The sequence below is a fragment of the Zea mays genome, chromosome 1 (assembly GCF_902167145.1).
Source record: "Zea mays cultivar B73 chromosome 1, Zm-B73-REFERENCE-NAM-5.0, whole genome shotgun sequence".
Lineage (NCBI taxonomy): Eukaryota > Viridiplantae > Streptophyta > Magnoliopsida > Poales > Poaceae > Zea > Zea mays.
In genome coordinates, this window is record NC_050096.1 from 175288781 (window position 1) to 175360328 (window position 71548).

Genomic DNA, 71548 nt, shown 5'->3' on the forward strand with positions numbered 1-71548 from the left:
CAGGGAATGAATAAGCAGCTTCCTATTGGCCGGATGTTCCTTGGATGGCAGTGTGTCATTTTAGGGATGGCAGTTTAACAGTGTTAAGCAAGGGAGGGTGAACTTTTAGGGCTTGTTTGGGAGCAAGTGTAATGGAGGGTTTTTTTGGGGGGTGGGGGTGGAGGGGGGGGGCAAAATCCCTTACTATTCAATTTTGAATAGTAAGGGATTTTGGTCCCCTCCATTACCCTTGGTCCCAAACGAGCCCTTAAGGGTCATAGAAAGAAGCCCTCACTTTACCAGTGAATAAGGAAATTTCTCGACTACACTTTGCATACCATACTGGCACTACAGTCTCTAATTCTATATCAAGACGACACTCGCATGACATCAACTAGACACTTCTCTGCAAAAACTACCAAAGTATATGTAGTTCCTCAAAAAGCATTCTCAAGAATAGCATGTTTATCAGTTTTCAATTTTTCATTAACTTGAGATAGCATGCCTTCCAATCCTAGATACTGGGACTGCTTGGTTCCCTGAGTTCCTAACTTCGCCTGGCCTGGCTTAGCAAGGCTTGCCTTGCCAGCATGGACGAGCAAAATTCGCTCTCCCTGAGTAACAAGCTAAAATCTTGTCTGCACAGGTTACAAGACAAGCTCGCCCAGGATCCAATCACTTGTTGGGTTCTGATTTCCGCTGAGCAAGGTAGTACAGTGGCTAGCAAGACATCCAAGCAGCCCCAACTGAGAACTCGCTGCTGTTATAATGACCCCTACTGGTCTTGGACCAATCTCGCAGATAAGAATAGCCAGCTCCAAGCTGTGCAAATTGCAAATAGGGCCACAATAAGTTCGATGGGGTTGGCAGTCACCTTTGTTAGAATGGCTCCATAGTCAAGTTTTGCCTACAGGAAGGTATGATGGTTGGCTATTATAACAAGTTGTAGACATGGACATGGTTCTGGGATATGAAATCCTAGTTGTATAGGTTAATTAAATTCCAACAGAACAGCCCCTGTCCCTACAGATAGGAACAGGGGTAGTGCTGAGTGTTTCAGAAGAACCATTGACCATCTTCCTAAATCCTCTAATACAATTATGCAGCAGGCAACTCCTGAAAAATCTGCTCTAGCTAGAAAGCTACAAGGTACTTCATAACCTCTGTATTCAGATTCTAATGCTTAGTCTATACGAAAACACTAGCTTCAAGTGCATGATAATGAACCTAATCATAATTACACCCCCTCCCTCCTCGCTCTAACCTCGGCCCTGGTAAGTTTGGGCAGTAACATTGGGTGACAGGTTCTATTGGTGCAGAGTTCCTGACAACAATATCTAGTTGTTCCTAAGAATGCTAGAACATAAAATTGTTGAAAACAGTGTCAAGCAATGAAAATCACAAGTCATGCGAGTAACCTATCTAGTTGTCAGTTAAGGAAGAAACTTATGCAATGCTAAGAATAAGAATATAAGATACCAAACAGAATCAAACTAGATATCTAACTCCCACTTTAAAATCATTCACTATACTTCATTTTCCAGTTCCTTAATTGCATTACCTTTTCTCCCAAATGGGTTTCTACAATCATCGCATTTACAGTTGATGGAGCATCCTGCCCCTCCCTTCAAATAAAAAAAACATATTTCCATATTCAGAAATTCTGTCACAATGAAATTGAAAATTAACAGGACAAGGCCGAATATGGAACCTGGTAGCAGTCGCAGTACTTCTTAAGGCAGCCTGACTTCTTGCATGTGCATTTTCTTCTAATAAGATCCATAGGAGACCTTATGACTTGTTCCTGAAGCCAATAAGCAGCAGGATCACCAAAAACAAAATGAAGACAAGACTCAGTGTCGGAGGCTCCCACATGAGTGAGGTCTGGGGAAGGTTTTTAAAAATGAAAGAAAGTTTATAGAAAGATATAGATAAGGTGATGTAAGAAGATCTTCGTACCACTATATCTTGGCCAGCTTCGAATGTTTGGACAGGTTTCAGAGGTAAAACTGTTGCCATCCGCAGAGTACCTTGCAATTGTGGCTTGTTATGACAAGGTTCACATCCACATGATTCAGTACAATGTAACCCAGAAGCAAAGCACACACAGTAACTGTTACAGAATAACACAGACAAAGGTTATACACAAAAGGGAACTTAAATTAGCAAGAAAAAAAAACACAAAGACAAACGCATGCTCAAGTGTGGAGGTTGCATGCCATTGAGCAGGCAATGGCACACACTAAGCGTCCACAGGGCCACAGGTGTGTGCATGAACCAGCCCAGTTTGCTTAGCGCAGAGTTTTCAACTCAGTAGATTAATCACTGGTTCGTCCATGGTTCTAGAACATATCGGTAGCTTGATCTTGGCAATTTCCTTCTCGTTAATGGATATCGAATTCCGAACTACTGGGAGCTCAATAAAACTGCAGCATTTTGCCACATTTGAAACGTGAGACTGTCAGATCTAAACATGCCTAAAAAACACTGAATTCGTCAGTGACAGGGATCCAAATCAGCACCGAACCAAAATGGTGAAGCATCCTAGTCCATCCCTCCCTCCCTCGTGGGCGAACGAGACAATAGAGAAGGCTGCAACTGCAAGCACGGGGAGTAATAGGGCAACTTACAGCTTGAGGCACCTGGACTTCTTGCAGCTGCAGGTCTTGCACCCGTCCCCGTCCTCCGCCTTCCTCCTGATTCACACACCCAGAAAAGAGAAAACAGAGGGGGCGGAGTGAGTGAGTGAGTGAGTGAGAGAGAGAGAGAGAGAGAGAGAGAGAGAGAGAGAGAGAGAGAGAGGAAAAATGTGTGCGGGAGCGAGCGATACCGCACGCAACGAAACAAAAGAGGAAACCGGGCGCGGGGCGGAAACTTTGCAGAAAAGGGGAAAGAGGGAGGGGGCGCACGGACCTCCTCTTCCTGTCGGAGCTGCCGTTCGCCTCCGCCGGCGCCGGAGCTGGAGCCTGCAGCGAGAAGGCCGCGGAGGCGGTGGGCGCGGCGGCAGCCTCGGCGGCGGGAGGAGGCGGGGGCGGAGGCGGCGGAGCAGGAGCAGGAGGAGGCGGGGAGAGGCGCGCGTCGTCGGGCTCCGATCCGGCTGGCTCCGGCCGCGGCGGATTCGGCGGCCCCACCTCCGCTTCCATCGGATCGGGCGCCGCCGCCGCTGGCGGCGCCCCGATCGGCGGCGTGGGGCTCGCCGTGGCGACGAAGCGAAGGCGAGAGGGGTGGGGAGGTGCCGAGGCGGAAAGGGTAGAGACTAGAGAGGGATGGCACGAGAGAAGGAAAGCCAACTGGTGAAAGCGGGGGCGGGGCTTTGAGATTCGCGCCCGCTGCGAGGGGACGGCTTTGATCGGGCGTTGCCTCCTTGGATCCGGGTTTGGTTCCGTTTCGACCTGGGCTTTCTGCTGGCGCAGAACGTGATTAGCATAAGCAAAAGCCGCGGCCTTTTTCTTTCTTTCTTTTTTTCCTTTGGCAGGGCGTGATTAGTCGTGGAGTGGTAAATAGCAAATGGAATTCCAAATCCAGAAATCCTGTGCTCCGGATAGATCAGTAGCACCTATGTTGCCTGGTGCACTTGCCGTGTCACGCTCTCTCTTTCTCCTGCTTCATGGTACAGGGCCGTAAAGCGGTGGGGCTGATCGGCCGCACCGGATTTTAAAAAATAGAGGGTCTTTTAGCTACCGGACGCTAGCACTTTTTTCTATTAAACCTATCTATTCTAGACACAAATATACAAAGAGTGATACACTATCGATCAGTCTTGTTTAAATTGTTAAACTCATATCTCAATTACTTAACGAATACTTCATCTGTTTTAAAATAGTATTTGTTTTAGCTCTTGATTTTTTTGTTTATATTCAACTAGATGATTATAAATCCACTAAAGAAGCAAAACAAATTCTATTGTGATATAGAGAGAGTATTATTTACTATACACATGATGGTTGCATCGGCAGAGAAGCTTTTTAAAATCGAAATATTTTTGTGAACTATTTATGGTCAACAATAACTCAAGAGATGTTAAATGGCATGACGCTTCTATATATCAAAAAAAAGTTGTTGGATGAGATTGATCTCAATGATATAAGTGATGACTTTGTATCACAAAATGTTAGAAGATATTTTTAATGATATCAGATAACAAGTACGTGTTTTTGCTATATTTTACATTTATTATCTTATAAACATTCAAACAGTGCATAATAATTTTTATACGTCAAATATTCAATAATTATATATATTTGTGTGTGGATGAGTCCTATATATCAAATTTCGCATTGGGCCCTGAAAAGTCAGGAACGGCACTGCATGGTACCATATGCGTGAGGGCTGGATATCGAACAGCTCAATATCTAGCCGCATAGGTGTGGTAATGGATCACGATTTAAATATTTCTTTAAAAAATAATAGGGTCATAATAAATTATAGTTCAAAAATAAATAGAAATAGAATATGATCTGATCCTTAAAATTTATAGTGTAAAATTTAGAGTTCATTGTCAGTCATAGCCACATATGAGGGCTATTTAGCCAGCTCGACTCGACTCATCCGAGTTCGAACTCGCTCGTTAAGTTAACGAGACAGAGTCAACTCAACTCGTTTATGAGCTCGAATTGACTCATTTAGCTTGCGAACCAGAATGGAAAAATAATATGTACATAATAATCAATTTCTAGGTAATTTCAAACTAATTTGACAAAAGGAAATAGTAATTATACTCAGTTTCACGGATCACATAAATGTAACACCAAATTAACACAACTCGTAAATTCAAACACATGTTCATCAGTTTAACCCACAGTTATATTCGCATAGACCAATTTAACACATAGACACAATTTATCTGTCGGGTACCATAATTAGAGGTACCCCCAACACTCCTAAACTCGGCTGATAATCACCATCAGCGCAAACTGCAGAGACTGATGGGTGCAATTCAGGTCAAGGCCTCGTCTACTCAAGGGACGCAATCTTGCCTCGTCCGAGCCCGGCCTCGGGCGAGAATAGTAGTCCCAGGCGAATTCACGCCTCGCCCGAGGGCCTCCTCAGCAACGGGCGCACCCTCGACTCGCCCGAAGCCCAGCTCGGACAGGCTTCATTGTGAAGCAACCTTGACCAAATCACATCACCAACAGACCGTATCGCAGGCGCATTCAATGCAAGGATCGCCTGGCGCCTTATCCTGACACGTGTGCCTCAGTCGGCAAGGCCGAGGTGACCGCAGTCACTTCGCCCTCCCACTGACTGACCTGACCGGAAAACAGCGCCACTCGCCCCTCTCCGACTGCTGTGCCACCCGCCAGGGTGAGGCTGACAGCAGCTGAGTCCAGCCTCAGGCACCACAGGAAGCTCCGCCTCGCCCGACCTAGGGCCTCGGCCTCAAGAGAAGTCTCTGCCTCGCCCGACCTTGGACCTCGGCCTCAGGAGAAGTCTCCGCCTCGCGCCGACCCTAGGGCTCGGCCCCCGCCTCGGCCTCGGAAGGTGGTCTCCGCCTCGCCCGACCCTAGGGCTCGGCCTCAACCTCTACCTCGAAAGGTGGTCTCTGCCTCACCCGACCCTAGGGCCCGGCCTCAACCTCGACCTCGGGCGAAATCGCGTCCTCGCCCGACCCCGGCCTCGGCCTCAGGAGGAGTCTCCGCCTCGCCCGACCTTGGGCTCGAACCGACCACGCCGCAGGGGGTACATCATTACCCTACCCCTAGCTAGCTCAGGCTATGGGGGAACAAGACCAGTGTCCCATCCAGGCTCACCCCGGTAACAAGTAATGATGGCTCCCCGCGTGCGTCCATGACGACGGTGGCTCTCAGCCCCTTACGGAAGCAAGGAGACGTCAGCAAGGTCCCGACAGCCCCGACAGTTGTGCTTCTACAGGGCTCAAACGCTCCTCCGACGGCCACGACACCGCGTACACAGGGCTCTAGCACCTCTCCGACAGCCACGTTGGCATGTACATAGGGCTCTGGCTCCTCTCTGCCAGACACGTTAGCATATTGCTACACCCCCATTGTACACCTGGACCCTCTCCTTGCATCTATAAAAGGAAGGGCCAGGGCCCTCATACGAGGGTGGTTGCGCGGGACTCCCTCTCTCCCTCGCAAACGCTTGTAACCCCCTACTGCAAGCGCACCCACTCTGGCGCAGGATAACACGAGCCGCGGTTTTCCCCCCTTTCGTGTTCCGTCTCGCGCCAACCCATCTGGGCTGGGGCACGCAGCGACAATTTTACTGTCGGTCCAGGGACCCCCCGGAGTCGAAACGCCGACAGTTGGCGCGCCAGGTAGGGGCCTGTTGCGTGTTGATAAACAACTTCCCGTCGAGTTCCAGATGGGTAGTCTCCAGCAACCTCTTCAGCCCAGGACGCTGCTCCGTTTTGGGAGTCTCGAGTTCATGTCCCTCGACGGCAGCTACGAATGGTACTCCTTTCCCCGTAGCGCGACACCGATAACGACGGTCGTCAGCCCGCCCGGCGGCGGCGGACTCGGCGACGTCTTCCCCCCATGGCGGAAGAGCAGCATCCGGGTTTGTCCCATCGCCTTCCTCGCCGCAGAAGGAGGAGGCGGGGCAACCGTGGCCAAGCAGGAGGCGGCACCTCGTCGGCTGTCGAGCGAGTCGACGACGCTGGCACCCCAGCGGGGGACATGTTGGGCGTTGACCTCGCGCCCGAGACGACGACGAGCGTCGTTTCCCCGCAACACGCCAACCCCAAGCGGACAGATGACGCCAGCACGCTCGCAAAGGGCCTGTTGGTCGTTAGCCTCGTGCCTGAGATAACGGTGCAGTCCGTCCCAGACACGACTTCGTCACCATCCATCGATCAAGAGGTACCGTCCGTTTTCCACCCTGTGCCTTTTAGATTCAGCTTTGATCCACCAAGCGATCCCGCTTCGGTGAGCGCTTTCATAAAGGCATATCCTAACCTTCCGGGGTACCATATGTGGTCAACCTGGGACCGACTGACGGTCGTCTCGACCTACGGGCCCCCGAGTTCCGAGGAAGAAGACGAGCCCAACTCTGGTTGGGATTTCTCCGGGCTCGGTAATCCTAGCGCCATGCGAGACTTCATGACCGCAAGCGACTATTGCCTCTCCGATTGCTCCTATAATGGCCACAGCCTTGACGATGAAGGTTGTGGCCCAAGTCGCGAATGTTTCCACGTCGATCTAGGGGGTCACGACGAAGGCAACCACCTTGGTATGCCGGAGGACGATGATCCCCCTGGGCCTGCGCCTCACGTTGACATCCTGCGGGAGCTAGCTGTGGTCCCAGTCCCTGCGGGGGGTCAGGACACACAGCTTTAGCAAATCTGCGAGATGCAGGCCAAGCTCGACGAGGAAGCAGGACAACTTGTGCAGCTCTGACAAAACATCGAGCAGGAGTGGGCAGGCCGAGCACTAGCCGGAGAAGCGCGTCATCAGGCCCAGGACGTCCAGCACCGTATCATCGATGATGCCAGGGCAAGGCTGCCCCCGGCTTCCAGTGGGGTCGGCCAGAACCTGGCTACAGCGGTAATACTACTCCGAGCGATGCCGGAGCCATCCACCACCGAGGGGCGACGTATCCAGGGAGAACTCAAGAATCTCCTGGAGGATGTCGCGGTCCGACGGGCCAAGAGCTCTGCCTCCCAAAGGCAAGGGTACCCCCCCAGAGCATCGCGCTGCGACTTCCCGATTCATGCAGGAAGCCTCGGTCCACACCGGGCGCACGCGGGACGCGACGCCTGCAGCCCCGGGTCGCCTCGGCAACGAGCACCGTCGCCACGACCGTCGAGCCCGCCTCGACGAAAAGGTGCGCCGAGGCTACCACCCTAGGCGTGGGGGATGCTATGACAGTGGGGAGGATCGGAGCCCCTTGCCCGAACCACATGGTCTGCAAGCCTTCAGCCGGGCCATACGACGGGCGCCGTTCCCGACCCGGTTCCGAGCCCCGACTACCATCACCAAGTACTCGGGGGAAACAAGGTCGGAACTGTGGCTTACGGACTACCGGCTGGCCTGCCAGCTAGGTGGAACGGATGATGACAACCTCATCATCCGCAACCTCCCCCTGTTCCTCTCCGACGTCGCCCGAGCCTGGCTGGAGCATCTGCCTCCTGCGCAGATCTCCAACTGGGACGATCTAGTCAAAGCCTTCGCTGGAAACTTCTAGGGCACATACGTGCGCCCTGGGAACTCCCGGAATCTCCGAAGCTGCCGCCAGCAGCCAGGGGAATCCCTGCGGGAGTACATCCGGCGGTTTTCGAAGCAGCGCACCGAGCTGCCCAACATCACCGTCTCGGATGTCATCGGCGCGTTCCTCGCCAGCACCACTTGCCGCGACCTGGTGAGCAAACTAGGTCGCAAGACTCCCACCAGGGCGAGCGAGTTGATGGACATCGCCACCAAGTTCGCCTCTGGTCAGGAAGCGGTCGAGGCCATCTTCCGGAAGGACAAGCAGCCTCAGGGACGCCAGCAGGAAGACTGAAAGGGAAATGTGCCCTTGGGCCATTTCTAAGTATTTTGGTGATTGAGTGCCAACTCAAGTGCTTAAATGTGAATTTATGCAATGAATGAATAAAGTGCAAATCAAGAGCAAAGGTATGTTTCTAAGTCTTAGTACATTGGTTTTGTGTACTAATATACTTGTCTAAGTATTGGAAACAGGAAAAAAAGAAAAGGAAAGAGGTGGTTGTGTACAGCCAAGGGGCTGTTTCGGTCTGGGGCACCGGACTGTCCGGTGGTGCACCGGACAGTGTCCGGTGCGCCAGGCTGCCTCGGCCGAAGTGGCCACTCTCGGGAATTCGCCGATGGCGTACGGCTAAAATTCACCGGACTGTCCGGTGTACACCGGACTGTCCGGTGAGCCAACGGTCGGCTAGGGCCAACGGTCGGCCGCGGATTCTGCGCGCGACACGTGGTCTGGCCAACGGTCGGAAGGAAGCACCGGACTGTCCGGTGTGCACCGGACTGTCCGGTGCGCCAGATCTGCAACGGTCGGCAACGGTCGGCTGCGCTGTTTAAGGAAATAAATCGGGCACCGGACAGTGTCCGGTGTGCACCGGACTGTCCGGTGCGCCCGATGACAGAAGGCAAGGATGGCCTTCCAGTTTTGTTCTCAACGGCTCCTAGCTGCCTTGGGGCTATAAAAGGGACCCCTAGGCGCATGGAGGAACATACCAAGCAACCTTTGAGCATTCTTGATCATCCACACTCAGTCTTTGCGCATCCGTTTGTTATTCTAAGTGATTCGAGCTCCGTTCTTGTGAGAACTGTGAGATAGTCTTTGAGCTCGATTCTTGGCCGTGTGTGTGCGCATTTTGCTGTGGATTTGTGTGTGTTGCTTCCCTCCCTTACTCCGTATTTCTTTGTGAATCTCAAGTGTAAGGGCGAGAGACTCCAAGTTGTGGAGATTCCTTGCAAACGGGAAATTGAAAGGAAAAGCATAACACTGTGGTATTCAAGTTGATCATTGGATCACTTGAGAGGAGTTGAGTGCAACTCTCGTCCGTTGGGACGCCACAACGTGGAGTAGGCAAGTTTTGTACTTGGCCGAACCACGGGATAAATCATTGTGTCTTCTCTGTGTTGAACTCCTTGTGGTTATCATATTATGCAAGATCTTCTCTTTAGCCACTTGGCATTAACTGTGCTAACGCTTAATCAAAGTTTTGTGGCTTAAGTGTTGAAGTATACAGGATCACCTATTCACCCCCCCCCTCTAGGTGCTCTCAATTGGTATCGGAGCCGTTCTCTTCAAGAAAGGGACTAACCGCCCGAAGAGATGGATCCTAAGGGGAAGGGAATCGTGATCAACGATAAGGAGAAGGAGTCCTTCGTCAACGAGCCAAAGGATGACAAGTCAAACGACTCGGGCTCGGGTCATAGACGAAAAGATGGGAAGAAGAAGAAGACAAGGCGCATCAAGGAGATTGTCTACTACGACAGCGACGAATCTTCCTCTTCCCAAAAGGACGATGACAACGACTACAGGAAGACGGTCAATTCGAACTTTTCATTTGATTATTCTCGTATTCCACATAGTTCGAATTCGCATTTGCTTTCCATTCCTCTCGGCAAACCTCCACACTTTGATGGGGAGGACTACGGATTTTGGAGTCACAAAATGCGTAGTCATTTATTCTCTCTCCATCCAAGCATATGGGAGATTGTAGAGAATGGAATGAAATTTGATAGCTCGGATAGTCCTATGTTTATTAACGAACAAATTCATAAAAATGCACAAGCTACTACTGTGTTGCTAGCCTCTTTGTGCAGGGACGAGTACAATAAGGTGAGCGGCTTGGACAATGCCAAGCAGATATGGGACACCCTCAAGATTTCTCACGAGGGGAACGACATCACCATGCTCACTAAAATGGAGTTGGTGGAGGGCGAGCTTGGAAGGTTTGCAATGATAAGGGGCGAGGAGCCAACCCAAACATACAACCGGCTCAAGACCCTTATCAACAAAATAAGGAGCTACGGAAGCACGCGATGGACGGACCATGACGTCGTCCGCCTAATGCTAAGGTCATTTACCGTTCTTGATCCTCATCTCGTGAACAATATTCGTGAGAATCCCAGGTACACAAAGATGACGCCCGAGGAGGTACTCGGAAAATTCGTAAGCGGGCGGATGATGATCAAGGAGGCAAGATACGTGGACGACGCCTTGAATGGACCGATCAATGAGCCTCAACCAATTGCTCTCAAGGCAACAAGGAGCAAGGAGGCGCTACCAAGCAAGGTGGCGCAAGTTGAGGCGGCCGGGCTAAATAATGAGGAGATGGCCCTCATCATTAAGCGCTTCAAGACGGCGCTTAAAGGTCGCAAGGGACAGCCAAACAAGACCAAGACAAAGGAGAAGCGCTCATGCTTCAAATGTGGTAAGATTGGTCATTTCATTGCTAACTGTCCCGATAATGAAAGTGACCAGGAAAAGGAGGACAAGAGGGAAAAGAAGAAGCATTACAAGAAGGCCAAGGGCGAGGCACATATCGGAAAGGAGTGGGATTCGGATTGCTCCTCTTCCGACTCCGACAATGAGGGACTCGCCGCCACCGCCTTCAACAAATCGACCCTCTTCCCCAACGAGCGTCACACATGCCTTATGGCAAGGGAGAAGAAGGTATGTACTCAAAACCCTACCTATGCTTCTTCTAGTGAGGATGAGTCTAGTGATGATGATGAGATAGATTACTCATGCTTATTCAAGGGATTAGATAGATCTAAAATTGATAAGATTAATGAGTTGATTGATGCCTTGAATGACAAGAATAGATTACTAGAAAAACAAGAGGACCTTTTATATGAAGAGCATGACAAATTTGTAGAAGCACAAAAATCCCATGCTTTAGAAGTTAAGAGAAATGAAATGCTTTCTTGTGAATTATCTTCTTGCCATGAGACAATTTCTAGCTTAAAGAGCATAAATGATGATTTAAATGCTAAGCTAGAAAAATCTAGTAAATTAACATCTTGTGTAGAACATGTTGTGATTTGCACTAGGTGTAAAGACTTTAATGTTGATGCTTGTAGTGAACACCTAGAGTGCATTTCTAAATTAAATGATGAAGTAGCTAGTCTTAATGCCCAACTTAAGACTAGCAAGAGTGATTTGGATAAACTAAAATTTGCAAGGGATGCCTACACAATTGGTAGACACCCCTCAATTAAGGATGGGCTTGGCTTCAAGAGGGAAGTCAAGAACTTGACAAGCCATAAGGCTCCCATCTCCGCCAAGGAGAAAGGGAAGGCCCCTATGGTTAGTAGTGTGCAAAAGAACCATGCTTTTATGTACCATGATAGGAGACAAACTAGAAATGCTTATAGGAGTTTTAATGCTTATGATGATTTTGATTCTCACGTCATGTTTGCTTCTAGTTCTTCCTATGTGCATGATAGAAATGTTGATAGGAGAAATGTTGTTCATAATATGCCTAGGAGAAATGTTGTTAATATTCCTAGAAAAGTTATGAATGGACCTTCTACAATTTATCATGCACTAAATGCTTCCTTTGCTATTTGTAGAAAGGATAGGAAAATAGTTGCTAGGAAGTTAGGGGCAAAATGCAAGGGAGACAAAACTTGCATTTGGGTCCCTAAGGAAATTTGCACTAACCTTGTAGGACCCAACAAGAGTTGGGTACCTAAGTCCCAAGCCTAAATTTGCCTTGCAGGTTTATGCATCCGGGGGTTCAAGCTGGATTATCGACAGCGGATGCACAAACCATATGACGGGGGAGAAGAAGATGTTCACCTCCTACGTCAAGAATAAGGATTCCCAAGATTCAATTATATTCGGTGATGGGAATCAAGGCAAGGTAAAAGGGTTAGGTAAAATTGCAATTTCTAATGAGCATTCTATCTCTAATGTATTTTTAGTAGAGAGTCTTGGATATAATTTGCTATCTGTTAGTCAATTATTTCATATGGGATATAACTGTCTATTTACAAATGTAGATGTGTCTGTCTTTAGAAGAAGTGATGGTTCACTAGCTTTTAAGGGTGTATTAGACAGCAAACTTTATTTAGTTGATTTTGCAAAAGAAGAGGCCGGTCTAGATGCATGCTTAATAGCTAAGACTAGCATGGGCTGGCTGTGGCATCGCCGCTTAGCACATGTGGGGATGAAGAACCTTCACAAGCTTCTAAAGGGAGAACACGTGATAGGTTTGACTAACGTGCAATTCGAAAAGGATAGACCTTGTGCAGCTTGTCAAGCAGGTAAACAAGTGGGAGGAGCACATCACAGCAAGAATGTGATGACTACTTCAAGACCCCTGGAGCTGCTGCATATGGACCTCTTCGGACCCGTCGCCTATCTGAGCATAGGAGGGAGTAAGTATGGTCTAGTTATTGTTGATGACTTTTCCCGCTTCACTTGGGTGTTCTTTTTGCAGGATAAGTCTGAAACCCAAGGGACCCTCAAGCGCTTCCTCAGGAGAGCTCAAAATGAGTTTGAGCTCAAGGTGAAGAAGATAAGGAGCGACAACGGGTCCGAGTTCAAGAACCTTCAAGTGGAGGAGTTCCTTGAGGAGGAAGGGATCAAGCATGAGTTCTCTGCTCCCTACACACCACAGCAAAATGGTGTGGTAGAGAGGAAGAACAGGACGCTAATCGACATGGCGAGGACTATGCTTGGAGAGTTCAAGACCCCCGAGCGTTTTTGGTCGGAAGCCGTGAACACGGCTTGCCACGCCATCAACAGGGTCTACCTTCACCGCCTCCTCAAGAAGACGTTGTATGAGCTTCTAACCGGTAACAAACCCAATGTATCTTACTTTCGTGTATTTGGGAGCAAGTGCTACATTCTAGTGAAGAAGGGTAGAAATTCTAAGTTTGCTCCCAAAGCTGTAGAAGGGTTTTTATTAGGTTATGACTCAAATACAAAGGCGTATAGAGTCTTCAACAAATCATCGGGTTTGGTTGAAGTCTCTAGCGACGTTGTATTTGATGAGACTAATGGCTCTCCAAGAGAGCAAGTTGTTGATTGTGATGATGTAGATGAAGAAGATGTTCCAACGGCCGCTATACGAACCATGGCAATTGGAGAAGTGCGGCCACAGGAACACGATGAACGAGATCAAACATCTTCCTCAACTATGGTGCTACCCCCAACTCAAGACGATGAACAGGTTCATCAACAGGAGGCGTGTGATCAAGGGGGAGCACAAGATGATCGTGTGATGGAGGAAGATGCGCAACCAGCACCTCCAACCCAAGTTCGAGCGATGATTCAAAGGGATCATCCCGTCGACCAAATTCTGGGTGACATTAGCAAGGGAGTAACTACTCGATCTCGATTAGTTAATTTTTGTGAGCATTATTCCTTTGTCTCTTCTATTGAGCCTTCAGGGTAGAGGAGGCCTTGCTAGATCCGGACTGGGTGTTGGCCATGCAGGAGGAGCTCAACAACTTCAAGAGAAATGAAGTTTGGACGCTGGTGCCTCGTCCGAAGCAAAATGTTGTGGGAACCAAGTGGGTGTTCCGCAACAAACAGGACGAACACGGGGTGGTGACGAGAAACAAGGCTCGACTTGTGGCAAAAGGTTATGCCCAAGTCGCAGGTTTGGATTTCGAGGAGACTTTTGCTCCTGTGGCTAGGCTAGAGTCTATTCGTATCCTGCTAGCATATGCCGCTCACCATTCTTTCAGGCTGTTCCAAATGGATGTGAAGAGCGCTTTCCTCAACGGGCCGATCAAGGAGGAGGTGTACGTGGAGCAACCCCCTGGCTTCGAGGATGAACGGTACCCCAACCACGTGTGTAAGCTCTCTAAGGCGCTCTATGGACTTAAGCAAGCCCCAAGAGCATGGTATGAATGCCTTAGAGACTTTCTAATTGCTAATGCTTTCAAGGTTGGGAAAGCCGATCCAACTCTTTTTACTAAGACATGTGATGGTGATTTGTTTGTGTGCCAAATTTATGTCGATGACATAATATTTGGTTCTACTAACCAAAAGTCTTGTGAAGAGTTTAGCAGGGTGATGACGCAGAAATTCGAGATGTCGATGATGGGCGAGTTGAACTACTTCCTTGGGTTCCAAGTGAAGCAACTCAAGGACGGCAACTTCATCTCCCAAACGAAGTACACGCAAGATCTGCTAAAGCGGTTTGGGATGAAGGACGCCAAGCCCGCAAAGACTCCGATGGGGACCGACGGACACACCGACCTCAACAAAGGAGGTAAGTCCGTTGATCAAAAAGCATACCGGTCAATGATAGGTTCTTTGCTTTACTTATGTGCTAGTAGACCGGATATTATGCTTAGCGTATGCATGTGTGCTAGATTTCAATCTGATCCTAAGGAGTGTCACTTAGTGGCGGTAAAGCGAATTCTTAGATATTTGGTTGCTACGCCTTGCTTCGGGCTCTGGTATCCAAAGGGGTCTACCTTTGACTTAGTTGGATACTCAGACTCCGACTATGCTGGATGTAAGGTCGATAGGAAGAGTACATCAGGGACGTGCCAATTCTTAGGAAGGTCCCTGGTGTCATGGAACTCTAAGAAACAAACCTCCGTTGCCCTATCCACCGCTGAGGCCGAGTACGTTGCCGCAGGTCAGTGTTGCGCGCAACTACTTTGGATGAGGCAAACCCTCCGGGACTTTGGCTACAATCTGAGCAAAGTCCCACTCCTATGTGACAATGAGAGTGCTATCCGCATGGCGGAGAATCCTGTTGAGCACAGCCGCACAAAGCACATAGACATCCGGCATCACTTTTTGAGAGACCACCAGCAAAAGGGAGATATCGAAGTGTTTCATGTTAGCACCGAGAACCAGCTAGCCGATATCTTCACTAAGCCTCTAGATGAGAAGACCTTTTGCAGGTTGCGTAGTGAGCTAAATGTCTTAGATTCGCGGAACTTGGATTGAATTATAGCATACATGTGTTTATGCCCTTGATCAGGTTCATTCTGCATTTTGTTGCTTATTGTGGTGCTCAAGTTGTACAAACACTCCCTGGACCTCACAAGTCCGTTGCAAAGTGATGCACATGTTTAGGGGGAGATGTGTTACAACTTGACCCTTTCGAGACTAACCATGTGCTTGAGTTTGATGATTTAGTCTCGAAGGAGAATTGAAAGGGAAAAGGTGGACTTGGATCATGAAAGACTTCCACTGCACTCCGATGAGAGGGTAACTTATTCCAAGTTCATCTTTAGACTCTTATTGCCTTTGTATTCTTATTGAAGATTTTGGTGAGGCAATGGGGTTAATGGGCCAAGATTGATTCCGTTTTGGTGCTTGATGCCAAAGGGGGAGAAAATAAAGGCCAAAGCAATAAATGGATCAGCTACCACTTGAGAGATTTTGAAAATAGTAGAATAGAGTTTTTGTTTTTTGTTTTGTTAAACTCTTTTATTGTCTCTCTTGTCAAAAGTTGGCTTCGTATGGGGAGAAATGTTGATTATGGGAAATAGGGGGAGTTTTTGAAATCTTTGATCAATCTCTTTCGGAATGACTCTCTTTATGCCTCAATAGGTGTGTTTGACATAGAGATAGAGATTTGAGTTTGATTTCCAAAAACAAACCAAGTGGTGGCAAAGGATGATCCATATATGCCAAAATTGAATCAAAATCAATTTGAGTTTTATTTGAAGTGATTTTGCACTTGTTCTAGTTGCTTTATGTTGTGTTGGCATAAATCACCAAAAAGGGGGAGATTGAAAGGGAAATGTGCCCTTGGGCCATTTCTAAGTATTTTGGTGATTGAGTGCCAACTCAAGTGCTTAAATGTGAATTTATGCAATGAATGAATAAAGTGCAAATCAAGAGCAAAGGTATGTTTCTAAGTCTTAGTACATTGGTTTTGTGTACTAATATACTTGTCTAAGTATTGGAAACAGGAAGAAAAAGAAAAGGAAAGAGGTGGCTGTGTACAGCCAAGGGGCTGTTTCGGTCTGGGGCACCGGACTGTCCGGTGGTGCACCGGACAGTGTCCGGTGCGCCAGGCTGCCTCGGCCAAAGTGGCCACTCTTGGGAATTCGCCGACGGCGTATGGCTAAAATTCACCGGACTGTCCGGTGAGCCAACGGTCGGCTAGGGCCAACGGTCGGCCGCGGATTCTGCGCGCGACACGTGGTCTGGCCAACGGTCGGAAGGAAGCACCGGACTGTCCGGTGTGCACCGGACTGTCCGGTGCGCCAGATCTGCAACGGTCGGCAACGGTCGGCTGCGCTGTTTAAGGAAATAAATCGGGCACCGGACAGTGTCCGGTGTGCACCGGACTGTCCGGTGCGCCCGATGACAGAAGGCAAGGATGGCCTTCCAGTTTTGTTCTCAACGGCTCCTAGCTGCCTTGGGGCTATAAAAGGGACCCCTAGGCGCATGGAGGAACATACCAAGCAACCTTTGAGCATTCTTGATCATCCACACTCAGTCTTTGCGCATCCGTTTGTTATTCTAAGTGATTCGAGCTCCGTTCTTGTGAGAACTGTGAGATAGTCTTTGAGCTCGATTCTTGGCCGTGTGTGTGCGCATTTTGCTGTGGATTTGTGTGTGTTGCTTCCCTCCCTTACTCCGTATTTCTTTGTGAATCTCAAGTGTAAGGGCGAGAGACTCCAAGTTGTGGAGATTCCTTGCAAACGGGAAATTGAAAGGAAAAGCATAACACTGTGGTATTCAAGTTGATCATTGGATCACTTGAGAGGAGTTGAGTGCAACTCTCGTCCGTTGGGACGCCACAACGTGGAGTAGGCAAGTTTTGTACTTGGCCGAACCACGGGATAAATCACTGTGTCTTCTCTGTGTTGAACTCCTTGTGGTTATCATATTGTGCAAGATCTTCTCTTTAGCCACTTGGCATTAACTGTGCTAACGCTTAATCAAAGTTTTGTGGCTTAAGTGTTGAAGTATACAGGATCACCTATTCACCCCCCCTCTAGGTGCTCTCAAAGACGTCCCCGAGGCGTCCGCCCAGCGCGGCACGAAGAAGAAAGGCAAGAATAAGTCGCAAGCGAAACGCGACGCCACCGACGCAGATCTTGTCGCTGCTACCGAGCACAGGACCCTTCGGAAGCCTCCCGGAGGGGCCAACCTGTTTGACAAGATGCTCAAGGAGTCATGCCCCTATCATCAGGGTCCCGTCAAGCACACCCTTGAGGAATGTGTCATGCTTCGGCGCTACTTCCATAAGGCCGGGCCCCCGACGGAAGGTGGCAGAGGCCATGACAACGACAATAAGGAGGGCAACAAGGCAGAGGAGTTCCCTAAGGTCCACGACTGTTTCATGATCTACGGTGGGCAAGTGGCGAACGCCTCGGCTCGGCACCGTAAGCAGGAGTGCCGGGAGGTCTGCTCGGTGAAGGTGGCGGCGCTAGTCTACCTGGACTGGTCCGACAAGCCCATCACCTTCGACCAAGGCGACCACCCCGACCGCGTGCCGAGCCCAGAAAAGTACCCGCTCGTTGTCGACCCCGTCATCGGTAACGTCAGGCTCACCAACATCCACATGGACGGAGGCAGCAGCCTCAACATCATCTATGCCGAGACCCTCGGGCTCTTGCAGATCGATCTGTCCATGATCCGGGCTGGTGCGGCGCCCTTTCACGGGATCATCCTCGGGAAGCGCGTCCAGCCACTTGGACAACTCGATCTACTCGTCTGCTTCGGGACTCCCTCCAACTTCCGAAAGGAAACCCTCACGTTTGAGGTGGTCGGGTTCCGAGGAACCTACCACACGGTGCTAGGGAGACCGTGCTACGCCAAGTTCATGGCCGTCCCCAACTACACCTACCTCAAGCTCAAGATGTCGGGCCCCAACAGGGTCATCACCGTCGGATCCACATACCGACACGCGTACGAATGCGACGTGGAGTGTGTGGAGTACGCTGAGGCCCTCGCCGAGTCCGAGGCCCTCATCGCCGACCTGGAGTGCCTCTCCAAGGAGGTGCCAGATGCGAAGCGCCACGCCGGCAACTTCGAGCCAGTAGAGGCGGTTAAGTCCGTCCCTCTCGACCCCAGCAACGACGCCTCCAAGCAAGTCCGGATCGGCTCCGAGCTCGACCCCAAATAGGAAGCAGTGCTCGTCGACTTTCTCCGCGCGAACGCTGAGGTTTTTGCGTGGAGTCCCTCGGACATGCCTGGCATACCGAGGGATGTCGCCGAGCACTTGCTGGATATCCGAGCTGGATCCCGACCCGTGAAGCACCCTCTGCGCCGTTTCGACGAAGAAAAGCGCAGAGCCATAGGCGAGGAGATCCACAAGCTGATGGCTGCGGGGTTCATCAAAGAGGTATTCCATCCCGAATGGTTAGCCAACCCTGTGCTTGTGAAAAAGAAAGGTGGGAAATGGAGGATGTGTGTAGACTACACTGGTCTAAACAAAGCATGTCCGAAGGTTCTCTACCCTCTGCCTCGCATCGATCAAATCGTGGATTCCACTGCTGGGTGCGAAACCCTGTCATTCCTCGACGCCTACTCAGGGTATCACCAAATCAAGATGAAAGAGTCTGACCAGCTCGCGACTTCTTTCATCACACCTTTTGGCATGTACTGTTATATTACTATGCCATTTGGTTTGAGGAATGCAGGTGTGACATACCAAAGGTGCATGAACCACGTGTTCGGAGAGCACATCGGCCGAACGGTCGAGGCTTACGTCGATGACATCGTAGTCAAGACGAGAAAAGCCTCCGACCTCCTCTCTGACCTTGAAACGACATTCAAGTGTCTGAGGGCGAAGGGCGTGAAACTCAACCCCGAGAAATGTGTCTTCGGAGTCCCCCGAGGCATGCTCCTGGGGTTCATCGTCTCCGAGCGGGGCATCGAGGCCAACCCAGAGAAAATCGCGGCCATCACCAACATGGGGCCTATCAAAGACTTGAAAGGAGTACAAAGGGTCATGGGATGCCTTGCGGCTTTGAGCCGCTTCATCTCGTGCCTCGGTGAAAGAGGCCTACCCTTGTATCGCCTCTTAAGGAAGACCGAACGCTTCTCTTGGACCCCCGAGGCCGAGGAAGCCCTCAGAAACTTAAAGGCACTCCTTACAAGTGCGCCCATCTTGGTGCCCCCCGCTGCAGGAGAAGCCCTCTTGATCTACGTAGCCGCAACCACTCAGGTGGTCAGCGCCGCGATCGTAGTCGAGAGACGAGAAGAAGGGCATGCACTGCTCGTCCAGAGGCTTGTCTACTTCATCAGCGAAGTGCTATCCGAGACCAAGATCCGCTACCCGCAAATTCAGAAGCTACTGTACGCAGTAATTCTGACGTGGCGAAAGTTGCGACACTACTTCGAGTCTCATCCGGTGACTGTGGTGTCATCCTTCCCCCTGTGGGAGATCATCTAGTGCCGAGAGGCCTCGGATAGGATAGCAAAGTGGGCGGTGGAGATCATGGGCGAGACAATCTCGTTCGCTCCTCGGAAGGCCATCAAGTCCCAAGTCTTGGCAGACTTTGTGGCTGAATGGGTCGACACCCAGCTACCAACAGCTCCGATCCAACTGGAACTCTGGACCATGTACTTCGATGGGTCGCTGATGAAAACAGGAGCAGGTGCGGGCCTGCTCTTCATCTCACCCCTCGGGAAGCACCTCCGCTACGTGTTGCGCCTCCATTTCCCGGCGTCAAACAACGTGGTCGAGTACGAGGCTCTAGTTAACGGGTAGCGCATCGCCATCGAGCTAGGGGTTCGGTGCCTCGACGCTCGTGGCGACTCGCAGCTTGTCATTGACCAAGTCATGAAGAACTCCCACTGTCGCGACCGGAAGATGGAGGCCTACTATGACGAGGTTCGGCGCTTGGAAGACAAGTTCTACGGACTCGAGCTCAACCACGTCACCCGACGGTACAACGAGACTGCGGACGAGCTGGCTAAGATAGCCTCGGGACGGACAACGGTTCCCCCGGATGTCTTCTCCAGAGACATACATCAACCCTCCGTCAAGACCAACGACACGCCCGAGCCCGGGGAAGCCTCGGCCCAACCCGAGGAGGCCTCGGCCCAGCCCGAGGCACCCTCGGCCGCCGAGGGTGAGGCACTGCATGTCGAGGGAGAGCGGAATGGGGTCACGCCTAATCGAACCTGGCAGACCCCATACCTGCAATATCTCCACCGAGGAGAGCTCCCCCTCGACAAAGCCGAAGCTCGGCGACTGGCGCGGCGCGCCAAGTCGTTCATCTTACTGGGTGATGAAAAGGAGCTCTACCACCGCAACCCCTCAGGCATTCTCCAACGATGCATATCCATCGTCGAAGGATAGAAGCTATTGCAAGGGATACACTCGGGGGCTTGCGGTCACCATGCAGCACCTCGAGCCTTGGTTGGGAACGCCTTCCGACAAGGCTTCTACTGACCCACCGCGGTGGCCGACGCCACTAGGATTGTACGCTCCTGCCAGGGGTGTCAATTCTACGTGAGGCAGACGCACCTGCCCGCTCAGGCCCTGCAGACAATACCCATCACTTGGTCGTTTGCTGTGTGTGGTCTGGACCTTGTTGGTCCCTTGCAAAAGGCACCCGGGGGCTTCTCGCACCTGCTGGTCGCCATCGACAAATTCTCCAAGTGGATCGAGGTCTGACCCCTAACCAGCATCAGGTCCGAGTAGGCGGTGGCGTTCTTCACCATCATCATCCATCGCTTCGGGGTCCCGAACTCCATCATCATCGACAATGGCACCCAGTTGACTGGCAAGAAGTTCCTGGACTTCTGCGAGGACCACCACATCCGGGTGGACTGGGCCGTCGTGGCTCACCCCATGACAAATGGGCAGGTGGAGCGTGCCAACGACATGATTCTGCAGGGACTTAAGCCGAGGATCTACAACGACCTCAACAAGTTCGACAAGCGGTGGATAAAGGAACTACCCTCGGTGGTCTGGAGTATGAGGACGACGCCAAGCCAGGCCACGGGTTTCTTACCGTTCTTTCTAGTCTATGGGGCCGAGGCTGTCTTGCCCACAGACCTAGAATACGGTTCCCCGAGGACAAGGGCGTACGACGATCAAAGCAACCAGACCAGCCGAGAAGACTCGCTGGACTAGCTGGAAGAGGCTCGGGACGTGGCCTTGCTACACTCGGCGTGATATCAGCAGGCTCTGCGATGCCACCACGCCCGAGGGGTTCGGCCCCGAGACCTCCAAGTAGGAGACTTGGTGCTTCGGCTGCGGCAAGACGCCCGAGGGCGCCACAAGCTTACCCCTCCCCGGGAGGGGCCATTCATCATCGCCAAGATCTTGAAGCTCGGGACATACAAGCTGGCCAGCAATCAAGGCGAGGTCTACAGCAACGCTTGGAACATCCGACAGCTACGTCGCTTCTACCCTTAAGATGTTTTCAAGTCGTTTATATACCTCGTTTTCTTTACATACACAAATAGAGTCTAACGGTCAAGGAAGGGTCAGCCTTGCCTCGGCGAAGCCCGACCCTCCCTCGGGGGCTAGAAGGGGGGGACCCCCTCTGCGTCAAAATTTTCATTGGAAAAAGTCTTTCTTCCAGAACATCTTTCGCGCTTTTCGACTGCTTCGATAGCGGATCCTGAAAACGACGGAGTACACATAAGCGGCAAGGTCGACCGAGCCGAGGGACTCCTACACCTCCGGGATACGGATACCTCACTCATCACCTTCTGCAATAAGTAACTCACGCTCGGATAAGCGATTCTGCTAACCGAACAAGTCTTAACGCTCGAAAACTTTTTCTGCCAGAACGATTTTCGTACCTTCTCGACTATATCGATAACGGAATCCTACGAACGAGTAAGAGTGCACGTAAGCGACGAGGCCGACCGAGCCGAGGGACTCCTACGCCTCCGGGATACGGATACCTCACTCGTCACCTTCCGTGAAAAGTAACTCTCGCTCGGATAAACGATTCTATTACCGACGAACGGGTCCTGATACTCGAAACAAGAGGAAAGGTAACACAACTTTACAACACGACAATGATATGTTTGGGCCTCGGCGGCCGCGAAAAACATACGCACACTACAGACAAACTCTCCCTGCAGGTTCAGACATCAACAGAGGGAGCAGCAGCACCCTCGGCGTCGTCTCCACCTTCGGCGGAATCTGGCCCAGCCTCGGACGGCGACGCGGGCGGAAGGATCTCTACCTCGAAGGAGGAAGCCACCACCAAGCTCGGGCCATCATAGCCAAGGTCTCCGTAAGGGTCCCGGCCCGGGCAAACACCTCGATCGGCCGCTCCGTAGCCTCAGCCAGCTGTCCCTCGAGGACATCAGCCCGGCTCACGGCCTCGGCAGCATGACTCTGGGGTTGGCCCCGCCAACGGACGACTTGTCCAAGCTCCAGCCGCTGCTGCTGCACCTCCTCGGCCAGGGAGGCCACGTGCTCCCGGGCCAACAAAGCTTCTTCTCGAGCCGACTCCGCCTCTGTCCACGCTGACACCGCTACCCCCGGCTCCAGCTCATCGCAGAGCAGCCGAGGGTTCTGTAACTGAGCAAGAGAAGCCTTGGGTGGCAAGGCCGACCGAGCCGAGGGACTCCTACGCCTCTGGGATACGGATACCTCACTCGTCACCTTCCGCACAGGGCAACTCACACTCGGTTAAGCAGTTCAGCTAGCCGACAGGCGAGTCCTAGTGCTCGAAATGAGGAAGAAACACGGTATTACACTCAAATACCCAGATGTTCAGGCCTCGACAGCCACAATGAACACACACCGACACTCAAGGTGCCATTACAAACGGAACTCCGGTTCCACTCCCGCGGGTATGAACAACCTCCACATCGGAGGGTCTGCGGGACGACAAGCTCCAGTTGGCTCGCCGCCGACCACTGTAGCAGCAGCGACAACGACCTCCGCTCCGGGCAGCTAAACAGCAGCAGCGATAACCTCAGGGCAGACGCTGCTGCGACAAGGCCCTTGCCCACGTCCCCACTCGAGGGGCGAGGACAAGCTATCAAAGCCAAAGAGCCGGAGGTCAGTCCGCGGGTGGCGCCGACGGTCTCGTCGGCGGAGAAACCTTCTCCGACTGCCAACACCTCAGCACCGACGACAGCCACCTGCCCACCAGCACCGCACCAGCGAGCACCGGCCGCACCAAAGTGCACCGGCAGATCCCCACTCAAGTCCTCCCGGACGGGCGGGCACCGACCTCCGCGCGTAGGCGTCGTGCCGGAGTAAGCGCAAGACAATCCAAGAACACGAACGCCGCCCTAGCGGCGTGCGACGTCTTGGACGGTCCCCCGGTGCGTACGGCGCAACAGCCACCCGTACGGTGGGCGGACAGCCGCGCTCCGCCCCAGCGGTGGGAGGTGGCACCGGAAGCAGCGCCAGAGCCAGCTGAGCCAGCGAGCCCGGCATGATGGAGCTGACGACGCTTGCGGCCGACCGGCCCCACGTTGTCGAAGTCCGCCCCCTCCGCTAGGCCGGTGAGCGCCCTCTCCCCTGAATGCTGAAGGAAGAGGTGGCCTGCCGGCCCATACGGGAGGTAGAGCTTCGGCTCAGCTCGCCCCCCGCCACAGCAAGGATGATGAAGATCCTTGAAGCTGAGGGCGGGGCAGAGGCCGCAACCCGGCTTGCTTCTCCCCACCATCAAACTGGTGGTCACCATCCTGAGTGACCATCGGTGAGGGAATGCAGCCGAGCTGCATGATGAAAATCCTTGAAGCCGAGCGATGGCTGAAGGGTGCCCACCTCCGTAAGGTTGCGCTCCTCCAACAACAAGACGAAGGCAACGCGGGCGCTCCCCATCCGGGGGCTCGGAAGGTGGAAGGATGCGATGCATGAGGGAAGTGTGAAGGCACAGCTACCATCCGGGGGGTCGATCCCTTTTTAAAGGCGGCTCCCCCCACTCGCGTCCTCAGGCGTCGCGGACTAAGTCTTCGCTGATGTGCCTCAGGGTCCTCCCCCTACGACATGGGGGCTGGGTCCCACACGTCATACAAGCTGGCCCGGAATAGAAGAAGCCAAACCGCCACGCGCGGAGCGTGTAACCGCCCCGCGGTTACAAGCACTCCTCCATCCTCGCCGAAACCAACGGTTGAAAGGGCGGACCGCCATGCAGGTGGTGTGCAACCGCACCACGGAGACGCACCCCTTTGACTTCGACACATCCAGCATGGAGGCCCAGGCCCACACGTCATGAAACCGACGCGCCGGTTACTACGTGCGAAAAACTGCACCGCCACTTGCGCCAATGCCGCGCCTTCTCGACTGCGGAACCGGTGCCGCGACTCGAGGCAACCCTGCGCATGGCCCAACAGTGCCAACCGAGCACATCGGTCACGGGTCAGTCAGCCGCGGGAGGAGGCGCGACGGTCGATATGGCCAAAAGTGGGCCGGCAGTAATGGCGGCAGCAGGCAAGCGGAAGCAGCAGTCAAATCGTCTGCAGGCTCACGTCCCCTCCTGGAGCAGCAGGGGAGCCCTCTCCCACGGCGTGAAGATGACGCGCCCGTGTTCCGTCCCTCGAACGGCTCGCACAACGACCACCCCGCGAGCCACCCGTCCCGTCGCATTAACTTCGCAGCAGGGCAAGCGACACCTTTGGCAGGCGAAGTGGGTGTCGTTTCATCTCCGCCATGATGACAGTATCAAAAAAGGTGCGCCATACCGTTTAATTTCGTATCCTTTTCCTCTTCCCCTTTCTCTCTCTTACTACAGGGATCGGGAAAGGGGATATTTCGAAAGGGATCCTTCTCCACGTAGGAAGCGGGCCCCGAGCCCTCCTACTGATCAGGGGTTCGAAGGCTGGCCCCTCGGAAGGGTTTGACAGCCGCCCCAGAGCACTCGGGCTTCAGGCTCATTACTGATTAGAGGTTCGAAGGCTGGCCCCTCAGAAGGGTTTGACAGCCGCCTCAGAGCACTCGGGCTCCACGCCCACTACTGATCAGGGGTTCGAAGGCTGGCCCCTCGGAAGGGTTCGACAGTCGCCCTAGAGCACGCAAAGCGAGGGATGACTCTGGGTACGTTCGATACATGGCCGAGGCTCGGGCTACGCTCCCGAGGTACCCTAGGACATTTCCGAGACCAGTAGGAGCGATTTTGTAACGGAATCCCATCAGAGGGAGGCATCGAGCCTTCGAACCCTATCGAACGGGATCGGGTCCGACAAATCACCTGCAGGTACTTTTGGAGCGCGCCTCTGGGCCACTAGCCGACCCTTATCAAATGGGGCACGGGCGTCCACTCGGATCACCCGTTAGCAACTCACTGGAGACACCATGTTCGGCGCCCTCCGAGGGTAACATGGCGCTTTCCCCCCTCCTCCTTGTGGAAAGGCGACGAAGGGTCGTATGATAAAAGCCGAGTCAGTCCTTGATCGTCCTCTCGCTCTATGCAGAGGCTCGGGGGCTGCTCTCGCAAACTCGGCTCCGGCCAAACCGTTGACAGCGTCAACAGACCAGCCTGAAAACTCGGAACCTGACCATGCACCTGGGCTACGATCAGATCGCATGAGGGAACAACCAGACCGGCCAAGGCATCACGAAAGGCATTAAGACCTCGGAGGAGTCAAACCACTCCTCCGAGGCCTCGGGGGCTACACCCGGCGGGTGCGCTCGTGCGCACCCACCGGAACAAAATATAATCGAGAAAGGCCGGTCCCCTTGCAAAAAAGTGCGACAAAGCCTCCAAGCGAGTACCAACACTCCCTTCAAGGCTCGGGGGCTACTGTCGGGTACCATAATTAGGGGTACCCCAACACTCCTAAACTCAGCTGGTAATCACCATCAGCGCAAACTGCAGAGACTGATGGGCGCAATTCAGGTCAAGGCCTCGTCTACTCAAGGGACGCAATCTCGCCTCGCCCGAGCCCGACCTCGGGCGAGAACAGTAGTCCCAGGCGAATTCACGCCTCGCCCGAGGGCCTCCTCAGCAACGGGCGCACCCTCGACTCGCCCGAAGCCCAGCTCGGACAGGCTTCGTTGTGAAGCAACCTTGGCCAAATCACCTCACCAACCGACTGTATCGCAGGCGCATTCAATGCAAGGATCGCCTGACGCCTTATCCTGACACGCGTGCCTCAGTCGGCAAGGCCGAGGTGACCGCAGTCACTTCGCCCTCCCACTGACTGACCTGACAGGAAAACAGCGCCACTCGCCCCTCTCCGACTGCTGTGCCACCCGCCAGGGTGAGGCTGACAGCAGCTGAGTCCAGCCTCAGGCGCCACAGGAAGCTTCGCCTCGCTCGACCTTGGGCCTTGGCCTCAGGAGAAGTCTCCGCCTCGCCCAACCCCAGGGCTCGGCCCCCGCCTCGGCCTCAGAAGGTGGTCTCCGCCTCGCCCGACCTCAGGGCTCGGCCTCAACCTCGACCTCGGAAGGTGGTCTCCGCCCCGCCCGACCCCAGGGCCCAACCTCAACCTCGACCTCGGGCGGAATCGCGTCCTCGCCCGACCCCGGCCTCGGCCTCAGGAGGAGTCTCTGCCTCGCCCGACCTTGGGCTCGGACCAACCACGCCACAGAGGGTACATCATTACCCTACCCCTAGCTAGCTCAGGCTACGGGGGAACAAGACCGGCGTCCCATCCAGGCTCGCCCCGGTAACAAATCATGATGGCTCCCCGCGTGCGTCCATAACGACGGTGGCTCTCAGCCCCTTACGGAAGCAAGGAGACGTCAGCAAGGTCCCGACAACCCCGACAACTGTGCTTCTACAGGGCTCAAACGCTCCTCCGACGGCCACGACACCACGTACACAGGGCTCTAGCACCTCTCCGACAGCCACGTTGGCATGTACATAGGGCTCTGGCTCCTCTCTGCCAGACACGTTAGCATATTGCTACACCCCCATTGTACACCTGGACCCTCTCCTTGCATCTATAAAAGGAAGGGCCAGGGCCCTCATACAAGGGTGGTCGCACGGGACTCCCTCTCTCCCTCGCGAACGCTTGTAACCCCCTACTGCAAGCGCACCCACTCTGGCGTAGGATAACACGAGCCGCGGTTTTCCTCCCTTTCGTGTTCCGTCTCGCGCCAATCTATCTGGGCTAGGGCATGCAGCGAAAATTTTACTCGTCGGTCCAGGGACCCCCGGGGTCGAAACGCCGATATTATCAATCATTAGTTTAACTCATAGGCTATAGACATCACACATACATATAACATGTTCACCAATTGTTACGTAAATGGTATGCATATATTTTCGTTTTGCCAAAATGTGATAGCTCGTGAGCTGACTCGTTAACAAATCGAGCTAGCTCATTAATGAACCAAGCTAGAATATCAGCTCAACTCATGAAATAATTCAAACGAGCCGACTACGAACCGAGCGAGTTGACGAGCCACGAGCCTTTCGTCCCAACCTATATGCTTCCAAGTTAATCAGAGTTAGTTTGGAAACTTAAACCCCCTCCGAAACTCTAGAGAGGATTTGAGTTTCCAAATTAGACCTTAGAGTGATCTAATATCTAAGATGTGAGGAAAAGATTGCCTTGAGAAATCTCCAGATCTTTGCCTGCTCGACATGGGTGAACTATGCATTACGGGATCTACCATTTCCTTGTGAACGAGGCTGGCAATTCGACATTGTTTGCCGTGCATATTCCAGCCAAAACCAAACAGAAGAAGGGGAAAAGAACGCACTGTTCAATGCTCTTCCTGGGATGTGCATGCAAATTTCCGTCAAGCGGCGTGACGTTATCGATGAGTGACGTTGGCCATGGATACTATCGCGTTCGGGCGTGCCGCCCCCGCCCTACGGACAGCGCCAATGATCTAGCTGGAATTGGGACGTCAGCATGGTCCATTGGTTTGTTTCAGCGGACGTCACTACTCGCTCGTTGCTGCTGACCTGACAAGTGGCAAGGCTGAGAGGCTCGTCCAAGTTCTCTGCCATTCAAAACCTGTTCTGAAACTTTTTCCCCCCTCTTAATGAAAGACATGCTCAGGCACGTTCCTGGAAAAAATGTAAAAAACAGTATGACCTTACACAAATAAGTCTCACAGTTTAACCTCAGATAAAAATAAAATAAAATATGTCTTAACAGTTCTGCCATCAGGTACATAGAGGTTCCACATCTTGATCCCGGATAATGAACATAAATTATACAGACATACAGGCACAGGCAACACAGCAACGTCCTTGAGCCGAGACATAACTTACCAGCAAACCAAATGCCACTGGTGGTTCTGGGAGGTAGGTAGAATTCTGCCATCACAGTGGGTTATTATAGCAGTACGTGAATAATTATTAATCGAAGCAAACACAATTACACAAATGATGAAACGGTGCACGCTTGGTTGTCCATCCACTATCTGATGGTATGGTGGTAGAAACAGTCTGGTGCAGTCAGCGCGTGGGCGATTTCGAGAACCAACGGGAAGGGCCTGTACAAAAAGAGAGAGCAGATGGGTTGAGACAGGTAAAGGATTAACATCTCAACAAGAAGCAACTGTAACAACAGAAAAATAAAGGCAAGAAAGTTCACCACGAGTGACACAAAACATGATAAATTCAAGGCGCTGGGAGCTTGGCCTTCGGATCCTCGTTGTTTACATCACCACCAAGGGAAGGGAAAGAAGGGATGGACTTGAGAATCAGCTTCCTGCCACTCCTACAGATTGGAGATAGCCCGATACCCATCCGTGGGGGAGAGATTCGCTTCTTATTCGGTGACACAACTTTAACAGAAGTATGAGGAGATGAATTTCCCTTCAGGATATCTGATGTGCTATCACCGAGGACCATTTCCGCGTAGTTTTCGAATGGGGAGAGCACAACGTCGGTCTTTGGAGGAGCTTGTAAGTTGCACGGCCGAGAAGGATGTCCTGTGAGCTTTGTTGAAGACCGTGGTTTTTTGGAGCTTTTCTTGGAGCTTGCGGGTGGAAGACAAGCCAAGGGTCTGGGAAGAGCAAGACACACTAGAATTCAGTATATTACATTACATAAGAGGTAGGATTTACAGTAACATATGTGTATCGTGCAGACATACGACATACAAACCTGCACTCCACCATGGAAGGTGTGGTCAGTACATTTTCAGCAGGAGCAGCGTCAGTAGTCTGGTAGACAACAAGCTGTTTATCGATTTCACTTTTTTCTTCTTTCACACAAACATACTTTTCTTCCAATCCCTGTTTAGGTTCCCCTATGCCTAACACAGAAGCCCCTTGAAACGGGTTTCAAAATAAAAACACTTTAGAGAAATATTAGCTTTTTGTGGATAGCAGAATGTAGAACACGGTTAGTTGGTTACCGAGAAAAAAATTGAAATAGTTAAGCAAGCCATAGTCTTACTCCGTATAATAACCAAAAGTCTTGAAAATTGTATAGGGCACCCTTTCAGAATGATATAGCTACATGTAAGTGTTATGGTTCTTCCTCGGCCTTAGGTGGTAGGGGTAGATGGCTGGGGGTCAGGGCTTGCTGGCCCGACGGTGATGAACAGTGGGTGCCGTGCTGGATTGCACAGCAGCAGCAGAAAATAGAGGAGAAGCTAGATACTTTTCTTTGATTAATTCTCCTTAATGCCTTACACCGAGCAGCCTGCTAATATATAGGCTAGAAGCTAACAAACTCCTAAACATGCTCCCTTATCCTAACCAACTGAGACTTATCTCCTAAACAATCTCTAACAACTTAATCTAGCAGATCAGTTTGCATCTGTTATCTGCATATGGGCCCTACGCTTGTAGCACTTGCCTATCATAACATCTCTCCTCTCCTCGAGGAACAGCTCGTCCTTGAGCTGAAATTCCGGATATGAAGGCTTGAATTGGTCCACTCGCTCCCAAGTGGCTTGTGTTTCCGGTGCTCCCTCCCACTGGATCAGCATGTGTCATTCTCCTCTTCGTAGTCTTGCTTTGAGAGCTCGTGTGGACGTAGGGAGAACCCGTCCATGCTCCATGGTTGGCAAATCAGGCGTCGCTGTTGGGGGCTGGCCATGGAAAGGCTTGAGGAGTCCCACGTGAAAAACGCCGTGCATCCGGGCTGATGGTGGAAGCTGCAGACGATACGCTACCTTCCCAATTCGTTCCGTAATCTGGAAAGGCCCTGCATACCGAGGTCACAGCTTGCCTTTGTGATGCCCCCCTAGTGCCTGCAGCAGCCGTTCTCGCACTTCAGCAAGGAACCTATCAACTATCATGCTCCTGGAGCCTGTCATCCAGTGGTGCTGAGCTGGACATAAGGAAGTAGTGCTGGTGGAGATCGTCCGTAGACCACTTGGAATGGTGTTGTTTGAAGTGCCGAATGGTATGTCGTGTTATAGCAATATTATGCTCATGGTAACTGTTAGAGTATATGGCTAGGCCCATGTGGCCCATGTACAAGGACTATATAGCTACCCTCTAGGGTTAGCCCTAATATACAATTATTACTTCTAACATGGTATCGGAGGCCTAGGTTTAGGTTTTACTCCCTCTCCCCTCTGGCCGCCGCCGCGGCCCCCGAGCGCCCAACCGCGGAGCCGCCGTCGCCGCGGGCGGCTGGACAGCGCCGCGCCGCCTGGAAGCACGCGCCCGCGCCTGCCAGGGCTGGTGCCGCGCCCGCGTCGGTCTCCCTGGCCGCCTGCCTCGCGCGCGCGAGGTCGCGCGCCCTGGCCGGGAACCGTGGCCTTGGGACACGTCCGCCTTGGGGCCGCGCCTCCGACCAGCGCAGGAGCGCGCCAAGGGCCGTCCAACCGCCTCTGCCTGAAGCACGCGCTCGCGCCTAGCCAGACCGCGCCGCACCAGATCGCGTCCAGGCGCCCTCGACCACCGCTTCCCTCCCATGGCTGGCGAGCAACACCCTCTCTCTCCCTCCACCTTCCCTCCCCTCTCCTCCTGGGTGCGGGCCGCCTCCCCTGGCACGCTCGCCGCCGTCGCTCCTAGACGTGCGGGCAGTGGTGCCGCCGCCGCCGGTGGGGGCCGCGCGGGCCCTGCCGCTGCTGCGGCCGCCGTGGGTGGGCGCGTTCCCCTGGCCCCTCCCCACCCGCCGCCGCTGCCTCCCCTGCAGGTGCGCAGGCGCTGGTGGCAGGGGCGTGGGGATCCGTTCCCGCCTCCCGTGCGCTCGGGCCGGCGTGGGGGGCAGGGCCCACCGCCACCGGTGGGGCCCTCCCCGCTGCGGGCACTGCTTCGGCCCTTGTGGCTGTGGCGGATGTGCTTCCCGCGGGGGTTGCCGGTCCGGAGGACCCTCCCCGCCAATCCCCCCGTCGCTGGTCGTCGACTCGATCCACATCCTGTCGTCGATCAGCCGCCTCCTCCACCGGTTGCCCAACAGGGTTACACCGTCGCCGCCCTCACTGCTGCCCGTGCGGAGCACGCGGCACGACAGGCCCGTTTGCGGGAAGCAGCCCTCGTGTGGGAGCGCGAGCGCGAGGCCACCGACGCTATCGCTGCTCAGATTGCCACGGCGGAACAGCTCCTCGCCTCGCCTGCGGCCCACGACGGCGGGGCCACCTCCTCTGACACCGTGGGCGGCGTGTACGGCGTCCCGACCGCACCGACCGTCGGCACCGCGCCCCGCACCATCCCCACGGTGATCTGGCATGACCCGGCTGACTCGCTCGTGGCTCAGCTCCACCTTCAGGCTGGGAGTGTCCAGAACATTCGCCTCATGGTTCCTGTCGTCCTGGAGCCAGAGTCGCCGTCCTACGCACGCTGGCGGGACTTACTCCTCCTCACCCTTCGTCGCTACGCTCTGGATGACCACGTCCTCTGCGACCCCACCGACGTGGCGCCGTCTGCCGCGTGGGTGCGCCTCGACAACATCGTGCTCACCTAGATCGTGGGGACGATCTCCGCTGATCTCCACAGCCTCCTCCGGAACCTCCCTCATGCTCGGGCTGTTTGGCTTGCCATCGAGGGCCAGTTCATGGGCAACGCCGATGCCCGGGCTCTCTGCCTTGACGCAGCCTTCCGCACCTTCATCCAGGGGGACCTCAGCGTCAGTGAGTACTGCCGCAAGATGAAGACCATGGCGGACTCACTTGGCGATCTGGGCTGCCCCGTGGAGGACCGCAATCTAGTCCTCAACGTCCTCCGCGACCTCAGTGATCGCTACACCCACCTTCGGTCGTTAATCATGCGCCAGCGCCCCTTCCCTACCTTCCTCCAGGTCCGCGACGACCTCGCCCTGGAGGAGATCACTCTGGGTGCTCAGGCTGCAACGATCTCCGGCCCGGGGTCCTCGTCCTCCTCGACAGCACTGGCGGCTTTCCCCCCGACCCGTCCACCTACTCCGCCACCGTCTGTCCTTGGCCATCGTCCTCCCGAGCCGAGCATGGGCGGTGGGGGTCGAGGTGGCGGAGGTGGGGGCGGTGGTGGTCGCAGTGGCGGTGGTGGTGGTGGTGGTTCCGGTGGTGGTGCCCGTGGCAACGCACCGGCGCCGGGACCCCAGCAAGGTGCGCCTTGGCCCACTTTCCACCACCCGTGGTCAGGGCGCATCTCCATGTGGCCGTTCCAGGGGCCAGGTTCTGAGGCTCGTCCCCCGGCGGCCATGTTCGCTGGTGCGCAGCCGGGGTTCACCTCGCCGCCGGGGTTCGCCTTCGTCTCTCCGTCGCCCTGGACCTCGACGCCTGCCGCTTCGTCGTGGCCCACGCCGCCGGCTACTCCACCGTCCGGGCTGGTTGGTTGGGACGCGGCCGCCCTGGCTGCCTTCCAGACTCCCACTCTGACTCCGCCAATGGGTCCCGAGTGGATCGCGGACACCGGTGCTACCTACCACACCACTCCCGACCCTGGTATACTCACCTCTGTTCGCCCTCCTTCCTCTCTCCCTTCGTCCATCATGGTGGCGAATGGCTCGTATCTTCCTGTCACATCTGTGGGTGCCGCCGGACCTCCCGGCTCTTTTCGCATTCCCGATGTTCTTGTCGCTCCTTCTTTGGTCCACAATCTTCTTTCTATTCGTCGGTTTACTGCTGATAATTCTTGTTCTGTCGAGTTTGACTCTTCTGGTCTTACTGTGAAGGACTCGACAACTCGGCGCCCCCTCCTCAGATGTGACAGCATCGGGCCCCTCTACACCCTTCGGCTTCCGCACGCCACATCTTCGTCTTCGTCACCTGACCCAGCTGCTGTTTTTGCTGCCACCACGTCTTCTACCACCTGGCATCGTCGCCTTGGTCACCCCGGACGCGATGCCTTGATGCAGCTTACTCATAATGCCACTATCCCATGTACTAGATCACATGATGAGCATCTTTGTCATGCGTGCCAGTTAGGCCGCCATGTTCGTCTCCCGTTTTCTTCTTCCTCGCATGCTACTCATGCCTTTGATCTTGTACACTGCGATTTGTGGACTTCACCTATTACTAGTATGTCAGGCTACAAATACTATCTTGTGGTGCTTGATGATTTTTCTCATTATGTGTGGACTTTTCCTTTGCGTGCCAAGTCTGAGACTTTCCCCGCCCTCCGCCACTTCTTTGCCTGGGTGTCCACTCAGTTCGACCTCACCATTAAGGCAGTTCAGTGTGACAATGGTCGGGAGTTCGATAACTCCACCTCCCACGACTTCTTTCTCTCCCACGGGATGCAGTTGCGGATGTCTTGCCCGTATACCTCCTCCCAGAACGGCAAGGCTGAGCGCATGATCCGCACGACCAACGACACCATTCATACTCTTCTTCTCCAGGCGCACCTACCGGCACGTTTCTGGGTTGAGGCCCTCCACACCTCTACCTATCTCCTCAATCGTCTCCCTTCCACCGCGTGCCCAGCCCCCACTCCTCACCAGGCACTCTTCGGTTCCCCTCCGCGCTATGACCACCTCCGTGTCTTCGGGTGTGCTTGCTACCCGAACACCGCTGCCACTGCTTCTCACAAGCTAGCACCCCGTTCCACCCTCTGTGTGTTTCTCGGGTACTCCCCGGACCACAAGGGCTACCGCTGCTTTGACCTCTCCTCTCGTCGGGTCCTCATCTCTCGCCATGTGGTGTTTGATGAGTCCGCATTTCCCTACTCCACCACCACACCACCCTCCGACCCTGACCTTGACCTCTTCACTCTCTTTCCGACTGCCGTAGTGGTCGAGCCACCTATTCTTCCTATCTCTGCAGGTACTCGCTCACCGCCTGTCGGTCCTACTCCCAGCCCGGTGCCTTGCTCGGGTCTGGTGGTGTCGCCTCTCCGCGGAGCCCCGTCTCCAATCGCCCCCGGGCCGAGCGGGGGTGGTGGGACTGCACCGCATACGGGGCCATCAGTACCAACCCCTCCGGCTCGCTTCGCCCAGCCGGTGCGAGTCTACCGGCGTCGACTGCCGCCGCCGGGGTTCGCACCTCTACCGCCGCCGTCGCCGCCACCGTCCCCACCGGTGCCTTCTCCTCTAGCGGCACCGCCGGTGGCCCAGTCCCCGCCAGGGACACCTACACCTCCGTCGCGGCCACCCGCGGCACGTGTCGAGACGCCGGTGTACCACCCACCGCTCCTTCACCGCGACCCGCGGCACGTCCACCCGATGGTGACGCGGCACGCGACCGGTACCCTGCCGCCCCGAGTCCTGGCGGCCACGACCGGAGACTCGCAGGTTTCTCCGGTACCCTCCTCCGTCCGCACCGCCCTGCTGGACCCCCACTGGCGTCGGGCGATGGAGGAGTACGCGGCGCTCGTCGCCAACCAGACGTGGGATCTGGTGCCTCGTCCGCCCGGCACCAACGTCATCACCGGCAAGTGGATCTGGACGCACAAGCGGCGGGCCGATGGTACCCTGGAGCGGTACAAGGCTCGTTGGGTCCTTCGGGGCTTCACTCAGCGCCCCGGAGTCGACTACGATGAGACCTTCAGCCCGGTTGTGAAGCCGGCCACCGTCCGCACGGTGCTCTCACTGGCCCTTGCTCGCTCCTGGCCAGTTCACCAGCTCGACGTCAAGAACGCCTTCCTGCACGGCGCCCTCACCAAGACCGTCTACTGCTGCCAGCCGGCGGGGTTCGTGGACTCCTCTCGCCCTGACATGGTCTGCCGGCTCAACAGGTCCCTCTACGGCCTCAAGCAGGCCCCCCGGGCGTGGCACTCCAGACTGGCCACGTTCCTGGTGACACTGGGCTTCGTGGAGGCCAAGTCAGACACGTCTCTATTCGTCCACCATCATGGAGCAGAGACTGCCTACTTGCTCCTCTACATGGATGACATTGTCCTCACCGCCTCCAGTCAGTCACTTCTTCGCCGCCTCGTTGATGCGCTTCAACGGGAGTTTCCGGTCAAGGATCTGGGCGTGCTTCACCATTTCCTGGGGGTCACTGCTGAGCCTCGCCCCTCAGGACTCCTACTTCACCAGCGGCAATACACTCTTGACATTCTGGAGCGATCCAAGATGATTGATTGCAAGCCCTGCTCTACCCCAGCCGACACGCAGGCGAAGCTTTCTGAGGCCATGGTTGACCCAGTCGAGGACCCCACCGGGTACAGGAGTCTTGCTGGTGCACTTCAGTACCTCACCTTCACTAGGCCGGACATCTCCTACGCCGTGCAGCAGGTCTGTCTCCATATGCACGACCCCCGGGAGCCCCACCTCGCGGCTCTCAAGCGCCTCCTCCGCTACCTCCGGGGCACCGTCGACTACGGGCTACTTCTTTACCGGCCTACCTCCTCCGAGTTGGTAGTCTACACCGACGCTGACTGGGCCGGGTGCCGGGACACTCGGCGCTCCACCTAGTCGGTGTTGAAGCTTCTCGAATAGACTTTCTGGAGTGTGATACTCTGTTACAGTTTACATTACATATACACACACGCACACAAGCCAATGGGCCAGACCCTACACTATTTGCACGGCCCAACACTCCCCCTCAAGATGGGCGATAGATATCAATCATCCCCATCTTGTTACACAATATATGACACTCTTTTACTCCTAAACCTTTAGTTAAACAATCTGTTGTTTGATCTTTTGAGCTTACATGACCCAGCTCTAAAGTACCATCGTCTAGCTTCTCCTTGATGAAGAACCGATCGATCTCTACATGTTTTGTTCTGTCATGCTGAACTGGATTATTGGCTATATTTATAGCTGACTTGTTATCACACCATAGCTTCAAGGGACCTTTTCTCAATACTTTCAACTCTGATAAGAGACTCTTTACCCATAGCATCTCACATATCAAAAGTGATATAGCTCTATATTCCGCCTCAACAGTGGAACGAGATACCACTGATTGTTTCTTGCTTCTCCATAATATCAAATTTCCTCCAACAAACACACAATAACCTGAAGTTGACCTTCTATCATCAAGACAACTTGCCCAATCTGCATCAGAGTAACCTTCCACCTTTAGATGACCATGGCTCTTAAAGAACATTCCCTTTCCATGACAAGACTTCAAGTACCATAGCATGCGATAAACTGCATCAAGATGTCCCCTTCTGGGGTCATGCATATATCGACTTAGCACTCCAACTGCATATGTGATATCAGGCCTTGTGTGACACAAGTAGATGAGTCGACCAACAAGCCTTTGGTAACTTTCTTTATTCACAGGATCACCGGATTCTGCACATAATTTGTGATTCAAGTCAATAGGTGTTGCTAGAGGTCGACACCCCATCATACCTGTCTCACTAAGTCTAGAACATACTTTCTTTGTGAGAGAGCTATTCCTTGTGGGGATCGAGCAACCTCAATACCAAGAAAGTATTTTAGGTGACCAAGATCTTTAACCTCAAACTCCTTACTCAAATTATCCTTTAGACGTGCAATCTCAGGTTCATCATCCCATGTGATAAAAATATCATCCACATACACAGCTAGAATTGTGATTCGACGTCCAAAATGTCGATAAAACACAGTGTGATCTCCATTGCATTGTTTGTATCCCATACTGCATATTGCACGTCTAAATCTATCAAACCATGCTCGTGGTGACTGCTTGAGACCATACAATGATTTTTTCAATCGACAGACCTTTCCAACTGCTTCGGACTTTGACAGTCCAGGAGGAATCTCCATATATACCTCTTCTTGCAAATCACCATGTAAGAAAGCATTTTTAACATCTAGTTGATACAAAGGCCACCCAAAATTTGCAGCACAAGATATTAATATCCTTACAGTATTCATTATCGCCACCGGTGTAAATGTCTCATCATAATCAATTCCATATGTTTGACTATACCCTCTTGCAACCAGCCTTGCTTTATATCGTTCTTCCTTTCCTTCTGGGTTTTGCTTCCTAGTGAATACCCATTTACAACTAACTGCTCTCTTTCCTTCAGGTAGTTTTACAAAATCCCATGTTTGATTCTTCTCAAGGGCCTTAAGCTCCTCTAGCATTGCCTTACGCCAGTTGGGATCATGATTTGCTTCTTTCCAATCTCTCGGAATGGGTATGGATTGCAAAGATGCAACGAATGCTCTATATGATGCGGACAAAGAAGCATATGAGACATAATTGCTAATGTCATGTTCATATCCATACCTTGGTGGAGGCACTCCGGCCTTAGCACACATTCCTTTTCGTATTGCAATAGGCAAGTCATAAGAAGAGAAATCTTCAATTTCTCCACGAGAAGCCAACGGTACATCTGCAGTCTCTGATGTGTTTGGGGGAAACTGCTCAACTTGATGACGAATTGGTTTCAGGAACCTCATAATGCAAACGAGACCTTCTTGTGTAAACTTCACCCTTGTATCGTAAGTCATCATCACAAAATTTATTATTCCCGTGACTGGAGTCTGGATCCACTGAATCCAATTCGCTTGGCACAACTTGCATTTTTTGTTGGGAAGCACTGATCACCACTTCCATTTTATTTTACAGTTGTTCCCTCTAATCAACCTCTCTGTTCTCCCCCTCTCAACTAGCTTCATTTGTGCTAGTAGAGGCAGATTCATGAAAAAAGCTTAGATCTGTCATCTCACCATAGAAAGACACAGTCTCTCTGAACGTAACATCCATGCTTACAAATAGACGTCGTTCACTAGGATTCCAACACTTATATCCTTTTTGTCCTGCAGAATATCCCACGAAAATGCATTTCATAGCACGTGGATCCAACTTCCCCACTTGGGGTCTATGATCTCTTACAAAGCATGTACATCCAAAAACTTTAGGTAGAACAATAAACTTATTCTCACCGAGAAGAACCTCCAATGGAGTTTTCATTTCAAGTATTTTTGAAGGAGTGCGATTGATGGGATATGCAGCAGTCAATACAGCCTCACTCCATAAAAACTTTGGAACATTCATTGTAAACATTAGAGAACGAGCAACCTCTAGAATATGACGATTCTTCCTTTCAGCCACTCCATTTTGTGAAGTATCAGGACAGGAGGTTTGATGTAATATACCATTTCTTGATAGAAAGGCATTAAATTCCTTGTTCACATACTCAGTTCCATTGTCTGTTCTTATCATTTTAACTTGAGTATTAAATTGATTCTTGTTCAGTGCACAAAAAATTTAAAAGCATTTCAACACTTTTTTCTTATGCTTCATCAAATAAATCCATGTCATCCGAGAGAAGCAATCAATGAAGGTAACAAAGTACTTCATTCCATTAATAGAAGTCACTGGACACGTCCAAACATCAGAATGAACTAGCACAAAAGGAGATATACTCCTGATGCCTCGTCTAATATAAGATGTCCTTGTGTGTTTTGCAAACTCACAGGCATCACACAATAGCTTGCTCTTATCCACCCCCACACATTACATCAGGAAAAGCTTTGCATATCTTGCCAAAAGAGAGATGCCCCAATCTACAATGCAAAAGCATTACTGCAACTTCTTTCTCTTCCAACCTCGTTGCCAGCATAGTGCATATTGAATCATTAGCCTCCTCATGATCCATATACCACAATCCTCTACGTCTGGTAGCTGTCCCAAGTCTCTTCGATGTTCTCCTCTCCTAAATTAAACAGTTATCTCAGTCAAGTATAATTCGACAGTCCAATTGATCAACCAAGGCACTTAGTGACATCAAATTAACAGGAAAAGTTGGCACCATTGTTATTAAAACGTTGTTTAAACGTCATTTAAACGAGAAAACGTGTTTAAAAGTTGAAACGTCTGAACGTTTTAGGTTTAGGGCGTAGAACGTCCGTTTCGAGCGTTTAAACGTCGTTTAATCGTCCAAATAGCGTTTTAGGGCGTTTTACACGTTCTGAGGGCGTTCTACCCGTCTTGGGCCTTTAGCATTTTCTAGGTCACTTTCCTGGGCACTGGCCAGCGCTGGACGAGGCGCCCTCACTCCCTCAGCCAGCCGCCGCTCTGCTCTCCTCTCTCCTCTCCTCATCTCACCCACAGTCGGCTGCCGCCCTCCTCTTTTGCGCCGGCCACCGCTCAGCTCTCCTCTCCTCAGCCATAGCCAGCCGCTGTTCTCCTCTCTCCTCTCCTCAGCCAGCCACTGCTCTCTGCTGGCCCGCCGGCCGCTGACTGCGCCACAGCAGGCCATGGTCTTCATATTGATGAGTTCAATGATGGTTATTGAACATCCATAAAAGTTGTAACTTATGTGGTTGAACTTGTGTTGTTGAACTTGATCTATTTCTTTTTATGCTATTTGGCTTGTGAACTCAACTTATGTATGAACTTATTCTATATTTGAATTTCTATGTCAAATCTAAAAAGACGTTTCAACATTCGTTTAAATGTTAAAAAGTTGGTTCATAACGTTTTAACGTTATACCGCTTTAATAACCATGGTTGGCACATACAAAACCAAGGTTATTAAAACGACGAAACGTTGAAACGCTCATAGGTGGAGTTTTGACTTTTAAACGTTTTAAATAAAGTTTAAACGTAGTTCTAAACAACATAGAAAAAATTCAATATATCATTATTTCAGCAGAGCACAGAGTAGAGTAGCAGTCAGCAGGAGCTGGCATGGACAGCTGGATGCAGAGAAACAGCAGACATCGGCTGCAGACCACGACGGCTGGACACAGAGAAGCAGCAGCACTGCAGCAGACGTCGGCTGGACATAAAGAAGCGACAGCACTGCAGCAGACCACGTCGGCGGCCGGTGGCGCTGATTCGCTCGAACAGCGCAGGCGCAAGGCGCACGACGTCAGGCCAGGCCAGGCGGACGGGTGGACACTGGACAGCATAGGACGGGAGTGGCAGACTGCTGGCGGACGGGCAGCCTGGCGGAGGCTGGACGTGCGGACCGACTGGACGTGGACGGGCGGCCTAACGGCGCCTGGAGTGCCCGCAGTCGCACGGGAAGGCTTGAGCGCGAGGAGGCTGCAACCTGGGCCAAACGCCTGATAGGACCGAACTGGACTGGGCTAAGTTTCACAGTTGGGTCACTAGATCTAAAACGCCAGAAACGTAACGTTTTACTGCATTTAGCGTTTAAACGTCGAAACATGACGTTTATACGTCCTAAAACGACGTTTTACGCTAGATCCTGAAACGTTACAGCGTTTCATCACCCAAACAACGTTTTATAGTTTAAACAATGTTTGAACATGTACAAAACTGATGAGAACTTAATGGATGGAGTGCATTGTACTGTGCCAACTCCCTTGATGGGTTGAGGAGTACCATCAGCAGTTTGAATTATTTCTTTACGTGTGGGGGGATATCCTATATATGATATAAACTCACTTGATGTGCTTGTGACATGCTTTGATGCCCCTGAATCTAAAATCCAGTTTGATCGTGTGACATGTGTGGGTACAAGAGCATGGGCATAATTACCTTCATTTGTGTAGGTGAAGTTGACAAAATCCCTGGTGTAGGACTTCTGATCTTTATCTCCAGAAATTTGATGTTGCTCTCTGAACTTTGTTTCAGCTTCATGCTCCTTAAAGGTCTCAAGATCTTGTTTTGTAGTTGTTGCATTGGCTCTTGGCCAACTTCTTCCTCCACGACCTCTGCCACCTTTGGGAGCACCCCTGCCTCTCCCACGATTAAACTTGAAAGGTTTCGAACAATTACGAGCAATGTGTCCAACATCACCACAATTATAACACTCTCTAGCATCTTTAGTTTTCATAACTGAAAACACGGGGTGAGATGGCACTGGAGGGCTTTCCCTCATCACTCTGAGTCTTGACTCCTCCTGGGATATAGCAGTTATTGCCTCTTGCAGGTTAGGTAGAGTGGATTGATGAAACATTGATGCACGTCTTCCCTCAAACTGAGTTTAGACCTCTTAGGAATTGAAGTACACGTCTTTTTTTACCCATTTTTTTGCCCAAGCAACACACTCTGAGTGTGGCAGCTCGATAGGATCATAATGGTCATCATCAGCCCACAAACATTGTAATTCTTGAACATACTCTGCCATAGATCGCTCCCCCTGTTTGATATTATGGAGGCGGTCTTCAGTTTCCACCATTAACATAACATGTCCAGCACCTGAGTACATTTCTTCAAGTGCTTTCCACATTTCAGCAGCACTTATAATTGTATCAACAGTGCTAGCAATTGTTGGGATCATAGAACTCAGCATCCATGCTGCCACCAAAGAATTTGTAGCATCCCAGTCCTTCCATTCAACACTTGACTTGTCCCTGAGCTCAACAACAGCTCCATTGACATAGCCCTCGAATCACCTTGCCTTCAATAATCGCAATGCTCTCCTAGACCATGCCAAATAATTTTTTACCCCTTCCAATTTAATATCATTTGGCATCAGCTCTAGTTTTTGAACTGGTTCTATATGAGCAACATTTTCTTTACTTGAAGATGGAGCTTCTTCTTTCTTTGCTGCAAGAAGTTCCACCAATTTCCCGAGAATCTGCTCAATGCCCTGACTTTCACCCATAATTTTTACTTTGCAGAACTACAGGCACAACTCCCTCTTTAACCTTTTTATTCCTCCAAATAGGGTAGCAAGACAAAGCCCTTCAACTAGTCGAGCCCTTTCTCCTTTCTCCAACACCCAGCAAGAAAGAGAAAAATGCAGTGATTCAATACGGAGGGGAACAGAACCTGATTTGCGCAGCCCTTGCAGCTTCAACTTGCAGACAAACCACCGTTGATGGAGAGCTCACAGCTGCAGTACGTACAGCTCAGGCAGCCTACTCGCTCTTCACTCAATTCCAGGTGACTGTCTTCTCTGCTCCTTATTGCGCTCCTGACTCCTTCACTGGACTGCAACCTTACCTTCACCTCCTCGCCCACTAGACAGCACCACCTTGGAACGTCGCTAGCTTCTTCATGGCGTGTTGCACCCTCTTCTTGTCGTCCGTCACCACCACCCCGCCGTGAATAGTGCTGTTTTCCTGTCAGAACGATCAGTAAAGGGGCGAAGTGACTGCGGTCATTTCGACCTTGCCGACTGAGGCGCGCGTGTCAGGATAAGGTGTCAGGCGATCCCCGCATTAAATGCGCATGCGATACGGTCGGTTGGTAAGGCGATTTGGCCGAGGTCGCTGTACGACAAAGTTTGCCCGAGCTTAGCCTCGGGCGAGCCGGGGGTGCGCCCGTTGCCTGAGGAGGTCCTCGGGCGAGGCGTGAATCCGTCCGGGACTACTGTTCTTGCCCGAGGCCGGGCTCGGGCGAGACGAGATCGCGTCCCTGAGGCTTCAACTTTGAACCGCGCTTACCGGTCTTTACGGTCTGTTTTGAGGGTGTTTTCCAGCCATGTTAAGGAGTATTGGGGGTACCCCTAATTACGGTACCCGACAACATTACATATACACACACGCACACAAGCCAATGGGCCAGACCCTACACTATTTGCATGGCCCAACAGTCGGACAATGCCGTCAAAGAAGGCACGGGCTACTGTTGCTGATGTGTAAGGGTGACCCAAAGCTATGAAATGTGCATATTTGGAGAAACGGTCGACCACTGTCAGTATTACTGATTTACCATGCACCTTTGGTAAGCCTTGGATGAAATCTAGAGAGATGTCTGCCCAGACCTGAGAGGGAACCGGCAATGGCTGAAGCAACCCGGCTGGATGAAGAGCCACGGTCTCGTTGTGCTGGCATACTGTGCAAGAGCGCACAAATTCCTGCACCAGTGCACGATCCCGGTTGATGTGAAAATCTACTCGGAGACGGTGCAAAGTTTTCTGAATACCTGCATGAACGGCTGAATGTGCTAACTGGAGAATATCAGGAAATGATGAGGATGTTGCTGGGACGAAAACCCGGTTGCCATGCAGGATTAACCCATCCACAATATGCCACGGTGTTGTCATTGTGCCTGCTTGTATCTGGTTCCATTTTTCTGTCCAGTCCGGATGCTGTGGAGCTTCTCGACGCAGGTCATCGAACAATGTAAAGGTCGGTTCTGAGATGGCTGCTGAGGACGCCTCCATGTCATGCTGCCTGGACAGGGCGTCAGCAACTGTATTGAAGTGACCCGGTTTGTACTCAATGGTGAAATCAAACCCAAAGAGTTTAGTGACCCATTGATGTTGGGGGATTGTGGACAAACGCTGATCAAGCATGAATTTGAGAGCAAAATGATCGGTTCGGATGTGGAAGTGGTGCCCCCATAGATAAGGCCTCCAGTGTCGGACTGCTTGAACTAAACCGATCAATTCTCGCTCATAGGCTGCTATCTTCAAGTGGCGTGTAGCAAACGTTCGGCTAAAGAATGCTAGAGGCCCTGGATCTTGATGTAGTACTGCTCCAAATTCTGACCCCGGCACATCACAGTCGACAATAAATGATCGATCAAAATCAGGTAACTGTAGTACGGGGGCTATACAGAGGGCGGTCTAAGGTCTTTAGGGCGCTGAAAGCTGCGTCAGAATCCGATGTCCACTGGAATCCCTCCTTCAACAACTTGATCAGGGATGCTGCGATTATTCCAAAATATTTGATGAACTTGCGGTAGTATCCTGCGAGCCCTAAGAACCCTCGCAAACCTCTTAGAGATTTTGGAATTGGCCAACTCATCACTGCTTCTATCTTGGTTTTGTCCATTGCAACTCCTGCGGCTGAAATAATGTGGCCCAGATATGTTACAAATGTTGTACCAAAACTGCATTTGGACTTCTTTACAAGCAGTTGATTGGATCGAAGGCGTTCAAGGACAACACGTAGGTGTTTAAGGTGATCGGACCATAAGGAACTGTAGACGAGTATATCGTCGAAGAACACCAGAACACAGTGTCGCAAGAGGGGTTGTAGCACTTCATTCATCAAGCTCTGAAATGTGGTCGGGGCATTTGTCAGTCCAAATGGCATGACTAGGAATTCAAAGTGGCCATGGTGTGTCCTGAATGTTGTCTTCTCAATATCTGCAGGATGAACTCGAACCTGGTGATATCCTGAACGCAGGTCCAGTTTGCTGAAGAATTGTGCCCCATGTAACTCATATAACAGCTCATCGACAACTGGAATGGGGTATTTGTCCTTGGCAGTGCACTCATTCAGTGCTCTATAATCAATACAGAATCACCATGACTTGTCTTGTTTTCTGACCAATAGAATCGGTGCGGAGAACGCCGATGTGTTGTGACGAATAATGCCACGATTCAGCATATCCAAACATTGTGCCTCCAATTCATCCTTCTGCAACTGTGGGTAGCGATATGGATGAACTGTGACTGGTGCGGTGCTGGGCAATAGATGAATCCGATGGTCACAGGCACGGCAGGAGACAGTCCGCGCAATTCTTCAAACGACATCTGCAAATGATCCCAGGAGCTCGTCCATCATTGGTGCTGAAGTTGCCTGTATTACTCAAGCAGCAGCTGGCCTACTATCGTTGTTTGTTGATCTCACACCCGTCCACAGAATCATGTGGCCCCGACGCCAGAAGGCCATGTAGACATCGCCCAGATCCCAGAGGATAGGACCAAGCGTGCGAAGTAACTCAACGCCAAGAATGACATCAAAAGCATCGAGGGGAAGGGCATAGAAGTCGATGGCAAAGCGTTCCGAGTCAATGGTTATATCGGTGTCGCTTGCTAAGCCTTGGCATGCCAGCTTTTCTCCATTGGCCACTCGAACATGGAGTCCGACACTTGGTCCCATGGCGAGCTTGATGTTGGCAGCAATGGTGCGGTCGACGAAATTGTGAGTGGAACTTGTATCAAGGAGGGCAAGCAACAATTGTTCATTGATGATTATCTGGATTTGCATGGTGTTTGTTGTGTGGATGTCAGTCAGTGCGTGGAGAGAAATGATTGGTGTAGCATCTAAGGGGTCTGTCGTTGGGATCTCTGTGTCATCTTCCCCATAATCCATGACTTCCAAATAGAAGAGTCGTGGGCAACGATGGCCATGGGCATACTGCTCATCGCAGTTGTAACAGAGCCTCTGGCGCCTGCGTTCAGCCATTTCAGCTGGGGAGAGTTTCTTGAATGGTCGTGGAGGCACCGGCGGCGCTGGAGCTGTTGTCGGTGTTGTCTGGGTTGGCATGGGTGGTCGTGCTGCTGGCTTAGCCGGACGCCCTGGAACCAGGATAATCGAGCTACCTAGGGGTTGCGCTCTGCGTTCATAGGCCCTAGCCAACAGAAACGCCTGCTGCAGGTGCATTGGGTTGAGGAGCTTGACATCAATGTGGATGTGTTCTGGAAGCCCGGCTGTGAAAAGTTGCACCTACTGAGTCGGAACCAATGGTTCGACGTGACACAACAAGTTACAGAAGCGCTCTTGGTACTCCTCGACCGTGGTACGAAACTGTAGGCGAGCGAGTTCCCCCAACGGGTTCTACCGGAGAGGCGAGCCGAAGCGCTCATTGCAGAGCTCCTTGAACTGCGGCCATGTCATGGCATCGTGGTTGCGTTCCATCATGACGAACTTGTTTGAGCGATGCCCGTGAGATGGTAGGAGGCCAACCATACCTTGTCGGTGTCTAGTGTGTGTTGGCCACGGAAGAATTGGTCGCAACGTGTAGGCCACCCCAAGGGGTCTTCCTTGCCATCAAAGGTAGGAAATTCTAGGTTGTGGAACCGGGGAACACCGACTGGCATGACTAGTTGGTGGTGGGGTGATTGGGGTGTGGATGATAGCTGATGTGATGGGAATGAGGGGATCGACGAGGGCGAGTGTGGGAAGGAAACCTGATGAATGGGCAAGGGCATGGTGTTCGTGGCTGTGGTCGATGGAAAGGATGATGGCGCAGATGTGGATATGGTGGAGGGTGCAACGGATGGTGCCGAAATGCCTCCGTATCTTGGAATTCCATACGGGTACCCTGGCGAGTTAAGAAGGATTGGCGGCGAACTCGTGGGTCCAATCTTCATGTCGGTGACCCGAGTGGACAGATCCGCCAGTTTGGAGGCGAGGTCGGTGACCATGGTAAGGACATCCAATTTCTGATTGGAAGCTGCAGCGATCTGTGTAGCGGCAGAGGTCGCGTTGTCACCCACGGTGGAACCTGGCATTTCTGATACCAGATTGTTATGGTTCTTCCTCGGCCTTAGGTGGTAGGGGTAGATGGCTGGGGGTCAGGGCTTGCTGGCCCGACGGCGATGAATAGTTAGTGACGTGTTGGATTGCACAACAGCAAGAAAATAGAGGGGAAGCTAGATACTTTTCTTTGATTAATTCTCCTTAATGCCTTACACCGAGCAGCCTGCTAATATATAGGCTAGAAGCTAACAAACTCCTAAACATGCTCCCTTATCCTAACCGACTGAGACTTACCTCCTAAACAATCTCTAACAACTTAATCTAGCAGATCAGTTTGCATCTGTTATCTGCATATGGGCCCTACGCTTGTAGGAGTTACCTATCATAATAGTAAGCGTCTCGCTTTAAACAAACCAAACATCATACAATACAAGCTAATCTTAGGAAAGTTTTACCAAGTAGTGGAGTTTCTGTTGAAAATATAGAAGCACACCAATTAACACTCATCTTAGCACTAGTATGGTTACGGCATTGTTTGAAAGTATACTGTGGCCATTTCCAGCAGAAGCAGAACTAAATTATTTTGTCAGCAAAGACACCAACTCCAAACTGAAGCATAACCAGACTACTGATGTCAATGGTCATCATGGTGATTTAGGAGACAAACAAATTAAAGAGCACTCCAAATTAAATAAGGTAGCAAGAAATATAACTCTAATATGTGCAAAGGTCTTTTTTCCTTTTCTTAATAGGTAACTAGTTAACAGAAGGGGGTATATGGTATTACATTTTCAAGTTGAAAGGTCAATCATGAGGTCCTAAAGAACTCAGTGAGTCCAGGCTTCATGTGAAGCTATAACTAGTACTATTGATTGGGACCATCTCTTAGCTGCTTTTGTAACTTGTATATTGAATAAGACTGCATTGGTGCAACTATGATCTTAGAGCATGCATGTTGATGTTGCAGTTGTTTGAAACAGAAGTTTATGAAAATGGATTTGACTCACCCTCCCGTTTTCCAAAAGCATTCTTACAGCCCTCGCATCTGCAACTTACGGAGCATCCCACGCCGCCCTTGATGAAGAGTAAAGATAAGATGCATACAGAGGGATCAAGAAAAAAATAACACTAAACAAATGTAGGAGTTTAAACCTGAAAACATTCACAGTATTTTTTTAGACACGACGACTTCTTGCAATTGCATCCCCTTTTGTGACGAGCTGAAGCAGGAGTTTTATTGGAAAAGTCCTACAGTATTGAAGACAATGATATTAGCAACAGACAAGATTAAAGGAAATACTCAAGTACAATAAGTTAGTGTCTCTTACCCCTAAGTCCATACCAGGCTCAGATGTATGAATGACTTTAGGAGCAAATGCTAATGGATTGCGAGATTCAATCTGTTGCCGTGTAGACAGAACTGTTTCCATATGACTCTGGTTGTTCTGACAGCCGATACACGAACAAGGCTCAGAACAATAGACTCCAGCAGCAAAACACTCACAGTAACTGCATGAAATTAAGCAAAAAAATTATCATGTAACAGAAACGAGACAATCTATCAGTGTAAAGATAGCTTGCCAGGAATATACTACAGATCCTTTCTCCCTTCAAAAGAGTCAGAGCAATGAAACTAATTCAGGAAAGGGTAAACATTCATTAGAGAAGGGTCAAACACTCAGGCCAGACAAAATATCAGTTTGAAGACAGAATTCGAAAGCAATAGCATGGAAAGAACATGGGTAACTCTTCAAAACTCAAAAGTTTCGATGTTTTGAACCTAGTTCAGAATAGGGTGAACATCCATTAGAACAAGTGAAGGAGTGCATCATTAAAAAAACTCGGACGGGAAGGGAAAGACCGTCCTCCTGGTATTATATTAAGAAGAGACCGAAACATGATCCCGGCCGAGAAAATCGGCGAACCCTGGCCACCCCATCACTAGCGGGCCGTCACTGCCCACTCTGCAACAGCCTAGCCGGAGGGTTGCGACGCAACCTGGGAGCGAGTGAGGCACAGCGAGGAAATTTTTTTAACCAAGCCCGAAATTCGCCCCCGAGGGGGATCGAACCTGGGACCTGGAGGTGCTACTCGGAAGCCTTAACCATTACGCTAGAGGCCCTTTCGCATCATTTAAAGAAGGATAAATCTAGAGCAGCTACCCAAAAAATTAGCATGACATGGGTTTTAATGACTGGGACTTTTTTATTAAAGAAGGTAAGATGGCATTGTTTTTTGTAGGAATTGTGTGACTTGTCTTATAAACAATCAAACTCAAATAAGGAAATATATTTACTGAAAATAAATATGACAACTAAGTCACTATATCCTTGGTAAAGGGACTAAACCACCCAAGAATAGAATCCATGATGAACATTAATGAGCATAACGGTATTATTCATGAATACAGGAATAAACAAGGTAACCAGGTATACAGCTGACTGTAAATTGAAACCTGAACACCTCGCAACAACTTGATTAGGATTGATAGATCTATTAACTGAATGCCGTTACTAGCTTACCCAACTTGCTTCTGAGTAGAAGACTGCTATACTTGTTATTTACCATTCTGCCCAAAACTGAAAAGCACTTAAACAGTATAGCGGCGGCAGATAAACCAACATGGCTATACATCTTAGTCAAGGAAAAACATGATCAGTTGAAGTTTACATATGGCTTAGCGCCCTTGATACTCATCTCTTAGCTAGTTCCTTTTCAGAGTTGATGTGTCTGGATAGGTTAGCGTTGATGAGATATTCTCTGTGGGCTATGGTCTGCGTTCTGTCTAAGACGCGATGTTTGTAATGACTCGTTCCTATTTCATAATGAAATAGGGGGCAAACCCCTTCGTTAAAAAAATCCTAACCATAGTTACTCATAAGTCATAACATCGGCACCTTTTTCATACAATGATACCTAAAATGGACCAAATATTCAAACTTACAGTTTCAGGCATTTTGACTTCTTACAACTACAACGCTTGCATGAAGTGCCATCACCATTGTCAAACTTATGCCTGCAAAATACTATTGCATTTCATGAATTTTCAATGAAATAGTGCTATTTTGACCTAAAATAATAGCCAAAGACACAATACCTTTTCTTCTTGGGACTACCCTGACTAGAAGCTTCGGCAGTTGCAACATCAGTTGTTTGAGTGAAATCATCATTTATAATGTTTTGCTCAAAAGGTGCTGGAGAAGATCCAGCAGGGCCTATCAAGTTACTTGATTCATTTATAGTAGACTGAATCTCTCGAGGGACTATTTTCTCTTTAGGTATTGTAGCAAGGGCATTCAAGTGCAAGCCAATACCAGGTAATGCGCATGGAGGGGTTCTTAGAGGCTTTGAGTTGTCACCAGAAATAGTTTTGCATTTGGGGGTAGTTGAATTTACAGGATGATGATCCGAAGTTTTGTCTACACCTTTATTACTAATTCCAGCCTTTTCATTGAAAAGGCTGCGCCTACGCATGCCACGTAAGTGCTGTGACAAGGCCTGAAATAGCAGAAAACATGTCTTTTCATAAGAAAAAAAACATTGGTAGTTCAGCCAAATTAGCACAGACTACATAAAACTAGAGTTACAGGAAAGTAAATGCTATAAAGTAAAGAGAGCTGAATACTGATGGCAATCTTGTTAACATGTGGACACAAGACTATGCAATTGAGAGCAATGCAGTGCACAAGGCACATGAATGGATAACTGCTAATAAACATGAGCCTGCTGAATCCATTCTACTACATATAGTATCCAAGCTAATATTAGTTTGTATGTACAGATATATTGCGATAGTTTTCAAATTAGATTAGGCCAATTAGCACTTAGTCACAAAGCATTACTAAAGTCAATATGCAATATGCACAGAACTTTTAATGGCAACACAAAGCATACATACATTTTGCTCAGTAGGCACGTAATCTTTTGGTTCACTGAGCTTGTTACATGGCATCAGCTGACTTTGCAAAGCACCAGGGAGTGTTTGGGGAGTATAGGATACTGCAGACCCTTCAACTGCCCCAGTCCAGTACAAATGGGGTTCATGCACAGAATTCTGGGTGCAATATCCACTTGACTGATCATCCAACAAGGATTCACAAGAGTAGGGGTTATCAGCCATTTGTGTATCATTCACTGGTTGTGTTTCTGTTCCAGATGGTATGGCTAAAGTGAGCATATCACTAGTTGATTGGTGTGTAATAATGTAACCCTCATTATATGCTGCAGGTTCGTCATTGTTTTGTTCAGATAGCTGGTTTTCATGAACAACAATCCCAGAATGTGACGAATCCATTTTGTCTGGGCCACTCTCATCAAGGTTCATACCTTCTAGGCCTGTGCACTCCTGGGATATGGTAAGGTCTGTTTTATTGGCATCGCATTGATCCTTATCGCTTTCCATACTGCCAGCAGCATCCTGTATGGATTGAGTCAATTGGCCTGTAGAGTTTGATGTATGATCAGAAGAATCAATAGATGCCTCGTTTAGTTGACAAGTGATATTGCAATTGTCCGACACAATGTCTTTGCATCTGATCATTCTAAAAGAGCCTGAGGTGTCTATTCGAGTCCTGACACTGCTAGGCGAGTGCAATTCTTGAGGAAGGTGAACAGATTCATCCCTACCAGCATGAAATACAAATTGTGAGGTGAAGCCAAGACAGATACATAAAAGGCAGCACTAGCTAGAAAGCATAGGAAAAAGGTGAAAATAACCTGATCAAAACTTTAGTTTCCTTCACTGGATTAACATGTGGTGAGGCAAAGATCGAAGAAACAGGTGCCAAGTCTGATGACTTGAATAGCTGCACATTATGTGCTGAGTCTAAAGGTTTAGGTGGTGGTATAGGCGAGAGATTGTTGATGAAATTGAAGACAGGAGAATCCTGCAAGCAGTAAAATCGAATTAGAAAAGTAAAGGCACAGGTCTTCATTTCATCACTAAGTATAAAAGCAAGCTTATGTGCCCTGATGTCAATCAATTGAGGATTGGCTAAATCGAAACCATGAGCTTTTTTTAGCAAATAGAGATTACCACAATCTTCCGTGAGAAGGAAGTCTGCAAAAGCCCGTATTACACCAACTTTTACCCCAACCCATTTAAGAGAACAAACACACATGCAGGCAAAATAAGACCAGCATATCCAAAGCACCGCAAGAAGTTGCGTGCATTGAATAGGATAGTACAAGTTTATCTACTACAAATGCTTTATGAATACTTGAATTGTGATGGCAAGTAAGAAAGTTAGGTGCCTCTGCTGATTGGAAAGCAGTCGGAAGAAACCCCAAGGCACATTGAAAGGCATAGAATGATGAGGTAATCAAATGTAGCATTGCTGAGACATACAATACTTGCATAAGAAAATGAAACGAGGGGCCTCCTCATACTAGGACGCCCTAATTGCCGAGAAAGATTTTTCCATGACAAAGCAATGTGCATGATCAGACACGCCAGTTTCCCAAGAGCTAGATGAACAGACGACCTCAGGCTCTGAAGAACTCGCATTTCCCATGGACAGAAGACCACCAAACCTATCAGACAATGCTGTGATTTGCCGATCTAAGCACTAGCATTGGAGGGCAGAAGGTCCAAAGTCCAAACCCTCCATTTCCGAACAATGCATACACCAGAACTTGTCTAATCTCGTGGGGACGGGGTGACAATCCAAACGGACACCACAACTCGCTAAATCAGCAAGCCAATTGGTCCATCCAGTAGCAATGGTTGAATGGTTCGTCGCAGGGTCGAGTAAGGCTAGCCCCCAAATCCCCACCTCTCTCCCCGCAGAGAAAAACACTGATGAAGACCTCAAATCCAAGTCAAAGTCCAACACCGGAGAAAGCGGCGATGCATCTATCGATCAGAAACCTAATCGCCAACACCAACGGAAATGAACCCTTCTAGTCCCCCTCCCCCCACAAAAAGAAACAAATCAACAAAGGGTCAAGGCAAATGCGGCGCAGCAAACCGCATCGGCGGGGGAGGCGCCTGCCGACCGACCGAGACCGACCAATCCAACAGAACGGCCGGGCCGCCTAGCCACGAACAGACCGCTCCCCCGCCCCCATCCTAAAAAACCCACATCAGAACAGCGGAAATCGGTGAGGAACAAGCATCGACGGGGGCGGGCCCCCGGACGCAACCGAGATGGCGGACCTCGAACCCGGCGGCGGCGGCGGCGCGGGGCCTATCCGGCGTGTCCATCTGGTGCGACGACCCTGCGGTGGGCCTCCCGCATCTGCCTCCCCTTCCACGCCGCCTCCTTCCTGCTACCGACGAATGATGATGAGCTCCCAGCACCAGCGGGCAGCGGCACTACTACTAATAGTGCATCAAAAAATTTACTGGGCCTGACGAGGGGGTTCGTATTATATACTTGCTGCTGCGAGCCTGCAACTGCGTGTCTGCGTCCCCTTCCGCCCGCCGCGTGCTGTCGTCGACGACTCGACTCGACGGCTCGACCTGGCTCGGGTGCGTTTCAAGGAGACGGTGAGATGGACATGGGCGGGAAGTGGGAACCCAAGTTTTCGGCGGTGGGGCCGCGACTGTCAGTGGGGACGATCACCTGGGCCATGGGCCGCAGCAGCAGCCAGCAGGCCAGTTCCGATTGGGCCTTTCGAGTGGGAACTGAAGAAAGGTAAGATCGTCGTTGTTTTGTCGATGATGATGGCCGATTTACACCTCGATACTTCTCTGGTTATAAATAGTTTTTTTTTTCTATTCGGCTCAGCGTCATGTTTGACCTTTGTTGCCGCCTTAAAACGAAGTCGTCGTCCTTCAGCTGCAGTTTCGATATTTGTCGTTGTCGCTTTTAGACAATATCTTCGTCTCGAGGACCTTCGGTGGGGAAGGATATCCTCATCACGAAACTTTTCTTATGACGAAGCTCCTGTAATATTCAATATTATGCTAGTAACAAATGATTAGTCGTGTTTTTGAGTACCTTCGAAAGAGAAAGGCCTCGAACAATTGATTATTGAAGTACAAACTTGTAGATACATATTAATGGCATACAACAACAACAAAAATAGCTCACCTCGGATGCGGTTGAGATTTCACGACAACCATCCCTTGAAATAACTTGATAGAATAACAACACAATCAGACGAAGATCACGAGAGACATGCCTTCATTATTTAATACGTGAATAGAAATATGAAAGGATAAAGATGAAGACTGGATCTTATTAATTCATTTATATTTGTATTCCATAAAACATAAATGAATATTCAACAGTATTTACATTACATTGAGACATTCGTCTTGCTCGAAGGCGTGTATGCGGGAGAGTGATTACAATCCAGTGTGAACATTACGGTGCTACTGTTCATCTATTTATAGGTACAGGACGCGACCTAGATAAAATTACATTCATGTCCCTGACTCTCATCTATTTATATAATACAAAACATCAAGGACTAAATAGTCTTTGTCTCTTTTCGGTCATCATCATGATCGACCTTCATCATTACATCAAAGCTGAAGCTCCTTGGTTACAGCTTCGTCGTTCATTCTTTCTTATTATCTCCGAGCTTCATCTTCACCTTGCTATATAAAAATAAACCTTCATCCCAAAGCCGAAGCCCCATGTAACAATCCATATTATATTGAAAACATATGGTCAATTACGTTTTTGAGGACCTTCGAAGAAAGAAGGCCCCAACAGTAGCCCCTCGCAGTATTGATTTGTTTCTTTGTAACAAATTTAGACTGCGACGTGAATGAAGGCCTTTAGCCGAAGGTCCGAAAAAACACCTTCCCTTCGCTAGAACAACGAATTACACTGACCTGCGGGACCCACCAATCTATAGGGTTCTAAGTATATAAATAGAAACTTGTGTTGTGAGTATTTTTCGTGCTATTTGAGTTGCTCGCATTGTGTTTGCCATTTTAACCTTCCTTACTTCGTCGAGTTTGATTAGCTTTTGAGCTTCGGCATTCTAGCAACCATTGTCCAAATGGCTGATGAGAAGAATATCATTGATCCAGCGCTGGCCGGGTTTTACGAAGCCATGGAAAAACCAACGTGGAGAAGATCGCCAATGAGATGTTAGCTAGGATTTCTGAAAACTCTAGCGATAGTGAAAGCTTCGATGTGGAAAGTGGAAATGAAGATGTCGAAAATCGGCCATGGAGACCAAGTCATGTTGTCTTCGGAAAATCAACTATTAAACAAGGGCAGTGAAAGGGAAATGGGCTTAATCATTTCCTATAATCGATTTTGGTGGTTGACGTCCATCACAAACCCCGTGGACTAACTAGTTTGTCTAGATGCCATTTATCTCCAGGTGCATAAGGTTCAACACAAACCAAGAAAGAAATTAAGTTAGGGACTTAACAATATTTGGAGCAAGACATGAGAGTGTGATGCCAAGTGGCGCACCGGACAGTGTCTGGTGTGTGTCCGGTGCCCCAGGTTGAGCACCAAGCGAACAGGCCACTCTCGGGTTTCTTTGGGGCGCGCTCCACTATAATTCACCGGACTGTCCGGTGTGCACCGGACATGTCCGGTGAGCCAATGGAGCAACAGTAACCTAGCGCCAACGGTCGACTACAGTGAACAGTAAAAGCGAACAGGGCGTGGGCAGATGTCAGGCGGCAAAGTCAGAACGCGCTGGACATGTCTGGTGCCGCTAGAGGACAGAGGGTTCCAACGGTCGACCGCTCCAAACCCCAACGGGCGCGCTGACATGGTGCGCACCGGACAGTGAACAGTACCTATCCGGTTGCCCATCGCTAGCAAACTCCGCCAACGGCTAGGAAGTGGTTGGAGGCTATAAATACCCCCAACCACCTCCTTCAATGGCATCCAAGTTTTATGAACTCCATATTCATTGCAAGAGCAAAGCCAAACACTCCAAGACACATTCAAAGCATTCAATCCACTTCAAGCTCCCAAGATCAACTCTAGTGCTTAGAGACTTGTGAGAGGATTATTTGTGTTCATTTGTTGCTCTTGTTGCTTGGACTGCTTTCTCCTCTTCTATTCTTATTCTCGTAAGTGCTTTGTAAAGCTAGCAAGAGACACCTAAGTGTGTGGTGATCCTTGCGGGGTCTTAGTGACCCAATTGATTAAGGAGAAAGCTCATCCGGTCTAAGTTGACTGTTTGAGAGAGGGAAAGGGTTGAAATAGACTCGGCCTTTGTGGCCTCCTCTACGGGGACTAGGTTCTTTGGAACCGAACCTCGGTAAAACAAATCACCGTGTTCTCTCGCATTGATCTTAACTTGATTTGTTTGCCCTATTTCCTCTCTCTAAATTTTCCTTATTAATATTGATTTGAGTTTGCTCCCAAACGTCATCCGCATTAATTGAGCAACTCATAGCAAGAGAAACAATCTTCCGCACTCGAATTTAATTCTAACGCTAACCCCGGCCTTAGTGTGTGTTTAAGTTTATAAATTTCAGGTTTCGCCTATTCATCCCTCCTCTAGGTGACTATCAATTGGTATCAGAGCTAGTGCTTCATTAAGAGTCTAACAAACTCGAAGTGATGTCTAGAGATCACGCTAAGAGGGAGATCGTCACCGGCAAAAAGGCCATGGGCTCGGGAAGGATTCTATCAAAGGAGTCTGGCGACAAATACAAGGAGGAATCATCTTCCTCCATCAAGTCACATAGGAAGGGTGACAAGAAGAAAAAGAAAATGGAGAAGGTGGTCTATTATGAGACCGACTCTTCATCACCTTCCACATCCGGCGCCGAGTCTACAACTTCGACGCGCCACGAGCGTAAGAAGTATAGTAAGATGCCTCTTCGCTATCCTCGCGTTTCTAAACATGCTCCTCTACTTTCGGTCCCCCTAGGCAAACCACCGTATTTTGATGGTGAAGATTATTGCATGTGGAGTGATAAAATGAGGCACAATCTAACCTCACTCCATGAAAGCATTTGGGATATTGTTGAGTTTGGAGCACAGGCACCACAAGTGGGCGACGAGGACTACGACTCGGACTAGGCCACCCAAATTAGGCATTTTAATTCCCAAACATCTTCTATCAAAGGAGACGATCCTTGTGTCGAGAGGAGTATAATAAGGTGCAAGGGTTGAAAAATGCCAAAGAAATTTGGGACGTCCTCAAAACGGCGCACGAAGGGGACGAGGTGACCAAGATCACCAAGCAGGAGACGATCGAGGGAGAGCTCGGTCGATTCGTCCTCAACAAAGGAGAAGAGACACAAGCGATGTACAATCGGCTCAAAACAATGGTGAATCAAGTGCGCAACCTCGGGAGCACCAAATGGGATGACCATGAAATGGTCAAGATTATTCTAAGATCCCTCATTTTTCATAACCCTACTCAAGTTCAATTAATTCGTGGGGATCCTAGATATAAGCAGATGTCTCCCGAGGAGGTAATTGGTAAGTTTGTGAGCTTTGAACTTATGATCAAAGACTCCAAACATATTGTCAACTTAGAGCAAGGCGCCACCTCTACACCCGAGGTGTAACCCGTTGCATTCAAATCAATGGAAGAGAAGAAGGAGGAGACTACACCAAGTAGACTTCCAATCGACGCCTCCAAGCTCGACAACGAGGAGATGGCTCTTATTATTAAGAGCTTTCGACAAATCCTCAAGCAAAGGAAGGGGAAGGATTACAAACCCTGTTCCAAGAGGGTGTGATATCGGTGTGGTAAGTCTGGTCACTTTATAGCTAAATGTTCATATACAAGTGACAGTGACAGGGACGACGACAAGAAGGGGAAGAAAAAGATGGAGAAGAAAAGGTACTACAAGAAGAAGGGTGGCGAGGCGCACATGGGGCGGGAATAGGACTCCGATGAGAGTTCCACTGACTCCTCCGACAAGGACGTCGTCAACATCGCCATCAACAAGGGACTCCTCTTCCCCAACGTCGGCCACACGTGTCTCATGCCGAAGGATGGTAAGAAGAAGAAGGTACATTCTAGAGTTACCTCCAAATACACTACATCTGATGATGAGGGTAGCTCTAGTGATAATGAAGATGATTTAGTCTCTCTCTTTGCCAACCTTACCATGGACCAAAAGAAAAAATTAAATAAATTAATAGAAACCATTAACGAGAAGGATGATCTCTTGGAATGCCAAGAGGACTTGCTCGTTAAGGAAACTAAAAAATTTATTAAGTTGAAAAATGCTTATGCTCTAGAAGTAGAAAATGTGAAAACTTAACTAAGGAACTCAGCATGTGCAATGATTCAATTTCCTGTCTTAAAGATGAGAATGCTAGTTTAAATGCTAAGATAGAATAATTGAATATTTGCAAACCCTCTACATCTACTGTTGAGCATACCACTATTTGTACTAGATGTGAATATGTTAATATTGAAGCTATTGGTGATCACCTTGCCATGATTAAATAACAAAATGATCACATAGCTAAATTAACTGCTAAAATTGTCGGGCATGAATTAGAAAATGAAAAATTAAAATTTGCTCGTAGTATGCTTTATAATGGGAGACGCTCTGGCATTAAGGATGGCATTGGCTTCCAACAAGGGAGCCAAAGCAACACCAAACTTAATGCTCCCAAGAACAAATTGTCCAATTTTATTAAAGGTAAGGCTCACATAGTTCAGGATAGAGAGGGTTATATTTTATATCCCAAGAACTATCCTAAGCACAAGATTAGAAAAATTCATGCTAGACAACCTCATAATGTTTCTCATCATGTTTTTATGTATAGAAATGAGGCTACTAGCTCTAGGCATTCAACTCATATCAAAATGCCTAAAAAGAAAATTCCTAATACATCAAATGAGCATTGCATTTCATTTAAGATCTTTGATGCATCTTTTGTGCTAACTAACAAATCAGGCAAAGTAGTTGCCAAATATGTTGAGGGCAAACACAAGAGTCCAAAGACTTGTGTTTGGGTACCCAAGGTGCTTGTTTCTAATGGCAAAGGACCCAAGACCATTTAGGTACCTAAGAACAAGGCCTAAATTTGTTTTGTAGGTTTATGCATCCGGTGGATCAAGTTGGATAATCGATAGCGGGTGCACAAACCACATGACAGGGGAGAAAATAATGCTCTCCTTATATGAGAAAAATGAAGATCCCCAAAGAGTTATTACATTTGGGATGGAAATCAAGGTTTGGTCAAAGGTTTGGGTAAAATTGTTATATCTCCTGACCATTCCATTTCTAATGTTTTTCTTGTAGATTCATTAGACTACAATTTGCTTTTTGTTTCTCAATTATGTAAAATGGGCTACAACTATCTTTTTACTAATATTGGTGTTATTGTGTTTAGTAGAAGTGATGATTCAATAGCATTTAAGAGAGTGTTAGATGGTCAGCTATATTTAGTTGATTTTAATGATAACAAAGCTGAACTAGACACTTGCTTAATTTCTAAGACTAATATGGGTTGGCTCTAGCATCGCCGACTTGCTCATGTTGGGATGAAGAATCTTCACAAGCTTCTAAAGGGAGAACATATTTTAGGACTAACAAATGTTCATTTTGAGAAAGACAGGATTTGTAGCGCATGTCAAGCAGGGAAGCAAGTTGGAGTTCATCATCCACACAAGAACATCATGACGACCGACAGGCCGCTTGAGCTACTCCACATGGATCTATTCGGCCTGATCGCTTACATAAGCCGGCGGGAGTAAGTACTGTCTAGTTATTGTGGATGATTATTCTTGCTTCACTTGGGTATTCTTTTTGCAGGAAAAAACTCAAACCCAAGAGACCTTAAAGAGATTCTTGAGACGGGCTCAAAATGAGTTCGGATTGAGAATCAAAAAGATTAGAAGCAACAATGGAACAGAGTTCAAGAATTCACAAATTGAAGGATTTCTTGAGGAGGAGGGCATCAAGCATGAGTTCTCTTCTCCATACACACCTCAACAAAATGGTGTTGTGGAGAGGAAGAATAGAACTGTATTGGATATGGCAAGGACCATGCTTGATGAGTACAAGACATCAGATCGGTTTTGGGCGGAGGCGATTAACACCGCCTGCTACTCCATCAACCGTCTATATCTCCACCGAATCCTCATGAAAACATCATATGAACTCCTCACTGGTAAAAAGCCCAATGTTTCTTATTTTACAGTTTTTGGGAGCAAATGCTTTATTCTTAATAAGAGAGGTAAAAATTCTAAATTTGCTCCAAGCAGTAGAAGGTTTTTACTTAGTTATGATTCAAACACAAGAGCATATAGAGTCTTCAACAAGTTCACTGGATTAGTTGAAGTTTCTTGTGACATTGTGTTTGATGAGACTAATGGCTCCCAAGTGGAGCAAGTTGATCTTGATGAACTAGATGATGAAGAGGCTCCATGCATCACACTAAGGAACATGTACATTGGGGATATGTGTCCAAAGGAATTCGAAGAGCCCACACAAGCACAAGATCAACCATCATCTTCCATGCAAGCATCTCCACCAACTCAAGATGAGGATATGGCTCAAGAGGACGAAGATCAAGACGATGAGCCACCTCAAGAGGAGGACATTGATCAAGGGGGAGATGATGAAGATGAAGATAAGGAAGATGAACAAGAAATTCGGAATCAAAGACCGCCACACCAAAGAGTCCACCAAGCAATTCAAAGAGATCATCCCATCAACTCCATACTTGGTGACATTCACAAGGGGGTAACTACTAGATCTCGAGTTGCTCATTTTTATGAACATTACTCTTTTGTGTCCTCTATTGAGCCATACAGGATAGAGAATGCATTAAGACATCCGGATTGGGTGGTGGCTATGCAAGAGGAGCTCAACAACTTCACAAGGAATGAGGTATGGCATTTAGTTCCACGTCCTAACCAAAATGTTGTAGGTACCAAGTGGGTATTCCACAACAAACAAGATGAGCATGGTGTGGTGACAAGGAACAAAGCCCGACTTGTTGCAAAAGGTTATTCACAAGTCGAAAGGTTTGGGTTTTGATGAAACTTATGCACTCGTAGCTAGGCTTGAGTCAATTCGTATATTATTTTCATATGCTACTTACCATGGCTTTAAGTTATATCAAATGGACGTGAAGAGCGCCTTCCTCAATGGCCCTATCAAGGAAGAGGTCTATGTTGAGCAACCTCTCGGCTTTGAAGATAGTGAGTACCCTAACCATGTTTTAAGCTCTCAAAGGCGCTTTATGGGCTCAAGCAAGCCACAAGAGCATGGTATGAATGCCTGAGAGACTTTCTTATCGCTAATGGCTTCAAAGTTGGAAAGGCAGACCCTACTCTCTTCACCAAAACTATTTCTAAAGACTTGTTTATATGCCAAATTTATGTTGATGATATTATATTTGGGTCTACTAACAAGTCATCTTGTGAAGAGTTTAGTAGCATCATGATACAAAAATTCGAGATGTCAATGATGGGGGGTTGAAGTATTTCCTTGGATTTCAAATCAAGCAACTTGAAAGTTGCCTAAAGGGGGGTGAATAGGCGAAACCTGAAAATTATAACTTTAAACCCGGACTTGATCCCTCGATTAGCGGTTAGAACAAGATGAATAATTATTGGAGTATAAAACTAAGTCCTTTGCTTGCAAAGAGTATTGCTTTCAAAGAATGCAGAATTAATACAAAGCGACACAATTGAAATGTTTATGGAGAATAATGCAAGAGGACTTTAGATAAGAAGAGGAAGAACACAAGTTCTTTCTTGCAAGGCATTGCTTCTATATATGAGAATTTGACTTGAAGCAACACAAAATAATATTAACAAAGAACAATGCAAGAGAACTTAGAGAGCGAGAAGACAAACAAATCACAAGCAATAAACACAAGTGACACGAGTGATTTGTTTTACCGAGGTTCGGTTCACCAAGAACCTAATCCCTGTTGAGGAGTCCACTAAGGATGAGTCTTTTTCAACCCTTTTCCTCTCTCCAACGGTCACCAAGACCGACGAGTTTTCCTTCTTCTTTGTCAACAAAAGACCGAAGTCTCCGCAAGGCCAACCACAAAGATAAGGGGCTCTTGCTAGCTTTATAATGAATGAGAGTCAAAACTCCACGCTCAAATTATCACAAGAGGTAGCACACACTTTCTCTCAATGATTCTCATAAGGCACTATCACTAAACGCACACGAGTAGCTCTTTCTTGCTTGATCTCTCTTTTGTGGCACTTGTGAGGCTTTGATGTGTATAGAAGTGTTTCTCTAGTAGATAGGAGTGAATACCCAACTCTTGTGTATGGAATGGATCAATGAATCTCCTTGAATGGGCTGGTTGGGGTGGCTTTTATAGCCCTCAACCACCCATGTAGCCGTTGGGGCGCATCTGCCAGAAACTGCACTGGCGGACGATCCGCGACTAGGGCCCGCACGGTCCGCAACCCTCCAACGGTCTAGTTTGACATCTCCAACGGATACGCCTGACAGATCAATGGCTACCTGCCTTGGTGACACCATGCGGACGATCCGCCCTTGGTCCCGGACTGTCGGTGTTTGGGACCCGACTGCGCACCCGGGGTTACCCCTCGAGGTGCTTTTGGGTAGGACGGCGTTGCTGACTGTAGCTTGATGGTTCGTGCTAGGTGCACGAGAGGCGGTAGACAATTTTTTACAGGTTCGGGCCGCTTGGAGAGGCGTAATACCCTACTTCCTGGTGTGGATCTTTTATGTGGTGGGTTACAGGGGAATTCTCTAGTATGAAGGATGCTAGAGAATTGGGTAGATGGCTAATGAGTGACCTGCCTTTTGATGGGGTGCCCCCTAGGCCTTATATACTCGACCGTAGGGCGCTACATGTGGGTATGATAACAACGTGCACCTAAGTAATAGTGAACCGACTGAACTTATCTTCCTATAATCCTGCCGACTTATCCTCATTTAGTTCCGACGTCTAAGGGCGCTGTGCGGGAGAATCGGATCAATGCTGTGGATAATGCTTAAATCCAATGAGCCGTCTGGGCCCGAGTCTATCCAATCTTGCGTCAATCCATTCCACCAACAGTTCCTCCCCTGGCCCACGAAGGGATGGCCTTGCGAAATAATGGGCCCAAAGCCTTTCACGAGGCTTTCTAGCCTTCTAGTGGACCCGGGGGATATCTGTCCTCCACAAGCCCCCAATCTTTGAGTTGATTTTGAAATAATTGGCCCAAAGATTCTAGGTCCAGCTTGCGGTTTGTGATTTTGGTAATGGATGCTTTGAAAAATACACCTGTCGAATCGTTTCTTCTGAACTCTGAGCAATTCAGTAAAAAAAATCTTCTGTTATCCTCCTTTGGCACATTCAATGGTCTTCGCCTTATACTTCAGAATCGATGCTCTGTTACTGGCTTATGCTTTGGAGATCAGCATTCTGTCCTTTGGGGTTGAGGATTAATTGGGTGCACCGGAGGTGCACCCAATGGGTGTAGCCCCCGAGCTTTGAGTGGATTACTGAAAATAATCCATTCAAAGGTCTTCATCTTATGCTTTTTAGAAATCATCATTTTATCTTCGTCTTATGCTTTAGAAATCAGTATTCTATCATCGGTTCATGTTTTAGAGATCAACATTCTGTCTTTAGGGGTTGATGATTCATTGGGTGCACCGGAGGTGCACCCAATGGGTGTAGCCCCCGAGCTTTGAGTGGATTACTGAAAATAATCCACTCAAAAATCTTCATCTCATGCTTTTTAGAAATCATCATTTTATCTTCGTCTCATGCCTTAGAACTCAGCATTATATCATCAGCTTATGCTTTAGAGATCAGCATGTTGTCTTCATTTCATGCTTTAGAAACCAGTAGCGTGATCTACCCATGTCCTGTTAGGTTTGAAATTTATTTGATCGGCGACAGATTGGACGTCTGGTAGATGGCTCTTGGCTGGTCTTCATTTCGCTTTGTGCTTCAATGCTTCTGTTGATTAGACTTGTACTTCAGCAGCTATATTTGGCTTTCCTCTAATCTCCATCGATATCTTGCTTCTGTCTTGATACATTCATTGCGTATACTGTTTGGATGTGACTGCTTGGGAAAATCTATTGAAAATTCTTGGACGTCCCCCCAATGGGTGTGACCGAGGGACGTTTTGGTACGCCGAGTGTTTAGTAAACTGTCCTTGAGTAGTAACTTGATATGACCGCGGGGTGTAATCATATCGTCCAAGCAGTTGACCTTAGTCCAAATGGTGTCGTGTTACGTGAAGCGGCATCTGCTGCCTGACTTGCTTCTAGATGATTTGAATTGCTTATTGAATACTTGCGACTGTTCGGTGACCGTGGTAGGAAATGAGCGGTTGCTTCCGGCCTCTATAAATAGACTGCTTGCCTCGTTGGTGTCTTCACACATGTTCTGATCGTCTGTTGCTTATTTTCCCACTTTTCTCTTCTCTTCCAACCGACCATGGGTAAGAACAAGAAAGGTCGAGGTTCGTCGCACCACTCCGGTGATAAGCAGAAGTGCGAGCCAAGTCCTCCCTCGGAGGAGGAGTTTTCCTCTGAGTCCGAGGGGTCGCCGGTCTACGCCTCTCCCCCGGTGTCGTCCGATGACTCGGACGATTCCCAGGGGATAGCCACCGAGGTGTGGACATACATCTGGGCCGTCGAGTGCTCCAGGCTCGAGGGCTCGGATGAGTCGGAGGTCTCCTCGGACGAGGAGAACTCTTCCGACTCGTCCGAGGAGGAGAGCGGCGGTGACGGCAACGACGAGGGCAACAACGGCGATGGCGGTGACGGCGGCGATGACAACGACGACGAAGGCAAGGGCGACAGAGGCAACAGCGGCAAGGGCGACCACAACGGCGGCAAGGGCGACGACAAGGGTAGTGGCGACAGCAGCAAGGCCAGTGGCAAAGCGCCACTGGTTTAAATATTAGTATAGATAATTAGTAGTACCAGTAGTAGTAGCAGAATAATGTAGTAGTAGTTAGTAGTATAGTATAGTGTGAGTAATGTAGTAATGTAGGAATGTAATGTAGTGAAAAAGGGAGAAAAGGCTAACTCATAATGAGTTAGTCTTTATGTTTGTGAAAAACTTCCCTCCTCTATGTATTGAAGAAAATTTCAGCTTATTCCGAGCAACCTCTCGCTTTTCCGCCGTTCTTTATTTATAGTCGATTGATAGTTTGTCTTCGCGCCTAACGCTGCCGACATTATTAGAAATAATTACCAAGCGATAATTGGTAACTGCCGAGTCATGCTTGGCTCTGCCGACATTTTAGAGATAACGGTCGAGTTATGAGAGACACTGTCGACGTTTTAGAGATAACAGCCGAGTGGTGCTTGATGTTGCCGGCGTTTTAGATGTAACAGCCGAGTTATGCTTGACCCCGTCGGCGTTTTAGAGGTAATGATCGAGCTATGATAGATGATGTCGGCGTTTTAGAGGTAACGTTCGAGTGGTGCTTGATGTTGTCGGCGTTTTAGAGGTAACGGCCGAGTTATATCGGAAATTTCGCTTTCCCGAGTGATGACTTGGCACTTTTTAGAAATGGTGCCCAACCCGGGAAAACCCCATTTATACTCATGTCGACGTGCGCTTTTGAGTTCTGAGCCCTAACTTCACATTTCCGCCTCGAATCACTCCTCTGTTTCCCTAAGATTTTGCCCTCGTCCGATCTGTCGGCGAGATTGCAATGGCGCCCAAGCGGAAGAAGCAGAGTTCTACTGCGGCAATCATTCCTCCCATCGATCCCAACAGTCAGTTGTCGTTCGCAGGTAACCACATGTCTGTTGTCTTAGAATCAGATCTCCTCCGGGTTGTTGATGTTGGAGTTCTTCCTCCAAAAGAGCTCTTCTCTTGGCGGATTTGCCGTGGGGTTACTGTTCCGACAGAAGATACCCACGAGTCCATCATCTATGTTCCTTTTCTCATCCGTGGCCTTGCTCTTCCCATTTCTCCCTTCTTCCGCGGTCTCCTTGATTTTTACAATCTGAACTTGACCCATCTGAATCCCAATTCTATCTTGCAAATTTCTATCTTTGTGCATCTGTGCGAGGCCTACCTCGGAATTCTTCCTCATTTCGGACTCTGGAAGTATTTGTATCATTGTAGGCTTGGGATGGCTGGGGGGCAGCACCAGCTCGTTGGTGGTGCAAGTTTGGAGATGCGCCGCGGGAGGAAGACAGAATACCTTGACATTCCCCTCAAGGATAGCATTAAAGGGTGGTGCCTAGAGTGGTTTTATTGTGGAAAACCACTGCAAGTCCCTCCCCCCTTGGTCGGGGAGACAGTCATATGTACGTACTCCGAGCTAGGTTGAGTCTCCAACTCCCTTGGAGGTAACAGAGGCTAGAGTTCTGCTTGCTGAGATCTGTCTGCTGAAGGAAAGAGGTCTGACTGCCGAAGCTGTGGTTGCTGACTTTGTTTTCAAGAATATTCAGCCTTTGAAAGACAGGGCGTATCCAGCTTACTTGTACAGTGGTATCAATGACTCTACCCGGGTCATCAACAAGAGAATTCCTACTGAGGATCTGGTGAGTCGACTAGACATGATCTTGAGGCAGGGGCAAGATATCAAATGTTGGTGCTCCTGTTGCCTATTATGCTTGGAATCTGCCACCTCATAGGTCATTTTCCAATTTCGTGTCCAACCCTCCTACTAGTGATGGTGGTCTGGGTCTTAGAGTGTGTCCCTCTCCCGAGGACATTAGGCTCTGGTTGCTCCCCTTCGGAATCTTCCCGATGATGAGAAACAAATTCACTTTGAGATGCCAGCAAGTCCAGATGATGTAGAGATAGATGTTGTGCTTAATATGTTAGCTGGAGAATCTTCTGACTCTGTCCATGCTGAACCGATGGTTATCACGGTTGGACAAGAGCTTAACAAAGCAATGGAGACCCGAAAGCCTGAGGGTACCTGTCCAAAGCGTCCTCGCCACGTTAGTTGTCCGACTGTGCCTGTTGAGGAAAAGAAGAAGAAGAAGAAGAGGCGGCTTCGGCGACTGTCAGGCTTGGACCAGGATGCCGGTCCTTCTGCTCGGTTTGTGATGAAGTGCCAGCAGAGGTCCTTCCTGAGGTTGATCCCAATGGTGGCATCCATGTTGAAGTTGATCACAATGGGTGTGACTGTGCTGAAGCTGATCCTAATGGGTGTAACCACGCCGAAGTTGATCCCAATGGGTGTAACCATGTTGAAATTGATCCCAATGGGTGTAACCACACCGAAGTTGATCCCAATGGGTGTAACCGTGTTGAAATTGATCCCAATGGGTGTGACCATGCACCGATTGTTGTCTGTATTTTTTATGAGGACGAAGAAGAGAAAGAAGAAGTCCCGCTGATTCATAAGAATAGCCGGCATTACAGAGGTAGTAGGGGGGATAGTGATATTCCTTCTCCAGCTCAGTTCGCTCTTGTCAGCCTTCAAGAACTATCAATAACGGATTTTGATCAGGCCCTTGAGGATGTCGTCCCTGAGGATATGATATCGGAGCCGACTGCTGATGACATGATGGTTGTTTGTTCTGAGATTCCAGACATGGGATTAGAGGTATCTCGAGCAGTGTCTCATGCATCATCGACTTTGGAAGGCAGTCTTCGATGTCAAGACGTTGGTCAGGATTGCCCGACTCACATGGAGGTGACTGAGGATCCTTCAGCCTTAGAGGTGGTTGTTGCAGAAGACCTAGTCCTCGAGGATGGTGTTGGCAGTCACCCAGCCCCCGAGGGTGTCGCTGGTAGTGATCTGGCTCTTGTGGGTAGCGCGAGCTGCAACCCAGCCCCCGAGGGTGTTGTCGGTCGTTATCCGGCTCTAGTGGGTGACGCGAGCTGCAACCTAGCCCCCAAGGGTGTCCAAGTGAGCTCTCCTTCCCACACCTCCATGGATGTCCATGTCGGGTCGTCTCCACCATGATCTGATGGGGTGGTGGCAATGCATGCTTCTTTGGCTCCGAGCAAACAAGTCGCCTTGGAGGTCGGTGATCCAGATGCGAGAAGTCCGGCATCCGCTGGTGGGGCTGAGCCAACCCCTGACAACGTTCTTCAAATTGTTCCGGTTGATCTTCCTTCGTCGAGCTATGACATAGCTCCTCCTGATTTGGGGTTACCATCATTCCTCTCCAATCTTCAGGTAAGTCAGCTCTTGCATTCTATCGTTCCTCTTGGTAAATTATCTTCCTTACACTCATTTGTCTTTGATCACAGGCTTTGGTTGACAAAATGTCTGCTCAGTTGAGGTCACATGGTGCCACTATCCCGAAAGGGGCTCTGTCTATGATGCAGTGGAATCCATTGCTGCTTCAGAAACAGAGAACTGACTTGAAGGCGTCAAACGCTGGTTAGTAATCTTTGTTTCTTCCTTAGCTGATTGATCAACTTGTTTTTAACCGTGTATCCTTCTTTGGCTGCCCTATCAGATATGGCTCGGCGGTGCTCTAAGCTTGAGGAAAAACATCTTCAACATCAAGCCGACTCAACCCGATGGTAGATCTTGAGGAGAAGTATTCTCAAGGTCAAACCGACCTGGCTCGGGTTTCTGCTTCTCTGGGCGATGCACGTTCTTTGAATTCTTCTCTCAATGCTCAGCTTAACTCCGAAAGGACAACACATGAGGTAAACTTCCCTAATTGGCTCTGTCATGCTTACTGTTTACTGGATGCTGAAAGTTGATTCTTGTTTGTAGGAGGAGAAACGAGTGCTTGTAGCTTCTCGTGATAATCTGGACAGGTTATATCGTGATGCCAGCAATTCCTTAACCATCTTGGAGAGGAGCCATCGCTTCACTATGTCAGATCTGGATCATCATCGTCACGAGCTGCAAGTGTCCTAGGATGAGGTCCTGCAGCTTAGACAGTTGGTGTCAAGCAAGGATTCCATCGTCAAAGATCTGCGTGCCTCCAAGAAGTCAGTCGCCCAGGAGCTAGAGGCCGCTCGACTGGCTACCAAAGTTTTAGAGGACAACTGCATCATTCTGAAGGCTCAGCGCGACAAGGCTATGGACAAAGCCATTCGCGCGGGGCAGATCTTGATGAGGAGGCCCGACGTAGTGGTTCCTGATGATATTGTCGCCGACGTCAAGGCTGCGCCTGATGCCTCGAGTCGCCCTTCTTCCTTGATTGCTCCTGCGAAAGACATTGCCAAATAGAGACGTTTCGATGCTGTGACATTCTAAGAGACACTGAATGTATTTGTGAATTCTATGTGTGTGTGATCATTGTGTTCTAATATTCAGAGGATAGGGCACTAGAATGTGTCCTTGGCGCTGATAACTATAACATTTTGTTTTCCTAGAGCACTGATTGTTTCTGTTATCAGGATGTAACAGTCATCCTGAACAATTGCAGAAGTAAAATGCGACGTGCTGGTTTTTGAGTTTTTTTTTCTGACTTATGTCAATCGCTTAGCTGGTAAGGCATAGTGGTCTCCCTAAGATAAGTAGGCGTGAGAATGTCGCATTGTCTTAAGTCGTCGCTGACTTAAACTGATTGCTCCGTTAGTAGGGTATAGTGGTCACCCTAAGTTGAGTAAGCGTGAGCATGTCACACTGTCTTAAGTCGTCGCCGACTTAAGCCGATTGCTCCATTAGTAGGGTATAGTGGTCACCCTAAGTCGAGTAAGCGTGAGCATGTTGCACCGTCTTGAGTCGTCGCCGACTAAAGCCGATTGCTCTGTTAGTAGGGTATAGTGGTCACCCTAAGTCGAGTAAGCATGAGCATGTTGCACCGTCTTGAGTCGTCGCCGAATTAAGTCGATTGCTCCGTTAGTAGGGTATAGTGGTCACTCTAAGTCGAGTAAGCGTGAGCATGTTGCACCGTCTTAAGTCGTTGCCGACTTAAGCCAATTGCTCTGTTAGTAGGGTATAGTGGTCACCCTAAGTCGAGTAAGCGTGAGCATGTCGCACCGTCTTAAGTCGTTGCCGACTTAAGTCGATTGCTCCATTAGTAGGGTATAGTGGTCACCCTAAGTCGAGTAAGCGTGTTGATTCCAAGTTCAATCAAATCAAAGTCAATTGATAGTCAACAGTTTGAATGCCTTTGAGAATGAAATCTTTTATTGATGACATATTCTTCCAATTACAGAGTACACCGCTGCTCCGATAGCTTTTGAGGCCTTGCTAAGGGTAAAACTTTCTAAGATGCTCTATGTTCCATGAGTTCCCCACTTCCGTACCATCCATTTGAGTAAGCCGATATGATCCTGGCCGAGTGACTTCCGACACAATGAATGGCCCTTCCCATAGTGGTGACAACTTGTGCCGTCCTTCCCCCGTTAGAATTTGGCGAAGGACCAAGTCTCCCACTACAAAGGATCGATGTCGTATAGCTTTATCATGATAGTGCCTCAAGGTCTGCTGGTATCTGACTGACTGAATTACTGTGTTCAATCGCTCTTCCTCCAGCACATCAATATCCTCTAGCCTAGTATCTTCTGCTTCAGCTATGCTTTCGAATACCAGCCTTGGTGCCCCAAACCTGAGGTCGGTAGGTAGCACTGCCTCCGAACCATAGACCATGAAGAATGGGGTGTTTCCATGCAGAGCTCGACTGGGTTGAGTTCTTAAGCTCCAAACCACATAAGGTAACTCTATGATCCACTTTCCAGCAAACTTTTCATTCTTGTCGAACACTTTCTTCCTGAGTGCTTCCAGTATCATACAATTAGCCCTTTCCACCTGACCATTAGCTCTCGGGTGTGCTACTGATGCATACTTGATCTGGATACTCCCTTGTTCGCAGAAATCAAAGAATTCGGAGCTAGTGAAGTTAGATCCCAGGTCGGTTATAATGCTATTCGGTATCCCAAACCTGAATATTATATCTTGTATGAACTCCACTGCCTTGGCTGAGGTTAAAGAAGCAATAGGCTTGTACTCTATCCATTTGGTGAATTTGTCAATGGCGAGCAACACGTGAGTATAGCCTCCTTGAGCTTTCTTGAAGGGTCCAATCATGTCTAGTCCCCAACACGCGAATGGCCATGTTATGGGTATGGTCTGCAGCTGCTGTGCCGGTAAGTGTTGTTGCTTTGACAAGAATTGGCAAGCTTCACATCTCTGGACTAACTCGGCTGCATCACTCTTTATTGTTGGCCAATAGAAACCATACCAAAAGACTTTCCCAACCCGAGTTCTGGATGCTGCGTGTATTCCACACTGTCCGGCGTGGATCTCATCTAATAGTTGTTTCCCAGTAATCGAGGAAATGCACTTCATGAGGACTCCTGTCGCACCCCTTCTGTACAGTGCGCCCCCTATGAGGGTGTAGTGGGCCGACTGTCTCGCGATGCGTTCTGCTGCAGCCTTATCATCCGGTTCTTCTTAATTCTTTATATACCTGATGATAGGCTCTCTCCAGTCATTAGAGTCCAACTCTGGCTGGCTCAAAGTGTTGCACTCTTCCGCCTGATCTGAGGGAATACTTGAGCGTGACACTTCCTGGACGAAGACTCTGGGTGGGACCTGGGATCGACTGGATCCTAGCTTCGACAACGCGTCTGCTGCTGCGTTGCGATCTCTTTCCACGTGATGGAATTCCAGCCCTTCAAATTTGTCTTCTAATTTTCGGACGGCTGTACAGTACTTGCCCATAGAATCAGTCGAGCAATCCCAGTCTTTATTTATCTGGCTTATGACCACCAGTGAATCTCCGTATACCATCAACCTCTTAATGCCTAGTGATATGGCAATGTTCAACCCATGGATCAGAGCCTCATATTCTGCTGCATTATTTGATGCTGGGAATGATAACTGAAGAGCGTACTTGAGATGTTCACCTCTAGGGGCAATGAAGAGGATCCCTGCGCCTGCCCCCTGTAGTTTCAGCGAGCCATCGAAATACATTCGCCATACTTCAGTAGCCTCCAGGTTGTTAGGAACTTGTTGCTCTGTCCACTCTGATACGAAGTCAACCAGTGCTTGAGTCTTTACTGCTATGCGAGGCCGAAACTCTATGTCGTGAGCTCCTAGTTCGTAGGCCCACTTGGCTATTCTTCCAATGACTTCTTTGTTGTGAAGGATATTCCCTATTGGAAACCCGGTGACTACTATGACTTTGTGGTCGTCAAAGTAGTGATGGAGCTTGCGAGCAGTTAGAAGTACTGCGTACCATAGTTTTTGAACTTGGGGATATTTCTTTTTAGAGGGCCCTAGAACTTCGCTGATGAAGTAGACCGGATGTTGTACTAGATATGTGTGTCCTTCCTCTGCCCGCTTGATTACTAATGCGGTGCTCACCATGTGAGTCG

The 71548-nt window shown here is 49.6% G+C and overlaps 2 protein-coding genes across 4 annotated transcripts in view; both read right to left on the minus strand.

The window, feature by feature from the left end:
* LOC100284254 (tesmin/TSO1-like CXC domain containing protein) overlaps positions 1-3286 on the minus strand; it is a 5383-nt gene extending 2097 nt beyond the window's left edge. The window contains exons 1-5 of the mRNA NM_001157149.2: positions 2893-3286; positions 2610-2675; positions 1939-2092; positions 1691-1783; positions 1541-1604 (exon numbers count right to left, since the gene is read on the minus strand). Of these exons, the coding sequence (NP_001150621.1) occupies positions 1541-1604; positions 1691-1783; positions 1939-2092; positions 2610-2675; positions 2893-3122 (607 nt within the window). The 5' untranslated portion in view covers positions 3123-3286. The remainder of the gene's footprint in view (positions 1-1540; positions 1605-1690; positions 1784-1938; positions 2093-2609; positions 2676-2892) is intronic.
* Positions 3287-28262: 24976 nt separating this feature from the next.
* LOC100384542 (uncharacterized) lies at positions 28263-52982 on the minus strand. 3 transcript variants are annotated; one of them, NM_001362413.1, is made up of 12 exons: positions 52859-52982; positions 52639-52748; positions 51198-51367; positions 50380-51103; positions 49579-49979; positions 49426-49497; positions 47810-47990; positions 47634-47729; positions 47489-47555; positions 29298-29463; positions 28783-29196; positions 28297-28681 (listed from the first exon to the last, which is right to left on the minus strand). In NM_001362413.1, exons 2-11 carry the CDS (start codon positions 52684-52686, stop codon positions 28809-28811), a joined length of 2313 nt encoding a protein of 770 aa, NP_001349342.1. In that variant the 5' UTR covers positions 52687-52748; positions 52859-52982; the 3' UTR covers positions 28297-28681; positions 28783-28808. The 3 variants fall into 3 exon arrangements, with proteins under 3 accessions (XP_008646482.1, XP_008646477.1, NP_001349342.1); XM_008648260.2 differs by lacking the exon at positions 52639-52748 and having other exon boundaries at positions 28263-28681; positions 52859-52973; XM_008648255.3 differs by lacking the exons at positions 52639-52748; positions 52859-52982 and adding an exon at positions 51965-52557 and having other exon boundaries at positions 28263-28681.
* Between the last annotated feature and the right edge of the window lie 18566 nt (positions 52983-71548).

Bases quoted from the DNA above. Each gene is read 5' to 3' on its own strand.
- LOC100384542 (NM_001362413.1), bottom strand. From the start codon at position 52,686: ATGGACACGCCGGATAGGCCCCGCGCCGCCGCCGCCGCCGGGTTCGAG. The intron at 49,980-50,379 runs GTATGTATGCTT...CTGCTATTTCAG, and splicing joins ACGTGCCTACTGAGCAAAAT to GCCTTGTCACAGCACTTACG. The intron at 29,197-29,297 runs GTTTGTATGTCG...TGCTCTTCCCAG, and splicing joins CCTTCCATGGTGGAGTGCAG to ACCCTTGGCTTGTCTTCCAC.